This window comes from Notamacropus eugenii, chromosome 1, assembly GCF_028372415.1.
Source record: "Notamacropus eugenii isolate mMacEug1 chromosome 1, mMacEug1.pri_v2, whole genome shotgun sequence".
Lineage (NCBI taxonomy): Eukaryota > Metazoa > Chordata > Mammalia > Diprotodontia > Macropodidae > Notamacropus > Notamacropus eugenii.
The window spans coordinates 229,196,598-229,259,537 of NC_092872.1; the positions used below are offsets into that span (position 1 = coordinate 229,196,598).

The following is a 62,940-nucleotide window of genomic DNA, read 5'->3' on the forward strand; positions in this document are numbered from 1 at the left end:
GAAAAAGAGGGGAGGTGAGAGAAAAAAACATGAAGCTTACTCTCATCACATTCCACTAAAGGAAGGAATAAAATGCACACTCATTTTGGTGTGAAAACCAATCTTACAATACAGGAAAGTGGGGGGAAAGGGGATAAGCAGGGTGGGGGAGATGGTGGAAGGGAGGGCAATGGGAGGAGGGAGCAATTTGAAGTCAATACTCTTGGGGAGGGACAGGATCAAAAGATAGAATAGAAGCAATGGGGGGCAGGATAGGATGGAGGGAAATATAGCTAGTCTTACACAACACGACTATTATGGAAGTCATTTGTAAAACTACACAGATTTGGCCTATATTGAATTGCCTGCCTTCCAAAGGGAACAGGTGGAGAGGGAGGGATGAAGAGAAGTTGGAACTCAAAGTTTTTGGAACAGCTGTTGAGTATTGTTCTTGCATACAACTAGGAAACAAGAAATACAGGTAAAGGGGTATAGAAAGTTATCTGGCCCTACAGGACAAAAGAGAGGATGGGGACAAGGGAAGGGAGGGATGATAGAAGAAAGGGCATGTTGGTGATAGGGGCAATTAGAATGCTCGGTGTTTTGGGGTGGGGGGAGGGGACAAAAGGGGAGAAAATTTGGAACCCAAAATTTTGTGAAAATGAATGTTAAAAGTTAAATAAATCAATCAATTTAAAAAAAAAAAGACTCCCCTAACATCACATAGATATTGATTATCAAAAGCAGGATTGAACCCAGGTGCCTTGACTCCAAAGTCAGTGTTCTTTCCACTTTGCCACTCTGTTAGATCTTGTCTGGCTCTGGGCATCCTGGGATTTATGTCCTATAAGTCCGTGGGCCCAGGCGGGAAGAAGAGTCAAAGAATCCCCAGTTTCAGAAGAATCACACAAGAAAACTATCTCTTTCTCTGACTTTTTTTGTTCCAACATCGGCATTCACATGAGGATGGTTATGAACCATGAATAGTCCCTCAGCTCACACCCCTGCCAGCCAGAGGAAGATCATAGATGACCTGGAAATTCCTTGAATCACCTCCACTCCTTTTGCCAAGTCTTCCCCTTGCAACTTCTCCTTCTTAGCTCTTTTTTTCTTGACCTTTCCTCCTCTCTGCCATGCCCCCCCCCCCAACGTATCCCTGTTAGGGACCCAAGCTTTTCTTCTTTTAACTGGGAGACAGAAACTACTGTGTCACTCAATATCAAAGTGCTTTAAACCCTAGGGCAGGTTCCTGTCTGGTCCTTAGGAAAGCTGGGGCCAGGACCCTTACTCTACCTTTTTGTGTGACTTAGTCATCCTCTAAGATCATAGATCATAAGAATTAGAGCTGGAAGGGTCTTTAGAAGTCACTAAGTTCCAAGCCCCTTTCCTTACAGATGAAGAAATTGAGGCCCATGGAGGTGGATTGTTTTGCCCAAGGTCACAAGTCACTACTTCTCTGGGCTCTCATTCTATGGAATGAAGGTCATGAGAGGGCCCATGCTCCCCTTCTAAGGGTGACTTAATTAATATTCACTCTTGGAAGCACCATATAATCAATCAACAAGTGATTGTTAAGTGCCCACTTTGTGCCAAGCTCTGTGCCTCTTCTGGGGAATATAAAGGCTAAAAGGAAGCAGTCCCTGCCCTCAAGAGCTTTCATTCTATTATAGGAGACACCATGTAAATGTATCATCACACCCACACATATACATGATAAATGCAAAATAAATTCAAGGGAGGGAGGGCATGGGGCATCAAGAAAGCCTCAGTGTGGAAGGTGGTGCCAGAGCAGAATCTCTTAAAGCTAGGAAGTTTCTACAAAGTAGAGGATGATGAGAGAGTATATTTCAGCCTTGTGGGGTAGTCAATATAAAGGCATGGAGGCAGATGGAGCCCCATGTGGGCAAACCTAAAAGAAGGCCAGTTTGGCTGGCCCATGGAATGTAGGAGAGTCACTTTTGTTGGTCTGAAAGGCTAAAGTTATAAAGGACTACAAAACTCACTCACCACCTGTATGGCCTTGAGTGAGTCATTTCTCCTTTTCTGGTTTCAATTTAGTGCTTTAGAAGATGAGATGGTGGAATTAGGTGATCTAAGGTCCCTTTTAGTTCTAAATCCTATGATCTATGGTGCTCCAGGCTTTCAGAGCCCAATGATAGTGACTATGTAAAAGTCATTCCCAGTGTCCAGGCTTCCCAGGCTCCCAAAAAAATATTCCAAGTTCTTTATTAAGGTTACTGGAGAATGTTACTGAAATAACATGACAGTTTCCACTTTAGTAGAAGGAGCTGGATTTCTCTGCAGCCTTGGGTGTTATCCTGGCACTGGATCAGAGACCAGAGAATCCATGAGAATTATTGATATAGACGGTAGGGTGGGTGATTTTTGAGACCTTTGGGCTGCATTTACTCATCAGTCCTGCTGAGTAGGGCTCTCATGGGAAGGTAAACATGACGTTCCTGTGGATTCCTGCTGGGTGTTAACTGAGATCATGGATGCAACTGGGGTCACTGGCGTTGGCTCTATTTCCATCTGAACTGTACCCTCAAGGGAGCTAAGTGGGGACACAAAAAGTCATTAAACAAATTGCAATTAAGTAATTAAACAGGAAGGAAGGAGAAAGAAAGAAGAGAGGAGGCAGGTTTGGTTGAAGAAAGCAAGTTGAGCCTCTTGGCAGAGTAGAATAAAATATGGATTGGCAATCTGGAGGTCTGGGTTCAAGTCCTGACTCTACCACTGCTGCACACCAGGAATTTAGGCAGCCACTTTTCCTCTCTAGGACCTAACTTCCTCACCTACAAAAATAAATAAATCGATCAGTCAATAGGTAAATAAACAAATCAATAAGTAAATGAATAGATTGTTGAATGAATGATTGAATACAAAGGAGTTAGACTGGATGGTCTTTAAAGTTACAGGGCAATTAGGTGGCACAGTAGACAGAGTGATGGACTTGAATTCAAATGTGAGCTCAGATACTAGCTGTGTGACCCTGGGCAAGTTACTTAACTCTGTCTGCCTCAATTGCCTAATCTGTCAAATGAACTGAAGAATGAAGTGGCAAATCACTCTAATTCTCTTTATCAAGAAACCCCAAATGGGTTCACAAGGGGTCTAATAGAACTAATCCACAAAACAACAAGATTACCTCTGGCTCTGATATTTTATGCCTTTTTTTGTAAAAAAAAGATGACATTTGACTGGATGAATGGAAACCCAGAAAGGGGAAAGGAATTCACTAAAGTCATACACAGAGTCAGTGGAGACATCAGATTCAAACCCAGGTCTCCTGTCTCCCAATCCAGTGTATATTTCCAATATGATAAAACACCATATATAATAAGAGGTTACTAAGTGCTGAACAGGCAAGTCCATTTGAATAACTGAGTGGTTGTGGGAAGTGAAGTTCTGTCGTCCACATTCCTGAGTGATAGGGGGTTGTGACCTAGCATGGACAGGTTAGAGGTGCGGGACCAAGGAGCTGTGTGAGGAAGGGCCTATCAGAGAGGAGAACATGAAGGCCGGGGGACAATATTGCAGGAAATGCAAAGTTCAGAATTCTACAAGGGTCCTGCCTCATCCTGACCTGGTCGTAGTCCTTCCAGTGGCCATGCTGGAAGCTACCTGTTCCTTCAGGGAAAGGAACGTAGGCCTTCCCCTCTCTGACCAACATTTTTAATAAGTTCTTCTTGATACCTTTTTTTGTGTGTCAAATTTGTCTCTAACAAACATGGCGCCCAACGTGGGGCTCCCCCAAACGAGGGGCACTTGACTCGCTGCCTTGGAGTGAGATTAAATTTACGGGATGAGCGCTCCTGTAAAAAGTTTTGTTGTTTTTTACAGTCCCTGTAAGTTACATCTCCTCCAGTCCAAGCACGGAATCTCAAACCATAGTCAGGAGTCCAGAGGAAGGAAGGCAGGGAGAAAACTTTGCCAGTGGACCACATAAGTCAGTATACTGAGCAAAGATCAGGTCATCCTGGAACTTCCACTCAGGATCAGACTTTTACTGAGGAAGGGGAGTTCCTCAGTGGGAAACTCTTTGTTGGTCCCTTTTGCTTGTCCAGAAGTTTTTTATTGGCACCAATAGAGAAAACTTGGACAGAATCTAGAGAATTTGAGCCATGGTGGGAAGGAGAGCCCTTGGAGACATTGGGAGGATTCCATGGGCAGCCAGGTCAAAAGAACTATGATGGTCACTAAGGCCAAGGGAAGTTAGTCCCAACAGCAAAAGACCTGTATTTCCCTAAGCCATCTGGTGTTGGGACCTCTAGGTGTTTGTTCTGAAGCTGGAGTGAGCTTAGTAGGGAGGAATTTAATCCTTAGCATTGGCTTGGAGTCAGTCAGAGAAAATTGAGATGAATAGTTGAATTTTGACCAGTCTATTCTAAAATTAGTTTATTTCCTAAAAAGAGAGGATCTGTATTGCTCTGTCTGTTCTGTGTGTGCATGTTTGTGAAGTGTTTTGTTAAATTGTAAATGCAGCTCAGAGGAGTGAATGGGCTGGGGAGAGAGAAAAAGGGAAAGAAAAAGACTTTACTGTTTGGCATGAAAATGGTGTTAATAGAAAGTTTGAAAACTTTTAAGAAGTTACTTTAAAAAAAAAATCTTTCTTTCTGCATTCTAGAACCCTGGCCAGGTTGTGAATGTGAAAAGAAAGATTTTGGCTCTTTGCAAAGTATTCAACTTAAAAAAAATGTGACCCTATTAGTTAAATTATTAAATTAAATTGTTAGGCTCTTAACCTCTAAGATTTCTTTTTAGAGAACAAAGAAACTGGAAGAGGTGGTGAGTATCTGTTTCCTTTGAAATATAAAAGAAAGGGAGGAATATGGGTGGGATGTGCTTGGACCTTGTACTCCCTCCCCCATACCAAGTCAAAAAATGTTTAGCTTGATTGGGAAACCAATAGAAAAAGTTATGGAAGGTTATTGCATTAAAGCTTTAAAAATTGTTTACTGTGATTTGTAATTATTATTATTAGTTATTAAGCTCCCAAACTTATTCTTGGAAGTCACACTGTCAGTATTAAATTATTTAGGCCTTTTTGCCTGGAAAAGGAGGCTTTTTAATTAATCTAATTCAAAATTTCTTTTGGATCTAGGAAAGTCTTTCCTCCTCAGATATGTGAGTGGCAGGCCATTCCCTACCTTTCCTAAAGGAGGATCTTTTCTGTAATGGAAATTAAAAGAGTCAAAGACCAGCAGTCTGGAGTGAAAAGTTGAGTTTTGATTTAACGAGATCTCAAAGCTAAAATCTGTACTTTAGGTTTGAATTGGGTCAATGTATCTGGTACCAAAAGACAATGTGTTTAAAACTGTGAATTCACTTTAGAATTTCAGTGATTTCTTTAAGAAGCATTAGCTCTGTTCATGTGCTCAGACCACGTGAACAAGGGGAAGGTTATCTGCTCCCAGTTTGAGTTAATTGGGAAAGTTTCTTGTCTGGTGGATCTCAGGAGAGTGGGGAGCCAGAGGATAGCGTTTCAGTTCTTTAAGGAAGTAGAGTAAAAGGGAAAAGGCTATTCAGAGATGAAAATGGCCAGCCACATGGTCCTTCTAGGGAAGTTTTCTTTTACTTAAGGAAAAAAAAGGAAATATAAAGCAGCATCTGAGAATGCTCTTCCTATCAGGATTAACCAAAAAGATATTGTTATTTGGCATTTATGATTATAAAGTGCTTAACATAAGGATGGGTATATGCTAGATGCACCATTAAATAATTTTTAAATTTAGAGTTTGTTATATATAGATTGGGGTTTTAAAAGGATGTGATAGAAATTTGAAAATGCTGATGTTTGCCATATAACGGTGTAATTACTGTGCAAGGTGATGCAAAAATGCATTCAGCTGAATGGATGATGGCTTATTTTAAGTTTTAAGTAAACTTGAATAAGTTTAAATTTTTAGGTAATCCATCTAAGTGTGATGTTAGGAATTGTTATGTTAGGAATTGCATTGTTAAATTAATGACGAATTAGTTTAAAAAGAGCCGTTATGTGTGGGACTCTATCCTACTTCAGTTTGATTTCACAAGCCTCATAAGCAGCAAAAAGTATATGTCTCCTACAACAGCAAGGACATAACTGTGAGGTCAAGCATGCCTCCTTTGGAACACAGCTGGGCAGAATATCCCCTAAGTAAATTGTACAGAATTCTATATCATGAAGACAGGACAATGGGTTGTAAAAGTTAAATATTGCAAGGGTTGTAAAAGTTATACATTGTATTGTATTCTGCGTGCTCTCCCAGGAAATGTATGTTTGCATCTCCTTATCTTGGGACATAACCACAATGTCCATTTCTAAGTAAAAGTTGACTCTTGAAGGGGCTCGGGGCAGTCACTTGTTCCTGAGCCTGCCCAGGCTATGCCTTGAACAGTTTGGTATCTGTGTGCTCTCTTTTATTCCCACATGTGCTCCTGTCCCCTTACAGGTGATCCCTGTTCAAACTCTGCTGTGGAGATGCAGTAGTCATGAATTTTTTGTAAGAGTTTCTTTGTTATAGAATTCTTTTTTTTTTTTTTTGACTTAACAATGAATTTTTTATTCAGTCCTATTGCTGTTTAAAGTAAATTAATTTTATTAGTTCCCATTTCTATATATAAACTCACGAAATAAGTACTACTCTGTCACAACATTAATGTTCACCAACGTATGTGGTACAGTTCAGATAACACTCAAAGGCTCATACTACTTCAGCTTAGGTAAATTAGCTTTGCTAGATTTCTTAAAGTCAGGAGAGCCACATAGTAAACATTAAAGAAAATTGAGACAGCTTGTCAAAGGGTGACTTGAACTACTATACTAATACCTTGTGTACTAAAAGTTACATGCTTAATTCTCAAGCTAACACTCAAGCAACTTATTAGCCAGGGCAATGAAGTTTCTCCTCAATGAGACAGAAGTGCTCACGATGAAATTAATAACAAGAAAGGCTGATCTTATGGAATATTAATATCATGTTGAATCTGTAGATCAGAGACAGCACTGTGGAAATGAAAGGATTTTTAAAACTTTGATATACAGGCCATAAGATGAGGTATGTGACTAGATTTCTTAATCTTCAGTAGAAAAAAAAATAATTTTTGAGGCATTGTGCAAAATGTTATATTTTCAGCAAGGCTTAAATGGAAATTTTAACTTTTCTACTTTAAAGTTACATATTCCAATCATTCAAACCTAGAACAAACTTTTTTTCTAAAAAAAAAGGCAGAAAAGCTATATTCATGCTTAATAAAGGAAAGGGGATGAAGGTGTTTATGCCTTCATTTTATTTTTTTTGTTTTGTTTTGTTTTTTTTCTTTCAGGATTTATTGCCTCTCCACAACATTTTTTTTTTATACTGCTGTTTCTTTTCTTTTCTTTTCTTCTTTTTTATTAAACTTTTAATTTTAGGTTACAAATTTTCTCCCTTTTTTTCCCCCTCCCCCCCCGACCCAAGTTTTCTAATTGTCCCTGTGACCTGTCTGCTCTCTCCTCTATCCTCCCTCCCTGCCCTTGTCTCCGTCTTCTCTTTTGTCCTGTAGGGCCGGATAGCTTTCTTGACCCCTTAACCTGTGTTTCTTGTTACGCAGTGGTAAGAACATTACATTTGGTCCTAACACTTTGAGTTCCAACTTCTTTACCTCCCTCCCTCTCTACCCCTTCCCCTTGGAAGACAGGCAGTTCAATATAGGCCAAATCTGTGTAGTTTTGCAAATGATTTCCATACTAGTTGTGTTGTATAAGACTAACTATATTTCCCTCCATCCTGTCCTGTCCCCCATTACTTCTATTTTCTTATGGTCCTTTCCCTCCCCGTGAGTGTCGACCTCGTGTTGCATTCTCCTCCCCATGCCCTCCCCTCTATCCTCCCCCCATTCCCGCTTGTGCCCCTGTCCCCCACTCTCCTGTATTATGAGATAGGTTTTCCTATCAGAATGAGTGTGCATTATATTCTTTCCTTTAGTGGAATGTGATGAGAGTAGATCTCATGTTTTTCTCTTGCCTCCCCTCTTTATCCCACCACTAATAAGTCCTTTGCTTGCCTCTTTTATGAGAGATAATTTGCCCCATATAACTTCTCCCTTTCTCCTCCCAATATTTCTCTCTCACTGCTTGATTTCATTTTTTTTTTTAGTATATGATCCCATCCTCTTCAATTCACTCTGTGCACTCTGTCTCTATGTATGTGTGCGTGTGTGCATGTGTGTGTGCGTGTGTACTCCCACCCAGTGCTCAGATACTGAAATGTTTCAAGAGTTATAAATATTGTCTTTCCATGTAGGAATGTAAACAGTTCAACTTTAGTAAGTCCCTTATGATTTCTCTTCACTGTTCGCCTTCCTATGGTTTTCTTCATTCTTGTGTTAGAAAGTCAAATTTTCTTTCCAGCTCTGGTCTTTTCATCAGGAAAATTTGAAAGTCTTCTATTTCATTGAACGACCATTTTTTCTCCTGAAGTATTATACTCTGTTTTGCTGGGTAGGTGATTCTTGGCTTCAGTCCTAGTTCCTTTGACCTCTGGAATATCCTATTCCATTCCCTTCTATCCCTCAATGTAGAAGGTGCCAGATCCTGTACTATCCTGATTGTATTTCCACAATACTTGAATTGTTTCTTTCTAGCTGCTTGCAATATCTTCTCCTTCACCTGGGAACTCTGGAATTTGGCCACAATGCTCCTCGGAGTTTCTCTTTTTGGATCTCTTTCATGCGGTGTTCTGCGGATTCCTTGAATATTTATTTTGCCTTCTGGTTCTAGGATCTCAGGGCAGTTTTCCTTGATAATTTCGTGGAGGATGATGTCTAGGCTCTTCTTTTGATCATGGTTTTCAGGTAGACCCAGAATTTTTACATTGTCTCTCCTGATTCTATTTTCCAGGTCAGTTGTTTTTCCAATAAGATATTTCACATTATCTTCCAATTTTCGAATCTGTGCGGTATGTTCTGAGATATCTGTCTTTCTCCTAAAGTCCTTAGCGTCCATCTGTACCATTCCAGTTTTGAAAGATCTATTTTCTTCAGTGAGCTTTTGAATCTCCTTTTCCATTTGGTTAATTCTGCTTTTGAAAGCATTCTTCTCCTCATTGGCCCCTTGCACCTCCCTTGCCAGCTGAGTTAGGCTAGTTCTCAAGGTGCCAATTTCTTCAAGATTTTTTTGGTTCTCCTTTAGCAGGGAGCTGATCTGCTTTTCATGCTTCTCCCTCATCCCTCTCATTTCCCTTCCCAGTCTTTCCTCCACCTCTCTAATTTGATTTTCAAAATTCCTCTTGAGCTCTTCCATGGCCCGAGCCCATTGGGTGGGCTGGGGCATAGAGTCCTCGATTTCTGTGTCTTTGCCTGATGGCAAGCCTTGTTCCTCCCCATCAGAAAGGAAGGGAGGAAGTGATTTTTCTCCCATAAAGTACCCTTCAATAGTTTTACTTCTTTTCCCTTTTCTTGGCATTTTCTCCAACCAGTGGCCTGACCTCTGAATGTTCTCCTCACACCCACCTCGCCTCCTGGTCCTCCCAGCCAGCGTTTGGGGACTGAGATTCAAATGTTGCTTCCCGCCTTAGAGTTTTTGGCGGGGGCAGGGCTGCTATTCAGTGTGAGAATTAAGTTCAGGTGGTCAGGGGCAGGGCCACCTCTCTGGCTCAGTTCCCTCAGGGGGTTTATGCACAGACCTTCCACAATGGATCCAGGCAACCGCCCGTTTGGGGAGCCCCCATCCGCAGCCGCCTCTCAGCCCCCACCTCCCGGGGGGGCCCGAGCCATGGGGGCACCCCACTCCCCTCTCAACCCGCCAAAGAGACTCTCTCACCCACCCCCGTCAGTCACCTGTTGGTGGGGGGTCGTGCAGCTGCTGAAGATCCCGCCTCCGGAGCCCTCTCAGAACTTTGTCTCTCCGAGCTGCGGCCGCCGTCGCCGCCACAGGTCCGGGCTGGGCACCATGTCTGCAGCGTGACGGACCTTTTGCGAGAGGTTTGCAGGTCCCTCTGTGGGTGGGGGGACCCGCGTGGCCGCTGGATCTCTTTCCCACGGTGTCGCTGCCGCGGTAGGGCTGCTCTCCTCTTCCCGCCCTGGCGCCCAGTCCCCGGCGCGAAGGTCCCCCTGCGAGAGGTTTGCAGGTCTCTCCGGAACAGAAATCTCCCTCGCTCCAATATTCCGTGGCCTCTGGGTGCAGAATTCGCCCTGGGTTAGTCCCCTCTGCCGTTCTGTGGTTTGTGACTGTTACAGAATTCTTATTGTGAAAACGAGAATCCTTTAAAAAAGTATATATATATATGGATGTGATTTTCAAGCCTCTTCCATCTAAGGATGTATTAAGTATGTTAGAGTTTATTTCTATTGTTAAGAAGGAATTTTAACTAAAATTGTTTTTGCTACGAATCAAGCATTTACTAAAGTATGTTTGTAAAAGGAAGCTTATGGGCAAATGTGAAAAGGCCTTGGTTTTAGGTCTCTTCTTGTAATTTTTATCAATTAGTTTCAAGAGGGTTGTAATAAATTGTAAACTGTTCTTAAGGGAGGAAAATATTTGTTGTATTAAGAAATGCATTGTAAAATCTTTTGTATGGTTTTTGGAAGACCTACCCAATTTGTATGTGTAAGTTAATTTGTTATAGAAAGGTTTTATGGTTTTATGGGGATTGGAAAATAAGAGACAAGGAACTACAGCTCCTCCCCAGTCAAGACTGGAAGGTATGGAAGCTTCTCCCTTTCCTTTCCTCCTTCTCCCTCTCCAAGCACCTTGGAAGTAGATTTCGGACCTGACCCCAGGTCCCAGTAGGTCAGGCAGCTAGAAGGCTGTCTTGCACTCAGGTTTTCAGTCCAGTGGTGTGTTTGAGGCTGTGGACCCGGGCACACCCTTCAAAGCATAGACAAGGACGTATGCCCTATCGGGAAGTGTGTGCTCAACTCTCCGAATTTCCTTGGCATTAGGGAATTTGAGGATTGTCAGTTACTCTTTTCTCTTGTATCTTTTTCCAAGGCTTACCCACACATCTTCCTTTATGGAGAGAAGGACTTCCAGCCCCACACCTGTAATGGGGGTCATTCCTCTTCAACCCTCCAAAATTTGCCTTTGAGTTTGTCTTTTACAAAATTGTGAAAAATTTAGTTTCTCTAAAGAACTTAAAGGAAAAAACTAGTGTCCTTTTGCGACACTGTTTGGCCTCTGTATCGCCTAGAGAGCCACAGAGCATGGCCCATTTTGGGGACTTTAAAAATGAATACTCTTACAGTTAAAATTACACTGTGTGCCTAGAAGGAAAATGGATAGAAGTTTCCTGCATAATGGCCTTTTGTCAAGCTCTCTCAGGACCCTGTTCTCAGGAAAGGTTGTGAGATTCTTGTAGCTGCAACCACCCCTCAAAAGGAGCAATGGGGGTCAACTGGACATTTTTGATGATCCCCTGCTTTTGGTCCTCTCCCTCTCTCCCAGCCCCAGCAACAGGTCTTGCTGAGGTGTGACTCTCTGCAACCCCTCTCCCTGAGGCAACTTTGCTTAGGCCTCAGGCCCCACTCCCCCAGCAATCTTTGGGTATCTCCCACACTGATCCCTTCCTCTCCTCAGGTGTCAACTGATCTTTCCCCTTGCCAGCTGGATTCCCTGACCTTGCAGCCCAATCCAGTTCAGGCAGCATTTCCCAGTCCATCCCTTACAAGAAATGGGACAATTGAGTGCATGTTCCATCTCAGACTTCATTCAGGTCAGAGAGAAACTGGGGAGGTATTTGAAAGATCCCACTACTGAGGAAAGCTTTCTTGGGATGACAAGCTCAAAAGATTGGCAATCTTTTGGCTAGTGGTGACCCCACAATATCCCTCAGGAGCAGCTGCTGTTCCCACTAGTGATCCAGGATGGGATTACTCTGCTGAAGGGGCAACAGCTACAGCCTGGAAGTATCTAGGTTCAGCACATAGCCACAGCCATGGGTAGAGGGTGCAGGTATGGGTCAGGATGGAGAAGCCAGCCAGTCACTGTCTGTACTTGGTAAGACAGCCTGTCCTTCTGTCAATAATTTTTATATGATATGAAAATGCATTTGATGTCATCTGAAGTTTATTGTTTGTGTTCACAGCTAAACAATTTTGTTATCACTTATGAAAATTGTAAGTTTGCTGTTTATAGTTCTAATGCTAAAACCTAAAGCTGGTACACTGTGTGTATGTGTGGAAAGGAGCAGTTCTCAGGGAAGTCAAAAAGTACAGCCCCAGCAGCTGAGGAGACTGTATAAAGAACTGACTTTGGTGAGAATTTGAAAATGTATGGAAATGATCTCCAGTGATTGGCTTTTAGGAAACTTATGGGGATGATTAGATAAAGATAAATGTGATATTGTATCATTGTTCCATAGAACAAGACTGGGATTTAAAGTTAACTCTAATAGTATCTTATCTGCAAAGGAACTGAGGAAGGAGTCCCTTACTAAGGAAGGGTGGCCCCAGGTAGTCTGGGGGTCACAGAAATGGTCTTGATGGGAGTGGCCAGTAATCTGGAGATTTAGATTGATAGGATTAAGAGTAGGAAGTAGAACAGAGATTTGAGCATAGTGACAGAGTGGGCCTCAGATGAGCCAGTTCATGTAGGGAAAACCAAGGAGTTTTCACGGTGAGGTTTTCCAAGGCCTTTTAGACAAATGGGACTAAAACTCTTTTGGGGTAATGGACAAAGGTCTCAACTTGAAATAAAATCTTTACATGTTACAAAATGATGTAAAAGCCATTAGTATTAAAACAATTGATTGAATTAATTACTGAGACTAAATCTGAGACATCTTTAGTTTGGGAAAAAAATTTCAGTCTAAGTTTCTTAGAGGCAGGTGGGCTCTGGTAATCTTTGGCATTAATGGAAAAGTTAAATGTTTGTTTTGATTTGAATTCATTTCATGAACGTAAGTTGAAGTTAATGTTTGGATTTATATGTATGGCTCATTCTTTTAGACTGAGCAGGGTTAGAACGGGACAGAGTAGTTGGCGAAACAGATGCAAATCTATTAGAGCAATAACTTATGATTGTTATTTAATCAGGAACTAGAACATGTATAGAAAGGCATGTAAGCCACTTAAGTCTTGCTTCAGAAGATGTTCCTTGGCCAGTGTAAAATTATAGTCATATCTGAAACTGATTATTGGAGTTTGCTATTTTAAGATTTTATGGGACTATTAACTGACTGTTCTTCTGGATCTAACTCCAGGTGTGGATAGCAAGAGAGGAGATCTGAGGCACTGATCCATGATGCCAGTAAGCTTGTGAGATGCTGATATGAAGTGCAAAAAGGTGATCTCATGGGAAAGTTGGGAGAGTGGCTGTTCAGCCTGGGTTGAGGTAGGATTCTCCTGACTCAGTTTCCCTACTGACACCTGGCAAACGTTAAGCCGGACTGAATGCCAGTTGACAATCTATTCCTACCTGGAATTGACATAAAGTTAGGGAGATGTTGTTTCCTTGCAATGCCCCTATGCTTAATGGCAATTTCCTTGTTATCAAAAGTTTTGTAACCTTAATACCACATCTATTAGATAATAGATTGTTGGTAGGGGAACATTTGAGGTTAAGTCTAAAATTAAGCTATTAGGCTTAAGATTTTAGACCAACGACTATAAGTTAGGGCCCTTTAATTCTTAGTAGTAGCATGGAAACTGTTCGATTGAGGACCTATGAGGTTATTTTGTCTCATTTGGTTAATGTTAAAAGAAAAATGGTTTGTGATCTATATTGTAAATGCTTTAAAAGAAGTATCACATGACCAGAAGTTGGATTCTTTTATGATGTGATATGTACTGTGTTAAAAATGATTATTTATTGTATTAATGCAAGTACTGGAGCCTGTTATTGACTCTAGTGAAATCTCATCTTCCTGATGGGGAAAATGAATAGTGAATTAATGTAAAATGTAAAAGCCATGTTCTAATGTAAATTTCCTAAACATGACAAATGGCCGAAGTTCCAATTTTGATTTTATAAGAATGACAAATGTATAAAGCTTAGGAATGGTCATCTAAAATGGCATTAAGGTTGGTTTTGTAGGAGAATGGATATCTGGACTTCTACAAGAAGATAAAGAGAAGAAGATGCAGGGATTCTGTGCTAAAGACAGCCGGAAGGAGCATCAGGACTAGAAAACTGCATCAGATGATGCTCCTCCCCAGACTACTGTATGAGATGGAACCTCTGAATGGACAATGGACCTACCTTTTCGTTTTGAATCTCTGTATCTGTGCTTATAACAAGGGGACTGCCCCCTTGTAATTTGTCAATGCATCAGTCAACTTTGCTCCCTTCTCATATTCATATAAAGGGGGATAAAAGAAGGAAAGAATTCATAGGGGAAAGAATGTGAGGAGGTATTTATTGATTGGATTTAGGTGCAGGAACAAAAATTTTAATAAAGAAAGAGGGGATATTTTGTGGGAAGTAAAGTTCTGTTTTTCACATTCCTGAGTGATAGGGGGTTGTGACCTAGCGTGGACAGGTTAGAGGCCAGAGACTAATGTGCAGGACCAAGGGGCTGTATGAGGAAGGGCCTGTCAGAGGGAAGAACATGAAGTCACATGGCAAGGGGGCAGTATTGCAGGAAATCCAAAGTACAGAATTCTACAAGGGTCCTGCCTCACCCTGACTTGGTCGTAGTCCTTCCAGTGGCCATCTGGAAGCTACTCGTTCCTTCAGGGAAAGGAACATAGGCCTTCCCTACTCTGAACTCCGTTTTTAATAAATTTTTCTTGATGCCTTTTTGTGTGTCAAGTTTGTCTCTAACAGTGGTCATGTAGTATCAAGACCAGAGCAGAATCAATTAATCCTTAAATGTGAACTATTGTTATTTTCAGGAAAGGTTTTCTAGAGGTGGTGGTTTTTTGAGGGGAGAGATATGGATGCATCAGAAGACAGACTTGTAGGGAAGGATAGAAAGATATAGATATTGATAGATTTCAATAGATAATCTATGTATATATATCTATATACATGGAGAGAGAGAGAGAGAGAGAGAGAGAGAGAGAGAGAGAGAGAGAGTGAGAAGGAGGAGGAGGAGGAGGAGGAGGAGGAGGAGGAGGAGGAGGAGGAGGAGGAGGAGGATGAATGAATATGAACTCATTAGGTATCCAGGTAATATCATAGACTCATAGAAGTAGGGCTAGAAGGGACCATAGAAATCATCTAGTAGGTGGTGGAGCCTTGGGCAAGTCATTTCCTTCTGGGACTTAGTTCTTTCATTTGAAAAATGAGATTGTTGAACTGAGTGACCACTAAGGACCCTCCTAGTCTGATAGTCTGTCCTCTAAGGTTTCTCCTAACCATGACGTCCTAGTCTATGACATTTCAGTCTAGTCTGTGATGTATTGATCTATGACACATTCTTTATGGGAGACTCAGGAACATGTTCCTTCAGACTAATTGCATTTGTCCTCTCAGATATCCCACCTCCTCCAGGAAGATTTCCCTGATTTCAGTTTATCTAGTTCTAGTTTCATCTTGAGTTAAAGTTCCTACCTTCTGCACTTCATAAATATCCTAAACCTTACCAGATGAGTATGCATGTGTTCCTCTTTTTCTTCCTGATTAGACTTAGTTCTCTGAAGGGACAGACTATGTCTATCCTCTCCCCTAAGAATACTTATCATAGGACTGTGTTCAAAGCAGGTGCTTAAAAATTGCTTAGTGACTGACTCCATCCCTGCCTTTCATGGGGCATCCCAATCAAGCCCTTACCTCTCTCTGTGGCTTGTTCTTCATTGCGGCATCTGAACTAAAGAAAAGAAGAAAGAAGATGCAGCCAAGTTCAAAATAAAGTTCATTTCCCTGACCTGTCACATTTTGTGGGGGGTGGAGGGGGGTTACCAGGGAAAGGTATTGCACCGACTTGAGGTTTGAGAAGTAGTAAAGTACAGTGACAAGAGCCCCAGAGTCAGGAGATCTGGGTTCTAGTCTCAACTCTGCCACTGAATTGCTCTGGTAGTTTGGGAATGTCCCTTAATTTCTCTAGGTCATAGTTTCTTCCTTTATGAAAAGGGCATAATCATCATTACACAAAAAATTAGAAAAAAGACATAGGCTATCACAGTTGGGAGGAACTTTCGGCACAGGTCATAGAATGTCAGAGCTGGAAGGTCCTATGGAGGGAGGACAGCATCCTGATTTTACAGAGGAAGAGACTCAGACTCAGAGAAGGGTAAAGACCACACAGTCAGTCAGTGACTGGGGGATTAGAATACATGTTTTTTATGCCCATTATCATTCTTTGACTAGTACTTGTCATTTCCTTTCATCTAAGAATGTTGTATATTTTAAACTGGGGATGTTTTGTTTCTTTGCTCTTTTGTTCCAGGGACAGATGACCTCCCTCCATGGCTTAAGTAAAAGGAAAAGTTTGGTGTCTTTTCTGGAGAATGGGGAGACACAGTGAGAAGGTAGGAATCCCCCATCTGCACCTTTGTGAGATAGGGTTGGGCCTTTTGAGGACCTAGTATAAAGGAGCTTGTGTGCAGGCTGGGGGTGTTGAGGCTTTGGGTCAAGGATTTTGGGGAAAAAAATTTATTGGGAAATTATCTGGGCCCAGTGGCAGAGATTTTCTCCTGGGAAGAAGCCAGGCATATGAAGGAGAAAGCAAATTCCCTTTTGGGTTGGGCATCATCCAGCAGGGAGGACATACAAACCTGGCCAAATGTAGAATTGGACCTAGATAGAGAAAAATAAAAGGCATAAGTTTAGACTTTTGGCCCAGGCCAGTGTCAACATGGCTTTAGAACCCTTTGGGGAATGGCAAAGTGTGATGGTAGATGCTACGCCCAAGCTTTGGAGCACCCTGCTCTCTAGGTACTACTGTTAAAGAGAATCCTGGGCAGGGACCATGTGGGCAACCTCAGCTGGTAGTAGAAAAAATGCCAAATATACCCCAAGGCTCCTGTACATACATTCACCCAGTGATCCCCCACATCTAAGACTCAGGCCAGTTCTACGACTAGAATAAAGAATTAATGGTTTCTTTACACCAAATATTTCCTTCCCACCCATCCCAGGCCACACTTTTCCACTTCAGAACTACTCTTGGATGCTAATTTCACAGGTCTAAAGATATCCTGGGTGTGGGAAACTAAAGAATAAGACATAGAGGGATTTTCCCCCCTACTCCAGCTTGATAATAGCATTTTAAAGCTTGCAAAGCACTTTACAATTATTATCTCAGTTGATTTTCACAACACACCCTGGGAAGTAGGTGCTTTTATAATCCTCACTTTATGGATGAGGAAACTGAAGCCAGGAAGTTTTAAGTGACTTGCCCAGGGTCACACAGTTATTAAACGTCTAATGCTGAATTAAAACACAGATCTTCCTGACTCCAAATTCAGAGAATTTGTACCACCCAACTGCCTCACAGATACCTGCCTTCCTTTAGAGAGCTAACATGTAGGTGGTGCAGTGGATAGAGCATCAGTGCAGGAGTAAGGACGACCTGAGTTCAAATCTCACCTCAGACACTTGCCACTCACTAGCTGTGTGACCTTGGGCAAGTCACTTAACCCTAATTGCTCATCCTGGGTCATCTCCACTCATCCTGATGAGTATCTGGTCACTGGATTCAGATGGTTCTGGAGGGGAAGTGAGACTGGTAACCTCCGCAGCTCTCCCTCACTCAAAACAAAGTTAAATGCAAGTCATGTCATCATTTCTCTGATGGCATGGTCTTCTTTGGCAATGAAGGACAAACACACACACACGTAGGAGAAAAGCTAAGGCTGCTAACAGGGCCTTAGCTTCCCTTTTTTTTTTAGATGAGGAAGTTTGACTGGATGATCTATGCACTACTTCCAGTTCTTCCATTTTATGTTCTATGTGTTCCTGCAAGTTGACATTTTAGGTTCTAGGTAATGTTTTGTTTTATATCTAGACACAGTGTGGCAGAATAGCTAGAATGCTGGCAACCTAGGGGTCCCGAAGACCTAGGTAGGAATTTCATCTTGGACATCTATTATCCAGACTATTGGGGTGCAGGTAGCCTGTTAGGAGGCCTCACTTTTTTCATCTGTAAAATGGACGTAATCCTTGCACAATTTTCCTCTCACAGGGCTGTTGTGAGTGACCTTCTGCTTCTATAACACTCAGAGGCAATCTTATCTTCACAGTTGGAAGGAACCTTTAAGGTAGTTTAGCCCCTCAGTTTAAAAATGAGGTTACAAAGGCAAAGAGAGTGTCAGGCATTTGTTCAAGGTCACACAGACAGCAAGTGGCAGAGCTGGGCTTTGACACCATGCCTTTTTTTTAATGCTATTTCCCCCCCAATTATATGTAGCCACAAATTTTAGCTTTCACTTTTACAAGATTTTGAGTTCCAAATTTTTCTCCTTGCCTCCCTCCAAACCCAGGTCCTCTGAATGAGATGATAGGTGTCCAGGTGGCCTACTGGATAAAGAGTTGTCCTTGGCATTTGGAAGACCTGGGTTGGCACTTTGCCTCTGCCAAGTTCTAGCTGTGGGATCCTGGGCAGGTAAATCGGGCTCCAGAGCTGTGAACAGCAGAGAAGGTGATACTCTGGCTTGATAGAAGAAAGTCCTCCCTCAGAGCTCTCTACATGTACAGAATCACCCTCCAAAAGCTAGTAGATCTGTCCAGGTAAGAGGAGTCACTCCATGGCCAGCAGTGCTGGGCTCTCCCCATCACCTCTACCTCCACTCACAATGTTTCATCCCCAATATGAAACTTTCTGGGAACCTAGAAAATCAGTTGTCACCTTTCCATCTCTTGAAGTAGCAGCAGAGGACTGAGAGGATGAGGATGAGAGATATGGATCCAACTGTGGCAGCTATGAGGACAGTTGATGAACTTTGTCTTTGTGCTGCAATGGAAAGCAGGAAATAGTCAATCACCAGGCATTTGTGAAGGGCCTACTATGTGCCTGGTATTGTGGATGCAAATCCAAGAAAAAAAGAAAGTTCCTGCCCTCAAGGTGATTACCTTCTAAAGAGTGAAGACCATGCTGATAAGTGGAGGGGGGAGGGAGAGATGTGAGTGAGTGAGTGTGTGTATGTGTGTGTGTGTGTGTGTGTGTGTGTGTGTGTGTGTGTGTGTGTGTGTTCAGGTTGGTAAGGCCCCATGCAGCCTGGTGAGAAATGAAGAAATGAGGTGCACTGTATGTACTGTGAATGCTTATGGAAACCCAGACCTAGGTCCATTTTAGACTGCATTCATTCATCCATCCATTCGTTCATTCATTCATTCAGTGCCTACACTATGTTAGGTTCTTACCTAAGAATATAAAGATTAAAACCAAAACATTTTCTACCTTCAAGAAGTCTAAATTCTGTTAGAGGAGGCAACAACAGTTATGTAGAATATTAAGTGCAAATTATGTTTAAAGTCATTTCAGGGAGAGGACAGTAGCAATGAGAAAGTTCAGAATAGGCTTCCTGGAGGAGGTGGTCCTTGAGTGGGACTTTGAAGGAAACTATGGATTCCATGAAGTAGAGGTGAGGAGGGAACAGCCTGTACAAAGATCCTGAGTTCAAAGATGGAAAGTCAAGTATAAGGGACAATCATCAAGCCAGTCTGTTCGAACAATCTGATATCTAGGACTAGGGAGGTAACAGTCCTGCTGAGAACTGATTCAAGGTCTTCTCTTCAATTGTGAGCGCAACATTTCAGGAAGGAGATTTCACAAACTGGGACTTGTCCAGACAAGGATAACCACAGACTATTGAAAGGCTTCAAGACCATGCTATATGAAGATTTGTTGGGAAAAAAGAAGTGGGGGAGAAGGTGTTTAGATGTAAGGAAAGGAGACTGAGGTGAGGGAGGAGACAATATCATTCTTTTTAGATAGCTGAAGGTCTGTCATGGCACAGAGGGAGCAAACTTGTTCTATTTGATAAAAGAGGGGAGGATTAGGACCAATAGAAAATTATTTATGGTAGAATTGGGGTAAATATCAGGAATAACTTCTGAAAAATCTGATCTATTGCTAGGATCATAGATCCAGGACTGAAAAGGCCCTCAAAGGCTATTAAACCTTAACTGCCTCATTTAAAAAAATATACATTTTTCCCCCAATTGCATATTCAAACAGATTTTAACATTTTAAAAAAAGTTTTGAGTTGCAAATTCTATCTCTCCATCCCTCGTTCACCTCACCTGTCCCTAAGATGATTAACAATCTGATATAAGCTATATATGCACAGTAACGTAAAACATTACCATAGTATTCATTTTGTGCAAGAAAGCAAACAAAAAAGAAAGAAAATGAAAACTGGTTGCTTCAGTCTGTATTTAGACAACATTGGTTCTTTCTCTGAAGGCAGATAGCATGTTTCACGAGGAGTCCTTTTGGATTGTCTTGGATCATTGCATTGCAAAGAATAGCTGTCACTCACAATTCATTCTATGGCATTGCTGTTACTATGCAGAATGTTTTCCTGGTTCTTCTCAATCCACTTTGCATCACTTCATGTAAGTCTTACCAGGCTTTTTTCTGGAATCATCCTGCTTGTCATTTCTTATAGCACAGTCATATACCACATCACTATTGTATACAACAGTTTGTCCAGCCATTCCCCAATTGATGGGCATCTCCTCAATTTCCAGTTCTTAGCCAGTACAAAAAAAGATGGCTACATTTTTGTACAAATAGGTTCTTTCCCCCCATTTTTTTTTATCTCTTTGGATACAGAACTAGCAGCGGTATTGCTGGATCACAAGGTATGCACAGTTTTAGATCTCTTTGGAAATAGTTCCAAATGGCTCTCCAGAACAGTGGCATCAGTTCACAACTCCATCAACAATGCATTACTTTCCCAGACTTCCCACTTCCCCTTCAACATTTATCATTTTCCTTTTCTGTCATATTAGCCAATCTGATAGGTTTGAGTCGGTACCTCAGAGTTGTTTTAATTTGCATTTCTCTAATCAATAGTGATTTAGAGCATTTTTTCATGTGACTGTTGATAGCTTTAATTTCTCCTTCTAAAAACTATTTACATCTTTTGACCATTTATCAGTAGAGAAATGACTTGTATTCTTATAAATTTGACTCAGTTCTCTATATACTTGAGAAAGGAGGTCTTTGTCAGAGATACTTGTTGCACCCTCTCCCCAACCTCCGTTTTCTGCTTTCCTTTTAATTTTGGTTGCATTGGTTTTATTTGTACAATACCTTTTTAATTTTTTATAATCAAAATAATCGATTTTACATTTGGGAATGCTCTCCTTATCTTGTTTGGTCCTAAATGCTTCCTTTATCCATAGAACTGACAGATAATCTATTCCATTCTCTTCCAATGTGCTTATGGTATCACCTTTTATGAGCAAATCACATGCCCATTTTGACCTTGGTATATACTGTGAGATGCTGGTCTCTACCTAGTTTCTGTGATACTGTTTTCTAGTTTTCCCAGTAGTTTTTGCCAAATAATGTATTTTTGTTCCAAAAGCTTGGATTGTTAGGTTTATCACATACTAGATTATTATGGTCATTTATTTTAGCATATTATGTACCTGTTCTATTCCACTTATCCACCACTCTATTTCTGAGATAGAACCAGATTATTTTGATAATTACAACTTTATCATGCAGTTTGTAATTTGGGATGGCTAAACCACCTTCCTTCACATTTTTAAAAATTGATTCCCTTGATATCCTTCATCAAAATATTGTTCTTGCAGATGAATATTGCTATTAGTTCTTCTAGCTGTGTAAAATAATTTTTGGTAGTTTCATTTGTGTGGCATCGAATAAATAAATTAATTTAGGGATAATTGTCATTTTTTATTATATTGGCTTGGCACAATTGCTTGCCACAAGAAAAATATTTTTCTAGTTGTTCAGAACTGAGTTTACTTGTATGAAAAGTGTTTTATAATTTTGTTTATATACTTCCTTGATTTGTCTTGGGAAGTAGACTCCCAAATATTTTACATTGTCTACATTTATTTTAAATGATAATTCTATTTCTATTACTTGCGGTGGACTTTGTTGGAAAGATATAGAAATGCTGATGATTTACATGGGTTTATTTTGTATCTTGCAACTTTGCTTAAACTGTTAATTATTTCCACTAATTTTCAGTTGATTCTTAAGTATTCTCTAAGTATACCATCATATCATCTGCAAAGAGTGATAGTTTTGTTTCCCCATTGCCTGTTCTAATTCTTTCAATTTATTTTCTTTCCATTGCTGACTAACATTTCCAGTGTAATATTAAATGATAGAGGTGATAATGGGCATCCCTGTTTGACTTCTGATTGTATTGGGAAGTCTTTTAGTTTACCCCCATTACTTATGGGTTTTAGATAGATACCACTTATCATTTTCAGGAAAATGCCATTTATTCCTATGATCCCTAGTGTTTTTAATAGGAATGTATTTTGTTAAAAGCTTTCTTTTACATCTGTTGAGATAAACATATGATTTCTGTTAGTTTTCTTATTGATATGATCAATTATACTGATAGTTTTCCTAATACAGAAACAGTCCTGCCTTCCTGGTATAAATTCTACCTGGTCATAGTGTATGATCCTTGTAATTTATTGCTGCAATCTCCTTGAGAATATTTTATTTAAATTTTTTGCATCTATCGTCATTAGGGAAATTGGTCTATTGTTTTCTTTCTCTGTTTTGGCTCTTCCTGGTTTAGGTATCAGCACTATATCTGTATTACAAAAAGAATTTCACAGGCCTCCTTCATTGCCTATTTTTCCAAATAGTTTGTGTAGTATTGGGATCAGTTGGTTTTTAAATGTTTAGTAGAATTCACTTGTGAATTCATCTGGTCCTGGGGATTTTTTCTTATGAAATTCATTAATGGTTTATTTGATTTCTAAGGTTGGAGTATATAAGTATTTTATTTCTTCTTTTGCTAAACTAGGCAATTTATATTTTTCTAGATTTTCATTTAGATTGTCATTTTTTTGGTATATAATTGGGAAAAATAGTTCCTAATAATTGCTCTAGTTTTCTCATCGTTAGTTGTGAATTCACCCCTTTCATTTTTGATACTAGTAATTTGGTATTTTTCCTTCCTTTTTTTAAAATCAAATTAACCAATAGTTTATATTTTTTTCATGTAAAACCAGTTTCTAGTTTTATTTATTAGTTCAATATTTTTCTTACTTTCAATTTTATTAATCTCTCCTTTGATTTTCAGGATTTCCAATTTGGTGTTTAATAGGAGATTTTAAATGTGTAGTTTTCTAGTTTTTTTTTAAATTGCATGCCCAATTCAATGATTTACTCTTTCTCTATTTTACTGATATAAGCAAATAGAGATATAAAATTTCTGCTAAGTATTGCTTTGGCTGCACCCCATAAATTTTGGGATGCTGTCTCAATGTTATCATTTTTAAAAATTAAATTATCTATTGTTTCTGTCATTTGTTCTTTGACACACTTATTTTTAGGATTAGATTATTTAGTTTCCAATGAATTTTAATCTATCTTTCCATTTTCCATTACTGAATGTAATTTTTATTGCATTAAGATCTGAAAATGATGCATTTACTTCTGCTTTTCTACAATTATTTGTGAGATTTTTATGCCCTACTACAAAGTCAATTTTTGTGAAGGTATGACATGCTGTTGGGGAAAAGGTATATTCCTTCCCATTCAATTTCCTCCAGAGATCTATCATATCTAACTTTTCCAGAATTCTACTCACCTCTTTCATTTCTTTTTTGTTTATCATTTGGTTAGATTTATCTAGTTCTGAGAGAGAGAAGTTGAGGTCTCCCACTAGTATAGTTTTATTGTCTTTTTCCTTCTCTAATTCATTCAACTCCTTCAATAATTTAGGGGCTATATTTTTCCCCAATAAGATATAAAGAATGTTTTTAACATTCAATTTTTAAAAATTTTGAATTTCAAATTTTCTCTCTTCTTCCCTCACTTTCCCCCTCCTTAAGGCAATAAGAAATTTTATTTACATTATATGTTTGCAATCATGTGAAAAACGTTTTCATTTCAGTCAGGTCGTGAAAGAAGCAACAAATCAAAAAGAAACATTAAAAAAAAACCAAGGAAAGCAAAAAAAAATCTGCTTTCAGAACCACAAGTTCTTTCTCTGGAGGTAGTTAGTGATTTTCATCTTGAGTCCTTTGAAATTGTCTTGGATCTTGTATTGGTCAGAGTAGCTAAGTTATTCCCAGTTCTTTATTGTCCAATAATACTGCTTTTTTGTGTAACATTCTCCTGGTTCTGCTCACTTCACTTTTCATTAGTTCATGTAAGTCTTGCAGGACAAACCAAAATTTGAATCGTATGCCTGCCACCTGTTTTCTGGGAGACTAGCCATTGTAATTACCTAGGAATCCAGTTAGTCTCATTGCCTGGGAGACAAAATGATGTAGTTGAAAACATAAAGGTCATTTGCAGAGTTGTGAAAAACTCTGAAACATAAATTGTGTACATCAATATAACAGAATATGACTGTGCTGTAAGAAATGATGACTGTGACAGATCCAGAGAAGCGTGGGAACATCTACAGAAAGGGATGAAGGAAAAAGAGCTGAGAAAGCAATGTTTTACACAATAATTATGATATAGATAGAAAGAAGAGGAGCAAGAGAAAGCTCTAAACTGAATATGGTGAAATCATATGACTAAGATTGGTCCCAAAACAGAGATATGAGGAAGCACTTCTTTTCATTGCACAAGTTGGGGTTTATGGGTATGGTACATGGTTATGTTGCTTCATTTTGGTTCATTTTCTTCTACTTTATTATAAAGGCTGTTTGTTAGAGAGGTGAGGAAAAATGATGCAAAAATAAAAGATAACAATTATTAAAAAAAAAAAAAAAAAGAGTAAAAGGCTAATGAGACCATTTGCTAGCACCTGAGCAGAGGGTGTTTGTCTGTTAGATTGGGGTTTGACCAGATGATATTTAAGGTGTCTTGCAACTCTTAGCTTCCATGATTCTTTGACTTTTCCCCAGGGTCTAGAAGTGAGAGCCAAGAAGCTAAAGGGACAGCAAGAAATATCTAGAGGAGCATCTTGCCAGAGAGGTTGGGAAGCCAACTACTCCTACCCCCACCCCTCAGAATAAATGGTGCAAAAAGCAGAGTGCTTCTTAATGCTATATGGCTTCCATGGACTCAGCTCCAATCCCACATTCTTCAGGAGTTCTTTCCCTGTCTTCCCATTGCTCATTCTTTCTTTCTGGCTCTACTTCCCATTTATACATGTATATATCAATCTTGTATTTATGTGCTGTCTCCTCCATTAGAATGTAAACTCCTTGAAGCTGCAGACTAGTGTTTTAGCCTCTTAAGGTAACCCAGTGCATACTTCATGCCTTATATACAGTAGGTACTTCATAAGTGTTTGCTGACTGGATGACTTAGTGGTGGTAGAAGGAAGAATCCCCAGGAAGGGAAACTGGGATCTGGAGCCTGTGGAGCAGAAGAACTCAGAGATCATAGGAGACCATAGGATTCAGAGTAATAAGGGATCTTAGAGGTGATATAGTGCACAGCTTCATTTGCAGATCAGCAAACTGAGACCCAGAAATGATTAAGTGTCTTAGAGTCATGGAACTTCAGTACTGCAAGAATCTTAACAAGAGTAAATGAAGGACCTGTGTCAGGACAGGAGATTCCAGGTGTATAAACAACAACTAGCCTTTAATTTAGTAGACTAAGATTTATTAATCTGCTAAGTCCTATTACCTGAAGCACATGGAGGTAGAGAAGATTGCACAGAGTCACATACCTAAGATGTATCAGAGGCAGAATTTGAATCCAAGACTTCTTGAGTCCATTGGCAACACTCTTTGTCTACTACACTAGCTAAGTGGTGCAGTAGATAAAATGCTGGACCTGGAGTCAAGAGGAGCCAAATTCAAATCCAGCTGAGATTTACTAGCTGTGTGACCTTGGGTAAATCACTTAATCTAGGTCTGCCTCAGTTTTCTCATCTCTAAAATGAGGGTAATAGTAGTAGCTATATCCCAGGGCTGTTGTGAGAATCAAATTCGATGATATTTATAAAGTATTTAGCACATTGCCTGGAACATAGTAGGCTCTTCTTAGATATTAGTTGCCTCTCCCTCCCCCTTTCCCAGAGTTATACAGGTAGAAAATAACAGAGCTAGGTTTGGGATGTTGGTGTCCTAGTGCAGATCTGTTGCTCTTTCCCTGTACTCCTTTGCCTTTCACTGCTTTGTACTTACCTACGATGAGGTGGGTCCCACCCCCAGAGGCCAGTTCCATTTCAGGGCTTTTCTTGAACTTGATACAGTAGTAGACTCCTTCATCCTGGCTAGTGATGTTGCTGATGCAGATGTCCAAGATACGGTTTGTGTTATTCACCTTTTGGACGCGGGAGTACAACCTCCTGTCACTGAAGATGACCTCCCTAATAGGCCCAGACCCCTTATACCACTTCAGTGGCCCAGCGGGGAGGTCAGTTTTTGATCTGCAAGGCAGTAGTGCTGAACCTCCAATGGTCGCTGTCACAGGGCTTGAGGGCTGCTCTATGGACACATTCTGAGTACCTAAGAAAAAAAACATAATCCAAGGGAGATTAGCTTGGAGAACAGAGAGTGGAGAACAGAAGAGAAGCATGGTTTTCCATTTCATTTTAGAGGTGGCTGTAGTACTGCTGAGAGCTTTGGCTGAGGAATCAGGAGACTAGGGTTAGAGTCTGGACTCTCCAACCACTGACCAAGGCAGCAGTATGGAAAAGAGAAAAGGAGGCTGGGTTTGAGTCTCAGCTCTGCCATTTACTATCAGGGTCACCTGGGGCAAGTCATCATACCTATTTAGGGCTCTGAGCCATGTTCCTCATTTGCAAAAATCCCTCTCAGTTCTAACTCTATGACCTCATGTTTTGGTTTGCTCTGGGCTCTTGTGTTTTCATCTTTCAAATGGATTCATTTATATTAGACCATCTTAAATTCCTGCCTAGCTCTGACTTTTCATGTCCTAAGTCCTATTATCCCTTCCAGCTCTGGCATTCTATGCTCTGATGTATAGAATTAGCTATAACACTAATTCTAAGAGCATCAGATGAACCTAAGATTCTTAGCTTCCATGGCAGGCCCATGTGACTTGTCAGTTCTGTCTCAGAGACTTTGTCAGTATTAATATTAAACCCCTTAAAGAGAAAAGGATTTGGTGATTCTTTGAGGTCTGGATTTGGAGCTGCCTGAGGCTGGACATAAACTCTCCTGCTATGATGAACAAGGAAAAGTTGCAAACTTGCCCTGGTTACTTCTGTAATTGAGGGAGGGAAATGATTTCCACAGAGTTCATTTTTTCAGATTCTGAACTGGGATGATCTCTGGCAGCCTAGCCTTAGCTTCTCCCTTTTTCTGTCTCTTTCTGTAGCTGGACCAGATGGTTTCTAAGATGCCTCCTGATGGTCTGCAAAGTGAAGTCACTGCTAAGTAAACAAAGGATACTTACAAATCCTCCTCAATGCTGGTCTCCTCAGTGGTCAAATATTTAAGCCACAGAAGGTCAGAGATTTGGAGGGTCCTTAGAATACAGAATATCAGGTCAAGAAGTGGCAATAGAACACAGAGTATCACAGTTGGGAGCAGTCTTAGAACAAAATATCAGAGTTGAATGGGGCTTTAGAATATTGAAAGAGCCTGGAAGAGGCCTTAGGAGATAGAATATTAGGCCTAAAGTTCCTCTAGAGCATAATGTTACAATTCAAGACACTATATAGATCCAACTCCCTTACTTTACAGAGCAGGGAACCAAGGTCCACTGTGAAAATGACTTGCTCAAGGTCACACCCCTGGTTACCTACTAGATCTAGCAACCTACAAACTTGTATTTCTTCCATTAGTAGCACAGAACATTGTAGAGTCATAGAATTTCATAACCGTAAAGGTCCTAAGAAACATACAGAAAGAATCTGTTTCAGGTTAAGAAACTTCTGGTATATAAACTCCCTCTAGCAACCAGCCTACAATTTAGTAGACTATTACTTAGTAGGCTGATAAATTCTAAGGAATTTCCTGAAACATATCAACATAGAGTAACTAGCATTAATGTGCAGTGCTCCTAAGTATTAGAGGCAGAATTTGAAACCAGATCTTCCTGATTCCAATCCCAGCAAGCTCTATCCACTATACCAAGTGACCTATAAGGAGTAGGAATTAGAATCTATTTATAGATCACATTTCTATGGTGCTTTAAAGTTTACAAAGGGCTTTCCTCTCATCAACAGTATGAAGTAGGGATTTTATTATTACCCTCACTTTAGAGATGAGAAAACTGAAGCACAGAGAAAGGAAGTGAGTTAACCATGGTCGCATAGCTAGAAGGATCAACTAATCAATCAGTATTTATTAAGTACCTACTATATGCCAGACACTGTGCTGAGTATTGGAGCAGAGGTTGGCCAAGAATGGCCAGACTATCTTATAATCAATTAACGAAGTCATAATAAAAGGAAAAAAAGAAGTAAGCAACCAGGCATTTCTTTATTTTTAACATTCATTTTTTAAAATTTTGAATCCCAAATTCTCTCCCTTCCTCCCTCCTCTCCCCAATCCATTGAGAAGCAAGTTGTATGATTCTCATTATGCCTGTGGAGTCAAGCAAAACATATTTCCCACATAAGCTATGCTGAAAAAAAAAGAAAAAAATGAGAAAAAGAAAGAAAATGTAGGAAAATATGCTTCAGTTTGCAGTCAGAGTTCATCAGTTCTTCTTCTGGAGGTGAGTCCTTGGGAGTTTTCTTGTATCTCTGTATTGGTCAGTATAGCTAAGTCTTTCACTGTTGATCATTATTACAACATTGTTGTTATTGAATATAACATTCTTCTATAACCATTATTAGTTCTGCTCATTTCACTTTTCATCAGTTCTGTAAATCTTCTGAACTTTTCCAAAGGCATCCTGCTCATCATTTCTCATTGCACAATAGAATTCCATCACAGTCATATACCACAACTTGTTCAGGCATTCCCCAATTTATGGACATCCCTTCAGTTTCTAATCCTTCACCACCATTAAAAGAACTGCTATAAATATTTTTGTACATAAAGGGTCTTTTTTTTTGTTTTTTATTTCTTTGGGATATAGACCCATTGCTTGATCAAAGGGCATGAACATTTTTATAGTTTTTTGGGGGATACTTTCAAATTATTCTCCAGAATGATTGGATAATTCACAACTCCAACAACACCCCATTAATGTCCCAATTTTCCCTCATCCTCTCCAACATCTGTCATTTTCCTTTTCTGAAATATTAGTCAACCTGACATGTGTGAGGTGGTACCTCAGAGTTGCATTTTTCTAACCAATAGTGATTTAGAGCATTTTTTTCACGTGACTATAGATAGCCTTGATTTCTTCTTTTGAAAACTATCTACTCATATCCTTTGACCAGTTATCAATTGAGGAATTTTTCTCATTTTTATAAATTTGGCTCAGTTCCCTATGTATTTGAGAAATGAGCCTTTTATCAGAAAAACTTGCTGTAAAAAATTTCTCCTCAGTTTCCTGCTTTCCTTCTAATTTTGCCTGTGTTGGTTTTCTTTGTGCAAACTCTTTCAATTTTATGTAATCAAAATTATTGATTTTATGTCCTATGATCACCTCTCTTTTTTGATCATAAACTCTTCCCTTCCTCATAGATTTTTCTGTGGTCCTCTAATTTACTTATGATATCAACCTTTGTGTCTAAATCATGTACTCATTTTGATTTTAACTTGATATATAGTATTGGATAATGCTCTGTGCCTCATTTCTGCCAAACTTTTCCATTTCTTTTCCCAGGAGTTTTTGTCAAATTGTGAGTTCTTTCCCCAAAAGCTTGAGTCTTTGAGCTTATCAAATACTAGATTGCTATCCTTATTCATTGCTTCATATTGCATATTTAATCTATTCCACTGGTCCACCACTCTATTTCTTAGTATCAGAATATTTTGAAGATTATCATGTAATATAGTTTGAAATCTGGAACTGCTAGGCCATCTTCACAATTTTTCATTGATATTTCTTGAACATGTTCTTTCAACTGATTTTGTTATTATTTTTCTGCATAAATATCATTGAATAAGTAAATTAATTTAGGAACAATTGTGGGGGTGGTAATAGGATTTTGCAGCTAATTTTTCTGATAATGGTTTGATATTCAAGATGTATAGAATAGTGGCACAAATCTATAAAGATAAGAGTCATTAACCAATAGACAAATGATCAGAGGATAAGAACAAACAATTTATCTAAGGAAGAAATCTAAGCTATCAACAATCATATACAAAATTAAAAATCACTTACAATAAAAGATATGCAAATTAAAATGGCACTGAGATTCTAACTCACACGCAACAGATTAGCAATGACAATTTGTGGATGGGCTGTGGGTGGACAAGAACACTAACACACTGTTATAGGAGTTGTAAAATGGTTTCATTATTTTGAGAAACAATTTGGAACTATTTTCAAAAAGTCACTACACAGTTCATGCCTTTTGACCCATTGATAGGATTACTAGACACATACCCCAAAAGAGATCAAAGGCGGAGGGGAAAGATCTATATGTATTTTCTAAAATGTAGCCTCAGTTTTTGTTGTAGCAAAGAACTACAAAGAAAATGAGCACCTGTCAAATGAAGAATGACTGAATAATCTATGGTGTGTGAATTTAATGGACTAGTATTGCATTCAAGAAATGACCAAACTGACAGATTCAGAGAAACCTGAGACTTGTGTGTATTGATACAAATCATCAGAATCAGTAGATCAGTTTACATACCTCAACACTGTGAAGGAAAACACCTTTGAAAGACTTAGAACTCTCACCACCAATGAAGATGAAATTAAATCAATTATTAGGAGTTATTTTGCTTAATTAAGCTCCAATATATATAAAAATCTAAATGATATAGATGAATATTTACAAAAATATAAATTGTCCAGATTAACAGAAGAGGAAATAGAATACTTTAAAAAAAAGCATATCTTAGAAAAAGAAATAGAATAAGCCATTAATGAGCTCAGAAAAAAAAATGCCATAGCCTGATGGATTCACAAGTGAATTCTATCCAATATTTAAAGAACAATTAATTCCAATACTACATAAACTATTTGGGGAAAAAAAGCAAAGAAGGAGTTCTACCGAATTCCTTTTATGTCACAAATATGGTGCTGACACCTAAATTAGAAAGAGCCAAAACAGAGAAAGAAAACTATAGGACAATTTCCCTAATAAATATTGAAACAAAAAATTTAAATAAAATGTTAGCAAAGAGATTACAGCAATTTATCATGAGGGTAATATATTATGACCAGGTGGGATTTATATCAGGAATGCAGGGCTGGTTCAATGTTAGGAAAACTATCAGCATAATTGACAATGTCAATAACAAAGCTAACAGAAATCACAATTATCTCAACAGATGCAGAAAAAGTTTGTAACAAAATATGGTACCCATTCCTATTAAAAACATGAGATCATAGGAATAAATGGCATTTTCCTTAAAATGATAAGTTGCGTCTATGTAAAACCTATCAGCAAGCATTACATGTAATGGGGATAAATGAGAAGCCTTCCCAATAAAATCAGAGGTGAAACAAGTATGCTTATTATCGCCACTATTATTCAATATTACACTCAAAATATTAGCGTTATCAATAAAGGAAAAGTAATGGAAGGAATTAGAATAGGCAATGAGGAAACACAATTATCCTTCTTTGCAGATGATATTATGGTATACTTAAGAGAATCCTAGAAAATCAACTAAAAGCTGTTCAAAATAACTAACAACTTAAGCAAAACTGCAGGATATAAAATAAACCCGCACAAATCATCAATATTTCTCTATATTACTAACAAAGTTTGGCAAGAGATAGAAAGAGAAATTTCATTTAAAAGAACTGTAAACAGAAAATGTCAGAGAAAAGGGAGCAACTCTCTTGAGCTCTCCTCAAAATCCTCCAAACACCTTTAAGGAATGCCATAAAACAATTCCTGAAGCATCAAACCCCAGAAAAGGATGGGGTCAAATGATTTTCCATTCAAAGTCAATTTAGAAGATCATCAGGAAAGGTCTGCCTCACCTGGGCAGTACAATCCAGAACAGGCTGTACCAACAGAGCTTCAGCTCCAGCAAACCAAGAGCAGGCCTTGGAAACCATAGAATCAGCCACAGTAGCAGCTGCTTTTAGTGCACTCAGCCCACAGATGGTAATGGGTTTGAACAATTGGTCAGAAGTACATTATAGCTGTCTCTTTGCAAGTACTGAGGCAAGATTCCATTGCTTTATCTATACTTAGATCTGGATCACAGTCCTGGATGGCATTCTCAGGGTAAGGAGGAGCAGTAGCCCACCACAGTGGAATGGAGACCCTCCTTACAGTTACATGGCAGAAAAGAGTGCCTGCAGTCACTCACAGACAAGAGCACAGACCAGAAGGGTAGTAATCAAACCTCTCTTTAGATCATACCACCCTGGAAGAACTGAAAACTTACAGATCCCTAGAAGTATCTCTGAAAACAGCTGCACAAAACCCCTGATACTTGGGACAGTGAGCCCTCCACTCTGGAAGCAGAATCCTATTTTAACAAAGAGATAAAAGTTAAGACAGGCTCAGAAAATAAGCAAACAACTGGAAAAATAGTTCTGACCATAGAAAGTTACAAGGAAGATCAAAACACACACTTAGCAGAAGATTAAAAGAAGTCAATGCATCTACATTCAAAGCCTAGAAGATAAATATGAATTGGTTTTAAGCCAAGGAAGAGCTCAAAAATGATTTTGAAAATCAAGTGAAAGAAGTAGAGGAAAAATGGGGAAAAGAAATGAGTGATGCAAGAAAATCATGAAAAAAGAGCCAACAGCTTGGTAAAGGAGAAACAAAAAAAAATACTGAAGAAAGTAATGCCTTAAAAAACCAGGTTAGAACAAATGGTAAAAGAGGCACACAAATTCACTTAAAAAAACTCCTTAAGTAGAATTGGATAAGTTGAAGTCAATGATTTTATGAGAAATCAAGAAACAATGAAACAATCAAAATAATGGAAAAATAGAAGGCAATGTGAAATATCTCATTGGACACACCACTGACCTGGAAAATAGGTCTAGGAGAGATAATTTTAAAAATTATTGGACTACCTGAAAGTCATGATTAAAAAAAGAGCCTAGACATCATCCTCCAAGAAATTATGAAGGAAAATTCTCATGACATTTGAGAACCAAAGGTAAAATAGAAATTGAAAGAATCTACCAATCACTTTCAGAAAGAAATCCCTAAATGAAAGCTCCCAGGAAGATTATAGACAAATTTCAGAGCTCTCAGGTAAAGGAGAAAATATTACAAGCAGCCAGAATGAAACAATTCAAATATTGTGGAGTCATAATCAGGATAACACAAGATTTAGCAGCTTCTACATTAAAGAATCAGAGAGAGCTAGGATATGATATTCCAGAGGGCAAGAGAATGAGAATGAGAAGCAAGAATCTTCTACTCAGCAAAACTGTGGGGGAGAGGGGAGGAGAATGGACAGTCAATGAAACAGAGGACTTTCAAACATTCTTGATGATAAGACCAGAGCTGAATAGAAAATTTGACTTTCAAATACAAGACTACAGAGAAGCATAAAAATGTAAACAGGAAAGAGAAATCACAAGGGACTTCATCAGGATAAACTGTTTATATTCCCACATGGGAAGATGATACTTGTAACTCATAAGAACTTTCCCTTCTTAGGGCAGTTAGGAGTATACATAGACAGAGGGAACAGGTGTGAGTTGAACATAAAGGGTTGATATATAAAAAATAAAATTAAGGCATGAGAGAGGAATGTATTGGGAGAATGGGAACAGGAGAGATAGAATGGGGTAAATTAACTCACATAAAAGAGGCAGGAAAAAGCTTTTACAGTAGAGAGGAAGAAGAGGGAAGTGAGGGGGCAGTCAGTAAACCTTACTCTCATCAGAATTGCCTCAAAGAGGGAATACACACATACTCAGTTGGGTATAGAAATCTGTCTTATTCTACAGGAAAGAGAGAGGGGAAGGGGATAAGAAAAGGGAAGACTGATAGAAGGGAGGGCAGATTAGTGGATGGTTAATCAAAAACAAAGCACTTTTGAGGAGGGACAGAGTGAAAGGGGAAAGAGAATAGATTAATGAAAACTGCTATCCATCCTCAGAGAAAGAACTGATGGGTGTCTGAATAAAGATTAAATAATACTTTTTAAATTTATTTTTCTTCAGTTTTTTTTTGCTCTATGTTTTCTTTTATAACATGAGTAGCACCTGTTTAATCTATATCAAATTGCTTGCCTTCACAATGAGGCAGGGTGAGGAGGAAGGAAGGTAGTGAATTTGGAACTAAAAGTTTTTAAAACAAATTTAAAAAAATTTTTTTTTACGCATAACTGCAGAAAAATTAACTACTAAATAAATAGAAATATTCCTACAAAAAAATAACTGTAGACATCATAAAATATTTGGGAGTCTACCTGCCAAGAAAATCCCAGGAACTATATGAACACTATTACAAAACACCTTCACACAAAGAAAGTCAGAAAAAACCACTGGCAAAAAAATCAATTGCTCATGGGCAGGCTGAGCTAACATAATAAAAATGACAACTCTGCCAAAATTTACTTTTTTCAGTGTCTTCAAAAATTAGATGTATGTTGGCCAACCCCAGACCAAGAGAGAAGTCAAGCCCAGTCCCATCCCTTCTTGCTTCTTCCTTTGCTTTTCTCCTTCTGAATTTCATCCTCTATCCTGTCTCTGCCACAGCTTAGCCCCACAAGACTCACCATCTGAGGCCCAGATGTTGAGTACAGTCAGCAGAACTGAAGTCCAGAAACTCAGAGAAAACATGCTGTGACTCTCCTCTCTTGTATGAAACTCTGAGGGTAGGTCAGCTGCAGAAACAGGAAAAGGAAGTGGGAAAAAGCTGAATTTTACAAGTTAGCCCTTTTAAGCATTGTAATGTCTCCAGGAGAGGGGAGATGACTTCAAAGCCCATGACAAGGTTTCAAGAGGCCTCTTCTCCGAATGACTCATCATGTCACTTTCCTCTTCCTCTACTCAGCACTTCATGACCCCTGTGTAAAAAGTGGCAAATTCTTCCATATTCTCTCCTTCCCACAAAACTACCACTAAACCTTTCTGGGCCTTCATCTCCTTCTGTGTTACATGAAGGGTTGGATTAGACACTTTCCAAAGTCTCCCCAAAGTATTCTATAATCTGTGTTTTCAGATCTCTTCCAGCTCCAACACTCCACTCATAAAGACCCTCAGAATGGTTTCCCTGAGAATTGGGATCACTTTAGGAAAAATTGGGAAGTAGATGGATTTCATCGATAGAATCAGGATTTGAGCTAAAAGAGACTTTAAAAATCATACAATCCGTAACCCTTGTTTTACAGATAAGGCAACTGAGGTCCAGAAAGAGAACTTCAAAGTTATGAAATTAGGATCAGACATCAGGGGCCATCTAATTGAATCTTTCCATTTTACAAATGGGGAAACTAAGGCTTAAGGAGGTAACTTGCCCAAGGTCTCAAAGAGAACACCAGAAGTGGAGTTAACAAATTGGTTAGAACTGAGATCAGGCAGAAACTGACTTCTAACCTTTCAGGAGACCTGGCTTCAAGTACTGCCTTCGCCTCTTGTAATGTTTTCGTTTGTTCACCATCAGCAATGCTGGAAATTTTCTACTGGGTTCTTTAAGAGAGAGTGTGTCCCCAGTCTGGGTCCATGAGGAAAACTGGGTTTGAGGGCAAAAACTCTAGGCTCGTTACAGGCTCAGAAAAAAAATGGGACAGTCACAAGACATATGGTCATAGGGGGACCTCAATACCAAACTTGGCTTGCCCAGTCTCTGTGAGAGATAAGAGAGCTGACCTTCATGGGCTCAGCTTTTTAATACCAAGAAGACTAGAGGAGGAGGAGTCACTCATTGAATACCTGTTTGTTTCTTAACATGATTTACACATTTATGTTGCTACCTAGGAACCCTCACAGATTCATGAAGAACCTGGTCCAACCTCTACTTGAAAAAGCTTCCCCTTAGCAATATCACCAGGACTTTATACTGATTCTGCTTAGAGACCTCATGTAATGGGGTTTACTTTTAGCCATCCTTCATTTCTTTTCCTGCCTTTACTTCTGACCTTCTGTAGTTGACCCCATGCCTAAACTGCCTTCTCACACTGGAAGTTTCCTCAGTGCCTGTGGCTTTTTCACCCTCAAACATCTTTGTGTGCCTTGTGCCCTTGGAACATCTCTCTACTCTGCAGTCCCCTTCTCCCATCCATTAGCTCCTCTCAGAATCTCTATTTCATGGAAGGACCCAGTCTGGTCATCCTTCATCTCTTCTCCTGCTCTGCTTCTCACTCTGGACTTTCCCAGTGTGGGTTCCTTATGTTCTCCTTCTGCCTTTCCTTTCAATTCCATTTTATGCATTGTCTTCTCTTATTGGAGTGCAAGTGCCTTCAAGGTAAAGGATGTTTCTTTTTGTTGTATTTGTATTCACAGTTCTTAGCATGGTGCCTGACATACAGTAAATGCCTAATAGATGCTCCTTGACTTGACGTTTTGAAGCAATCCATTCTACTCTAGGGGGTAGCCAGGTGGCACAGTAGATAGAATGCTGAGACTGGAGTCAGTAAGACTCATCTTACTGAGATAAAATCTCATCTCAGACATTTACTAACCATGTGACCCTGAGCAAGTCACCTAATCCTGCTGGTCTCAGTTCCTCATCTATAACATGAACTGGGGAAGGAAATGGCAAACCACTCCAGTATTTTTGCAAAGAAAACCCAAATAGGGTCACGAAGAGTCAGACACGATTATAAACAACTGAAGAACAAGGACAAAAATTCTACTGTTGGACAATTCTAATTGTTAGTGTAGTCCAGTCCTACTCCCCGCCTTGCTGCCAATCAAAGCTATACCCAGGTTCAAGGAACTCAAGGAGCATCTATTCAAAGCTACACATCATGAACTCCCATCAGATGCTTCTTTTGATCACACGAAATCAGAAGTCACACTAAGTCAAAACAAAGAAATTTAATTAAAGAGAGTAGCAAGACAAAAGACAAGGAAAAATGGACACCTTCCTTTCCTAAACACTCAGGGATACACTCTCCTAATTATTCTCATGCTGCCAGTTGGAGAGGGAATACAGACTGGAAAACTCACACTCATAGGGTTGTATTCCAACTGGAAAACCTTTTGCCTCTGAAGCCTTCATTGTTTCTTCCCCATGGAGCTACTCTTACCTACTGGGCTTCTTTCTCCATGACATCTGAATTTCTTGGCTGAGCTGTTACTCCCACATGCTTTTTCTCTGCTGAAATGCACTTCTGAGGGGATCTCTCCATCAAAGGGGAGTGTCTGCAACCCTTTTGTAAGATATCCCTGTATTCTTAGACTACTACATATCTTCTGTTAGTCAAGCTCACAGTAACCCTCCAGCTAACAGAGCAAAAGTGTCTTAGCACAAATTTTTTTGTTTGTTTGACAATTTTGCTTGCACCTCAAGCAATTTCTCCTGAACTTTCTCCTGAAATTTAGGTTGGCCTAAGAAAGTTCTTTGCAACTCCCCTCATGCCTCAGGAGCTAACATTAAAGTCACACAAATTATCTGAACTTTACTTAGCAAGCCTGAAGAGGCAAGTTAGGCCTTCTATTGACTTCTGTCCTGTGCTCCTGTGTCTATCCCTGTTACTCTCCCTTGCCTTCCTTTTGGGAAGCTCAATTCTTCCTGTCTGGAACTTCTATCCATTTTACCTAGTTATTCTTCTAGGGTCGAGCTGAATCAACGGAATCCCTCTTCTTTATGACAATTGTCATTGTTGAAGATAGTGATCATATCTCCCAGTCTTCTCTTCTCCATGCTATATATCCCCAGTTCCTGCAGTTGATCCTCGTACGATGTGGTTTCTAGTCCCTTTAACATCCCAGTTGCCTTCTTTAGGTTGTGCTCCACTTTATCAATGTTCTTCCTAAAATGTGATCCCTGAACTGTACACAATGCCTGAGATGTGGCTTTACTAGTTCAGGGAACAATGAGACTGTCCTCTCACTTTCTCATTCTGGACACTCTTTGTCCAGAGAATGAGGTGCTACAGTTCATAGAGAGAGAGTCAAGTGTGGATGTGGCAGCCATTCCCCTGGGCAGAATCTCTGCCCAGCTCCTGCTGGCTGCTTGAGAAGTTAAGGTCAGCAGCTGATGCTTCAGCTTTGGAGAATGGGATGACATTTATGGATACTGGGTAGTAAGTAGTTTGTTGGTATATGGTAAAGGCAGTAGATGTGAGAGCAACTGTGGTATAGACCATTGTGGGGGGTGGGGAGGAAGCCTGTTGCTACAGGACCTATATATTACCTAAGACATAGGTCCCAGAGCTTAGAGCCAGAAGGAACTGGGGAACATCTCTGTCCTACCCTTCACTTTACAGATGGGGAAATTGAGACCTCTAGAGATAAAGTAACTCCAATTCCAAGGTCAACAAAGCAGTTAGTAACAATCTTTCCAGTATCCCAGTATCCACTATCTATCTGTGTATGAAAAGATTTTAGTGCATGTCAGGAGGAAGCAGGAGAGGCTGGCAGATGTGGCAGAAATGGTTTGTGCCAAGCACTCACCTCAGATTTCCTTGTCCTTGTGCTGTGTGGGAGAGTGTTCATGGGGATTTGTCTTGTTGGTGTGGTCTCTGGGATGGTTACTCTGGTTACCTCCACCCCATATCAAGAGCTGTAAAATCAGCTGCGTAAAGGGAGTGACATGGGGGTGGTGGTGAGGGATGATCACACAACAGACAACCTAACACTTAGAGTAGCATTCATACAGAGGTGGTTCCCTACCCTCACCATAGGACACCTTGGGAAGTTTGAAGGGATGGATGAGGCAGAGCCTAGGGAGCCAGGACAATAGACCCAATTGCTCACTTTGAGGTTGTGGTCAACAGTATCACCTGAGGCAGATGCTCAATGTTCCCCCAGGCCAGCTGCTTCTCTGGGGTCTCTATCACACCCTAATCTAATTACCAAAGGAGATAACTGCATAGAATCATAGATGTGGAGTTGGAAGACACTTCCTTACAGGTAATGCAGACCAACCCACTTATTTTACAGTGGAGGAGTCTGAGGTTCAGAGAAGTTAAGCATATTACCCAAGGTCACACAGCAAGTAAGTAGCAGATTTGAAATTGGAATGAATAGGGAACTTGGAGTCACTGGACCAGTTTCCAATTTACTGCATTGCCTTTCTGTGGATGTCATGGAATTCTGGAGATAATGAATGCTTCATGTTCTCCTTAGAGTGCAGTGTCACACATTTTCAACCCATCCAATGTATGTGGCATTTAGTGAATAGGAAACTGGGTCAACAGGCTACAGGGTCTTTTGCCCCTCCCCTCCAGCCCCCTTTCCAGTTTTGGAGTGATGATAATTGAATCGTTGTGTTCATTTTTACTGGAAAGGATTCTGGTCACCACTCTCCTCTGTTTCCTTCTATTAGGATGTGAGTTACTTGAGGGGATTGAACTGCCTTGCCTTTTTTCTTTTCTTTTCTTTTCTTTTCTTTTCTTTCTTTCTTTCTTTTTTTTTGTGTGTGTGGGGAGGCAATTGGAGCTAAGTGACTTATACAGAGTCACACTGCTAGTAAGTGTCAAGTGTCTGTGGTTAGATTTGAACTTAGGTTTTCCTGACTCTAGGGCCATCTACTGTGACAACTAACTGTCTTGTCTTTCCTTTTCTCAGATGTAGCTGAGGGCTAGATGGCAAGGGATTTCTCTGGTTAGTACTACAGGTCTCACCATGGACTGTTCTTGTGGTGTGGGGCTCAGAATCATCTGTCCTCCCATTGTCTGTGGTCTCAGAATAGCGCAGGTAAAGTTGAAACCATGGTCACGGAAGAATTGATGTGATCTGGTCTGCGAACGATTGGGACTAGATCTGTATGATAATCATTGTAAGGAACTTCCAGGCAAAGAAATTCGCTCTCCTTTATTATGCAGGTCAGCACTTTTTCTGCAACTTACATTCTTAGAAACTTTCCCAGAGCACTGAGAGATGAAATGACTTGCCCAGAGTTATTGCAGACAGTATATCTCAGCCTCAGGTACTTCAACACAGGTTTTTCTGACTTTGAGTCTATCTGTGTACCCACTATGGCATACTTCCTCTATCCAGACATTCTTTCCAGAGTCTAACATGACCTGCTCTTTTTTTAAAGTAAATTTCGTTGATATGGGTTTTTTTTTTTCACATCATCAGAATTTCTCCTAGCATCCTTCCCCTTCCCCCTCCCAGAGAGCCTTTGGAATTAAGAAATTTTTAAAAAGAGAGGGAAAGAGAAGAAGGGAGACAGATAGAGAGAGCAAAACACCCCTCCCCCAAAAACATATCAGTTAAAACAATCAAAACATCCAAAAAGTATGAAAATTTGTGCAATACGCCACGCTAGTGGACTCCCTTCTTCTGCAAAGCAGTGGGATGGGTGTGGTTTCTCATATCAGTTCTTTGAAGCCAGACTTTTCTTTGTAATTTTTCAACATTCACTTCTGTTTGCTTTGAGGCTGTTCTCCCCACTTGCGTTGTTTTATTTACTGTGCATGCTGTTTTCTTAGCTCTGCTTACTTCACTCTACATATAAAACTTTAAATGTTTTATCATAATCATAATTTCTTTCAGTCCAGTGATAGTGCATTACATTCAGTACCACATTTTGGTTTGCCTTTTCCTGACCAATGGGCATTTACTCTACTTTTAATTATTTGTGACTACAAAGGGTGTATCTGGAGACTTTCTTCTTATCAATGACACCTTGTGGTGTAAGCTTAGTAGTGGAATTTCTGGGTCACAGGAGATGGATATTTTATTCTCTTTATTTGCATAATTCCCAATTGCTTTCTGAAATGATTGCACCAAATCACAACTCCATCAACAATGAACTAGAATGCCTGTTTTCCCTCTCTAATATTGACTGTTGCCAAGTTTTAGTTATTTTTGTCAAGTTACATGGTATGAGTTGAAACCTCAGGGTTACTTTAATTTGGCTTCTTTTTATTATTTCTTTGGAGTATCCTTTCATATGAATGTTAATGTTTGCAGTTCTCTGGCAAACTCTTTGTTCGCATCCTTTCATAACCTTTTACTAACTCATTTATCTGGGGAAATGGGGGAGACATACAGTTGCAAAACTGGGGAAGAGTCATTTGGTAATTATTGGACAAAAAAACCTTCACTTGACTTGACTGTGTCCTTAATAGATTAAAATCAAACAAAAGTAAGGCACCTAAGGAAACCCCAAACTGGGGTAGCAGGAAGTCAGAACAAAACAAAACAAAAGATTAAGCCTAGGGGTGTTAGCTAAATAGGAGGACTCTGTTCCAAAGAGCTTGGTTGGTGTTAAGGATTTCCGCTGGATATGAGAGACCTAGATTAGACTCTAAAGCAGGAGGTTTTGTGGGGTGGGGAGATTGTTATTTATTTTTTTAAATGTTAATTTATTTTTTAAAAGTAATTTTTAAAATGTTTGAGTCCCTAATTTCTTCCAGCCCCTCTCCAGTCCATTGAGAAAGCAACTAATGATATCCACTATGCAGGTGAAGTCATGCAAGCATATTTCCATATTAGCACTGTTGAAAAAAGAAGGCAAGAAAAATAAAATAATAAAAACTTTAAATTTGCCCTCAAGGTCTATCAGTTGTTTGTCTCTGGAAGTGGATAGCATTTTTCTTCAAGAGTCCTTTGGAATTGTTGTGGATCATTGTATTGATCAGAGTACCCAAGTCTTTGATCAGAGTTACGATACTGAAAAGAAGAGACTTTTAACTTTTGTTAAAAAAGACTGCCTCTGTGGCAGTCTGGCAAAGTCAATAGACCCCTAACCAAAATAATATTTTTAACTGCATAAAATAAAATACATAGAATTATACACCAATTATATTGGAATATAAGTATAAGAGTTTTTGGGTTTTTTTCCCCAATTCAAGTACAGAAACTCTGAGAAATCTCTCCATGAACTACAGTTTAAGAACCCCTACTTGAAAAGAAATGAGACAAGGACAATATTTTGCTGACCCAAGGTGAGTGCCATTACATAGCTTCTGACTTTGAATTAAGAGCACAGCAGCGTTCAGCACTCTCAGGAGTAAGAAGAGATGGTGAAACATTTCAGCAGAGCCACAAATTGGAAGAGTAGCAGTGTGCAGTTCCAGTTTAGCATCCAGTGGAGCAAAATCTGGCAGAATATGTTTCTAGCTAAAGGACATATCTTATAATCTGCCCAGCAGAGCAGTGAGCAGAGCAGAATCCAGAAGTAGCACAGCATGCAACCTAGAATCCCCCCATTCAGTATGTTGTTGTTCATTCACTCAGTCATGCCTGACTCTTCATGACTACATGGACCATATTTGCCATGGAGTTTTCTTGGCAAAGACACTGGAGTGGTGGGCCATTTCTTACTCCAGTGATCCCCAGGTGGTTGTCCAGCTCCGTGCACACTGTGGATACCAAGGACAAGTCCATAGTTTTTAAAGAGTAGCTATTTCCCCCTCCCCACCCTGTTGAAGACTTTCTGCCTCATACCAGACAGGAGTATTTATAAGGAGTCTCCTGTGTAGTAGTACTTAGTCCTGGAGTTACAAGCTAAGTTAAAATAGATGATTGACAGTCGTTGAATACATCCAGCTGAGCTTTCGTTTATGGGCCATGAAGACAGTTAGCTGCTTCTTAATCAGAAGTTGCTTGTGTCCTGTTCCCTAAACCAGGGACTCTCTTGATCCAGCTGCCCCAAATCTTCCTTTCCCGATTTACAGACTTATTTTGTTTAACAAGGCAGAAATGATGAGCTTTGAGCATATGGATGTAAATTCCCATTACCATACCCCTTTCTGGTGACTGGGAAACATCTATCACTTCACATGAGTCCTAATTGCAGCTCGGTTCAGGGTGCGGCCAGGGAGCCTGCAGCCACCGGCATAAGCTCTCTCCAGCCTCCAGTCATCTGGCTGACACAACCCGCACCAGTCAGCCTTGGCAAACGAGGACAACCTCCATTTGTGCTTATCGGAGGACCACAGCATCCGCGGGCGGCTATGAGCCCTGCCAGGTCACCGGGAACACCAGCTCCTACCCTAGCATCGCCACAGCCACAAGATCGTCTCCTGCCCACTGGTCCTTGAAAAATCCAACCCCATCAGCTTCAAAGCGTAATCGTGGTCAAACCTCCTGGGTTACCCCGCACCAAAGCTCCTTCTCCTGTTTCGGTGCCGCCGGCTCCAGCACCAAAGAATCAGTCCCAAGAACCTGCAGGCGTTTCTTTCAGGGACCACGAAGACTTTCATGACGTCACCTCACCGGCCAGAGTCCACTTACCCGAGGAGAGTGCTGCGATATTGACAATAAATTCTCAATTCGTGCGCACACCAACGAGTTCTTGTCGGGATGGAACCTTTCTTCAGCACGTTTACAAAGAAGGATCCTCGAAATAGGTAAAAAGTACGGAATGACAGAACTGCATTCCGATGTAGTGAAGTACGAGTCCTAGGCTACCGAGCAGAGGCTCCCAAAACCTCGTCGAAGAAGTGTCAAGAAGTGCCCAACCAAAGAATCTCCCCTGAGGACGATCAGGCCAGTGATATCTGGGCACAGCTGCAAATATGGGAACAGCTGGAGGAGACTGAAAAGCGGGGGAAAGATAAACTAGAGAGAAAGGTTCATGCGAGCGGCAAAGTCTGGATCTAGGCCAGAAGGCCCAGAACAACTGAGCTGGAACCAGGAGGCAGAGGACATCCAGCAACCAGAGCTAGACTGGAAGAGGCAGAGGGAGGCGGACTTCACTGTCGTAGAAGCAAGCGGCTCTAGAAGTAGTGGAAAGTGGATTCTCCGGGACCGGGATCGGTGGCAGAGGCTTCTAGAACAAGGACAGCAGTCCTGGGCACTTCTGGAGTTGGGACCTCTAGAGAGTTAAGGGCACAAAGGATAAGGTGGGTCAGTCTCAGGAACCTCATATTTTGTTTAGAAAATGATGGAGAGATCAGGCATTCACCACTGCTATACAAAGTATTCCTTAGATAAAATGGAAAGGATAGAACTATTTTGTGTGGAGATGCCTGGGGAGGTTTTGATCTATTAGCAGATTAAACCTTTTGATTATTTGTTTTTGTAAGGAGTGAATGCGATATGGTTTGCAAAAGAGCCACCTCTTTAAAGTCAACAGATTTATAGTCCGTTTACAAAACAACTCTTCAATAGGAAAGTGCTTTTCTGTAACAGTGAGAAAATTTATAAAGTTCTGTGGACATGATTAAAGGACAATTCAATCTTGGCTGATGAAGATGATGAAGATGAAGATTTTGAGGAAGAAAGTGAATGAAGACACTACAGCTCTAGAACACTTTCCTGTTCTTATCAACTATTGAGAAAAGAACCCATGTCCTGGCATAGGAGAAAGGGAGGAACTGGCAGCAAGGAACAATACTGGTGAGTCTAGAAAACAGGTAAGTGGAGAGCTGATGCCTGGATGGACCATGTGTGCATTTAATGTTCTGTTACAGACATTATGAAGGCAGGGAGAATGCCTGAGAAAGTCACTGGTATGGGAGAATGTGGCACAGGTTGTTCAGTTTGCCTGGAGAACATAGGAGAAAGCTGCACAGGTAGGTTGGTTCAAAAATGTTTAGTGGGAGTCAGAAACATTTCTTCTTCTCCCTTTGATGTGGTCTCAAAACCAAAGAGGTACACAGTAATGGGGAACCTGAGCCTCAAGGTCACATGTGTCCCCCTACGTCCTCAAGTTTGACCCTGTGAGGGAATCCAAACTTAAGGAAACAAATCCTTTTATTAAGGGGATTTGTTCTGTCAAGTTTGCATTGTCAGAGGGCCATACTTGAGGACCTAGAGGGCCACATGGGGTCTAGAACCCACAGGTTCCCCACCCCTGACTCCTAGATAATCCACACAACCAAAAAAGTGAGTATCTGAGACTTTCACCAGCTCAAGAAACCGGATGTGACTAAATAATTTATCTCCCAGTCCAGTTCTGGAAGAAGACCTCTCTGAAAATTATCTGTAACCACCAAGTACATCCAAGACTCTGTCCTTGGCAGGTGAGCCTAGGCAGGAAACTGGCCCAAGGACTAGCTGCTCCATGAAAGTGAGTGCAGCTTCAACCACTGAGCCTGCTTGCTCATATGGATATGGCATTTCCTAAAGTCATCACTAGCTCCTCCCAAACCACCACACTGTCAACTGCATTTCAGCTTTGTGCAGAGTCCCAGGAAAGCCACAGTCAGTGGGCATTTTCCTGGGCCCTGCAGGGAACAAAAGGTCCAGAAAATCATGGCAGATACACCACACACACACACACACACACACACACCTTTATGGAGGAGTGAAGCCACCACTACATGATCAGGAGCAATGCAGGATAATGAGACAATTGTACTCAAACCATCACCCACTGCTTTTCAGTGTACTCGCCTGCCCCCACCTCAGCTGCAGCAGCCTCACTTCCAGCAGCCAGCAGCCCTGCTGCCCTCAGTGCCACAATCCCCCACATCCCAGGTACAGTAGCTGAGCTGTTCTCTGCATCAGTCAACACAGGTGCATCAATGCCAGATACACCATGGCTGAAGGGAGAAGAGTAACCATGAGCTGGGCATTCAGCAAACAAAAAAGCCCCCCAGGGCTACTACCCACAAGAGCACCAAGCAACATTCTAAGTCCAGTTTCAGAGCTGTTTCTGGAAGTGGGAGTTCCTCAGAAACATTCATTCACAAACCAATAAAACCCCAGAGTGAGAGTCATCTCTTAATTCCCTAGAGCCAAGGATTCTATCACAGTACTGAGAAAGAGAGCAGTGGAGAGAATATGAAAAATGTGCATGCGAAAAACAATTTTTTTAATCTGTGTAATCCATATTAAATTAATTGCCTTTTGGAGAAGGAAGAAGTGAGGGAGGGAGAGAGCATTTGAGCATCTGAAACTCAAAAAAAAATTTTTAAATGATGACTTAAAAGATTTTTACATGTTGTTAGGAGGGATTTAGGAATTTCATTTTAAAAAGAAATGAATGTTAAAACATTATTCTATGTACCTGGGAAATAATGAAATAAAAAATATTTCTTAAAAAGACTCAGTTCAGTATCCTGGGAGAGTAGATTAGGACCTTTGTTAATTGCTGGAGCCTCCCCAGTCATCAAGAAGTAGTCTGGAAGCTGGAGTGTACATCAACGAGCCCAAAGACACCATTTGTGACTTGTTAAACAAGTAAGTCTATAAGCAGGGAAAGAATATGAGGGACAGCTATATCAGAGGAGTCCTCAGTTTAGGTCATAGTACATAAGGAACTTCTCTTGATTGAGGAGCAGCTAGCTGCCCTCCTGGCAGATGAACAAGCTAAGATGGATGAATTCAAGGACTATCAGTCATCTCTGATTTGACTTTGCTTGTATCCCCAGGACTTTACATTATGACACAAGAGGTTCCTAACAAATGCTGCTAAGTCTGGTATTAGGACAAAGTGCTCTGCAGGTTGGGAGGTGGGAATAGCTACTCTTTAAAAAGTATGGATTATTAACCTCCACACTCCCAAATTTTCACTGTTCTGAACCTGCAAGACCACTACTAGACATAGACCCGAAAGATCCAAGAAAAATGAGAGAAACATACCTGCAAAAATATTTCAGTTTCATTGTAACAAAGACCTGGAAACAAAGTAGATATTCATTAATTGGTGAATGGTTGAAGGTTTCATGGTATAGGACTATTCTTGTGCCATAAGAAATGTTAAAAGTGGGGAGTATTCTGAACAATCTGGGATAACTTAGAGGGACTGAGGCTGAGTGAACTGAAGAGAAACAGGAATCTAGCACTGGAAAGGAAAACATCTGTAGAAGACTCAAGGACCATGATGAAATCCATGACCAACCCTCTCTCTGCAAAAGAATGATAATTCTCACCTCTTGGCATAAAGCTGAGGGGTGAGAAATGGATTTTCAAATGACGACCATATGTGTATCTGCTTTGGGTGATCACACTCATTTGTGAGAGAAATCTCTGTACCTCAGAGGGGAGGAAGAAGGACAATTGTTGTGACAAAGAAAGAGGAGATCAGTCCTTGGAGCATGTGCTAACACTACGTTTTGGTGAGCCCTGTTCTAAGTGGTCAGTCAGACCTTTCCATTTTATATCCTCACAATCTTCCAAAAGCAAGTTCACCAACCTCAGTGTTTGCCTGAACGTCCAGAATTGGTCTTTCATTGCCTTGTCCCTTCTCTCTCCTTCCAATAAATTATTTCTCACAAAGAAAGTATCGATGAATCATTAAAATACAGATAAGCAGAAGGAATTTCAGAAGAGGAAACAGAAGAGCAGGCTGGTATTGGTGGTTGTTTGTTAAGTCAGAAATGTGCCTAGAAAATAAAACAATTGTGCATGATGGAGTTTTAGATACAATCCTAGTTCTCTGTTTTAGATACAGTCCTAGTTTTCTGTTTTAGATCCAGTCCTAGTTTTCTGTTCTTCTTTGTATAGGAAAGTGTTCATGCTTGTTAATAAGGGCAGTAATAAAAATAGCTCTAAAATATCTGCTGATTATATTCAAACTTTAGTTTTCTTTAAACAGTAGAAATGAATGTGTGATTCCAATAGATTGATTATGTCTTCAACTTAAATAAAGTTATACAGGAACTGAATTCTTCACAGTAGGACCTTCAAACAGTACCCTACTCTGCTGACAAAATCCTCATGGATTCTCAGCTATAGCTATTCTTAATGTAAAAATTACTTGCCAGTGTTTTTATTTTTGACCTTGGATCTGTTCAATATAAGACAAAGTGAAAATTACAATAAAAGGATATTTTGAAAAAACGGTAAAAAAGAGTAGCTTACATTCTACTGGGAGCATCCCACTGGAATGGAAACACACCATGTGATTCCAAGAGGAAGACTTCATACAGTCCATCTATTATTTCTGTGGGTATGAAAGAAAACGACAGATGAAACAAAAAGAAAGGCATAGAAATTTTGGTTTTTTGAGAATCTGAAATGTCATTATAGGATGTTTACAAGAGCCAACCCAACTTTTTTTTATGGTCTTCAAAAAAAGTTTTATTTCTTTAAGTATCTTACTGTTGAAACAATTTTTGAGGCCTGGGGCTATTCAAAGGAACAATGAAAAATAAGAAAAATTTTATTTCAAACAGGTTTTGTTAATGAACAAATGAAGATGTCTTGACTGTTGTAAACATATCTTAATTTCAAACCTGCACTGATGGATAAATTAAACATATGGTATGAGAATGATTAATTTCTGCTAAAATGTGGAACAAATCCACCATTATGCCAATTTTTACATTTATTGCAGACACTGACTAGTATTTTGATACCAGAGGTTAAATTTTCATCACAAGAAACGAGAAAGCTATCCAGTGTTCCTGAAATGTAATAAGCTGTGAAATTAATTCCCCATTATTGCTCTGAAAATATTCCCCTAGATTTCAGTGAAATCTCTTTCCTCAGCCAAAGTCAGGCATCCAGTGAGAGTTCTTTAGTTGCCATCTACCGTTGGTTTGATTGTCACTCCTCTTCTTATCTGACCCCAGCCAATTAACTGCCAATGTTTCTCAACTCTTCAACTAACGACATTCTTTTCTTCTATTTCTGTGCACACAGGATTAGTAAGAACAATCTCACCTAAATCAGTAGACAAAGAGCCTATATTCACCATGAGCATTTCATTCTTGGATAGTTTTGTCACCTTTGCTGCTTTGTTGTCTCCTTCGGTACATACACCTAAAAGGCGTCTAAGCAGGAAATAGGAAATTTCCAACTCTGTGAAGATTTCAGGCAATGCTCCAACTGCACCAAGAACCTGTCCCACCATTCTATCAGCTTGGCACAAAACTGGATCTATTTTTGTTCCAACCCCAATAAGACATCCAGGATCAGCATACTGAAGATCATTATGTTCTGCAAAAAGTGAGACTATTTTGGAAAAGATTGGCTTACACTTGAGTTTCCTTTCACTATCTTTAGAGACAATGCCAGGTAGGACCTCCAGCTCCTGACCCACTTTTAACACTCCTTTAAGAACACTACCATCAGCCACACCACCTTTAAGGTCATCAATTTCACAACCAGGCTTGTTGACATCAAAAGATCGAATAACGATAAGTCTGGGTTGTGAAATAAAGTCGTGTGGGGATACTGAAATTTTCTTTACTATGTATTCACAAACAACTTCAGTATTATATTTCAGCTGAGTAGAAATCGGAATAATAGAAGCTCCCTCTGCAACTGTACCTTGTACAAATGCAAGGATCTATTCATATTGTTTCTTGGCCTCACTTTCTTTTACCAAATCAGTCTTATTCTGTAGAATCAGAATGTGTTTCAATTTCGTCATTTCTATAGCAGCTAGGTGCTCAGAAGTCCGAGGCTGAGGACAAGACTCATTACCAGCTATTAACAGTAGAACTGCATCCACGACTGCTGCACCATTTAGCATTGTAACCATCAAAATATCATGGCCAGGACAATCCACAAAAGAGACATGTCTGACTAATTTAAAGTTTCCTTTAGTTCCTGGAATGTCTGTAGGAAATTCATCAGGTGTGCTGCTTCCACAAGATCTGTGACTTTCTGGCCAAGAACCACTTGGGTCATCAAGTTTGTAAATCTTAGCATTAGCATAACCTAATTTGATGGTAATATTTCTTTCCAGCTCATTTTTGAATCGGATAGTGTGAACTCCAGAAATAGCTTTTACTACTGTTGACTTTCCATGTGCCACATGGCCAATTGTACCTACATTGATTGTGGCTTGTCTGCTGATAACTTCATATGAAGGCAGAGTCAACTTGGTAACATCCAAGGTGGTCAGATCCTGGCAAGACAGATGAGACTGCCCTAGAGTCACTCCTGGTTTGTTGCCCGCCATCTTGCTCAAAAAGGAAGTTGGTTGCCCCAGGAGCCCCAACCGACTCTTAATGGGGATCATGCTACACTAGCCCAAGTAAAGGCCAAGTTCTCCTCAGAGACAGGTAGATCTACAGGATGATCATCTGACTGCGCTTCTCCTCCAGCCAACCTAGTGACCCCTTTGACAACTATCCCAAGAGCAGCCTCATATCTGTGACCTGAGGTGTCTTTGTTCTGTGGGGGTAAGTCTGAAAAATTCCCCGAATCAGTAATTGTTAGAAAAATACAAACTAAAGCAACTCTTAAGATTCCAAAACACACACACACACACACAAACACACACACAAATACACACACACTTATATGCAAGGATAAGAAAGGAAAATGAGAAATGTTGGAGCTGGTACTGGAAAGCAGGCTCACTAATGAACTGCTCAAGGTGTGATTGGGGCCAGTCATTCTGGAAAACAATTTGTAACTATGCCCCAGAGTGCACACCCCTGTATCCAGCAGTACCACTACTAGTCCTAAGCCCCAGAGAAATCAAAGAAAGAAATAAGAAATGCAGTGCTCTAGCCCGTTGGCCGCCCAACTGCCTCCAACAAAGAGGGAAAGAACTTCCAGCCCCAATAACATTTACAGCAGCTCTATTTGTAGTATCCAAAATTTAGGCACTGAAGGGGACACATCATGTGGAAAATGGTCGCTCAAATGATGATATATAAATGGAATGGAATCTTACTTGTACCTCCAAGAAATGACAAAATGGGCCAATTCAGAAAACCCTTATATGACCTTTGTGAAATGATGCAGAGTGAAAAGACCAGAACCAGAAGGACTGCTACAACCACATATGGGAAAATCACTTTGAAAGGCTCAGAGGCTCAGATCACTGTGATTTTAGGATTGGAGGACTGATGGAGCATGCTGCCCCCTTCTGGACACATTGATCAAGGCAAGGTGCAGAATAAGCCAGACATTTTTCAGCCAGGGATAAGCGGGGAATTAGTGTGGCTTCATTATTTACATGTGTTTTAAGGTCTTGGTTTTTCTTTTTGTCTTCCCATTTGTGGGAAGAGTGGGGTGGGGATAATGGGAGGGTTTTATGACAGGGGAGACAAAGTGAAAAAGAGAAGTCATGGGGGAATTTTCAAAGAAAAATGACAGAGAACAGAAGGAAGGCTGGTAAGAAGCAGAATCACTTGCACTTTGAAAGCTGCAGGTGGAATTTAGGATATTTTTAAAGACAATCAAGCTGTACTAAGAGATATGATCATGTCCAATATTCATATTTTCCCATTTTTTTGGTATTTAAGTTCTGAATAAAAATTAAAAAGAAACAAAATAATGAAGTGAAAGGGAGTTGGACAGCTATCAATCTGGGAGTTGCCTCAGAGACTAGGATCACATAGATCCAAATATTCACTTAACACCTTTGTGCCAGCAAAGAAAGGGAAATGAGGGAGATGTCAATCAATTAGAGAATAATGAAACACTTTTGAGGAACATGACTGTGGTGGAATATTCCTTTACCCTAAGAAATGCTGAACAGGAAAAATTCAGAGAAGAATGTGAAGATTTACATAAAGTAATGCAGAGTGAAAGAAGTGGTCCCAGAAAAAAAAATACAGTTACTCTGTGACAATTCAAGAGTCAGCTTGTTCTCATGACTACAGTGGCATCTTGGAAACCAACTCACCTTGGCTTGAAGTCTGGTCTCACACCCCTGGATCTGTGGAACCCTGAGAAAGTCACAGCCTCTCCATCCTAAAGCAACTCTGAGACTGCTGTTTGCAAAGTGATTGCAATGATTCTGTATTGAGAGAAAGATTGTCCTCAGCTGGAAGTTCCCCACACAAATGACATCATCGTTCTCATTGTATCCATGATTCCTACTACAACAATGTCAAGAATTACAACAACTGAAAAGGGGAGGGGCAAAGAGCCAATTCAGCCCTATGTAATTATGACGACCAAGCCCGAGCATCTTTCTCTATAACATGAAGAAGTTAGACTAGATTGACTCAAAGTTGCTTTTTAGCTCAAAATTGTGATCCTTTGAAACTAAGACTGTCAATGGGGAAGTGTATGAAGAATTTGTAGCACATGAATGTAATGATTCAATATTATAAAGAAATATAGAGAAACTTGGGAAAACATCAAGACATCACAACTCAGAACAAGGCTATGATTAATATTGGATTGAGAATACTTATGAACATGTCTGCTTCTCTCTTGTTTGGTGGTTTACCCCCAAAGGAGACAGAGGCTATCACGTATGGACAATGTGTTCCTTTGCTTTGATTATTTGTTCTCTTTTGTTACCAAGGAAGGTTCTATTTAGTTGAAGTATAAGGTCGTATTGGGAAATGACAGTGACATTTTTTAAAGAAAAGAAACAAAAATTTATTTTTTAAAGAAAACAAAGGGTTGATTCCATATTACAACGATGAATGGCAGTAAGACTTTAGCGGAGATGTTCAAATGTATATCAGCCTTTTAACTTGGTATATGGAGAAGACAAATAATACAGGCTACTTTCATATAATATGTGAGAGAGCACAGAAAGTTATATGTATATCTCTACATAGACATGTATATCTGTGTGTATATGTATGTGTGTATATATGCATACACACACTCACACACATGAACTTTCAACATACCTCTATTCTTATCTCATCAATACTGGTCTTCTCTGGAAGTTTTTCAATTTTGCCTATATCAAAATGAATTGATTACTTTGAACTTATTTGAGTAATTAAAAAAAACACAGAGGTTAAAGGTGATTCAACTGGTAAGCGTTTAAAGCTGGATTTAAACTTCACTTCTTTCTGATTCAAGGTCCAAAGTTCTCCCCACTTTACTGTCTGGTTTCCTTCTACATTGTGCTACATTGCTATATGGAATACAAATGAATACAATATTTTCCTTAGAAGCTACAGAATGATAACCTTGGAATTTCCTCTTATCAAACTACTCATTTAAGACACACACACACACACACAGAGTCATGTGTACCTCTGACTGTATGGGACAAAATTTATAGTTAAGGATAATTTCTCTCAAAACTGCTTGGCACCTTCTCAGCACACAAACCAGTATCTTTCAGGGATGGGATTTTAACCCATTTCTTCCTAACTCAGGGAGCAGTCCTCTATCCACTGTGTTTTGCTTCCTTTTTCTTCTCTAGGAGATGTATGGGAATCTTATTTCTTGGTGTGTTACCAAATTTTTGAAAAACAGAGTTGACCCATCACACAAGATCACAGTGAGGAATAACCACTCTCAGTTATATGCAGTAATACTATCTGACACTTTTGAGACACTAACAGGAAAATAATTTAGGTTGGCAGACATGCTGCAGATTCTCAAACATATCAACTCAGGAAGGGAATCCAGTGAAAGCGACGGAGAGAGAAGTGCAGAAGCCTAGGTAATTGTAGCAGCCACACCTGAGACAATTAACCCACAGATTAAATGTCTATAAGTCACCTACTTGAACTTCTAGGAGCCAAGATGGCAGAGTGAGCAGTAATTGCTATCTCCCTCCCTTTATTGACCTTGAAGAGCTCAGAGAATATTTCCCCAGGAAAAATCCTGGAACAGTGGGATCAGGTGAAGAGATCTCTTAGAGTCTCTTAGCCCATGAGACTAGGAAAATCACTGAGGAGAGTCCCTCTTGCTATGGCTGAAGGGGACCAGTGCAGGACCAGAGCTGTCACAGACAATACTATCTCAACCAATGGGGAGGAGATCCTGAGCCCCAGGGGGATGGAGCCCCCAACCACCAACACCAGGACCCCATACATGCCTCAGCACCCCAGAGAATTGGGGAGACACTAGCACAGATGGGTTCACAAACCTCTGAGCTTGCCTATGCTCTAGATCAGCAGAGGAGACGTCCTGTGGCCAGACCACCCCTCCTCCCAAACTTAATGCAGTTAACTCCAGGGCAACTCCAGGGAAACCCAGAAAAACTTCACATGGCCTCTGCTTTCAAACCAACCATCTCAGCACCAAGTAAGCTGCAGCATTTTAGCTTCAGCTGAAAGAACCAGAGGTCACCATATACAAAGCCTCAAGTTCAAGGCACAAGAACTGTGGGGCAGAGCCCCCTGCGCCCCAGAAACAGAGATCTTCTTTAAAAGCCAGGAAGATTGTCCTCATCATGAGTAAGAAGCAATGCAGAAAAGAAAAGACCATAGAATCTTTCTATAGGGAAAAGGACCAAAACACGAATACCTAAGAGGCCAGCACTGAGACTGTATTCCCATCTGAAACTTCAGAAGGGAATATGAACTGGTTTCAAGACCAAAGAGCATTATTAGAACAGCTCAGGAATGATTTTAAAATCCAAATTAGAGAAATAGAAGAAAAACTGGCTAATGGTTTTAAAAATATAACAGAATTCACTGAAGAGAACAGCTCCTTAAAAAGGAAAATTGGACAAATGGAAAAGAAAGTATAAAAACTAACTTGAGAAAATAACTCCTTAAAAGGAATAATTGGACAGATGGAAAAGGAGATGCAAAAGTTAACTGAAGAAAATAAATTGATAAAAATTAGAATCAGGCAAGTAGAAGCTAATGACTCTATGAGACATCAAGAATCAGTGAAACATAATCTAAAGAATGAAAAGACGGAAGAAAATGTTAAATATCTAATTGGAAAAACAACTGACCTGGAAAATAGACCCGGCAGAGAAAATCTAAGAACTAAATATCTTCAAAGAAATCATCAAAGAAAACTGCCCAGAAGTCCTAGATACAGAGGGCAGGATAGTCATTGAAAGAATCCACTGTTCACTTCCTGAAAGGGATCCCAACCAAAAACACCAAGGAATATCGTTGCCAAATTCCAAAACTATCAAGTGAAGGAGAAAATACTTCAGGCAGCCAGAAAGAAAGAATTCAAATATTGAGGAGCTACAGTCAGGATCACACAGGACCTGGCAGCTTCTACATTAAATGATTGAAGGAATTGGAATATGATATACATAAGGCAAGGAGCTGGGACTACAACAAAGGATCAATTACCCATAAAGTTGAGCAAGGAGATGGACATTCAGTGAAATAAGGGATTTCTAGACCTTCCTGATGAAAAGGCCAGAGCTCAATAGAAAATTCATTCTTCAAACATAGGTCTCAAGAGAGGCATAGAAAGGTAAAAAGGGGGGGAAACTTGTTATTCAATATGGGCAAACTGTCTACATCCCTATAAGAGAAGATGATACTGGTTAATCTTGAGAATTATATATTTATTATCATATATAAAAGGTATATACAAAGACAGAGGTCATGGGTAGAAGCTAAGTGATGTGACGATAAAAATGTGATAAGGGTGCAAAAGTATTGTAATGGGAGATGTGAAAAGGAGGAAGCAGAAAAAGGTAAATTGCATCACAGGAAGAGGCACAAAAATATATTACAGTAGAGCAAAAGGGTAGCGACATGAGCATTGTTTGAGATTTACTCTTATCTGATTTGGTTCAAAAAGGAAACAACAAACTCAATTAAGTATAGAAATTGTAACTAGCTCTATAGGCAGTAAGAGAGGAAGAGGAAAGAAAAGGGAGGGAAGAAGTAGTAAGGGAAAAGGGGAGTAAAAGGGAGAAGGCAGAAACAAGGGAAGGAAGACTGAGGGAGGTGGTGGTCAAAAATTAAAACTCTATTGTGAAGGGGAAGGGAGAAGGGAGAACTAAAAGCATAAATGGAGTGAAAGAGGATGGAGGGAAAGACACAGATAGTAATTATAACTGTGAATGTGAGTGGGATGAACTCTCCCATAAAACAGAAATGGATAGCAGAATGGATTAAAAACCATAATTCAACAATAGGTTGTTTAGAAAAAATACATTTGAAATGGGGGCATACACACCAGGTAAAGGTAAAAGGTTGGAGCAGAATATATTGTGCTTCAGCTGATGCAAAAAAAGCAGGGGTGGCCATCCTAATCTCAAACAAAACAAAAGCAGAAATAGATCTAATCAAAAGAGATAAGGAAGGAAACTATATCCTGCTAAAAGACACCATAGACAATGAAGCAATTTCATTACTAAACATATATGCTCCAAGTGGTATGGTATCCAGATTCTTAGAGGAGAAGTTGAGGGAGTTATAGGAAGAAATAGAAAGCAAAACTATAGTAGTGGGGGACCTCAGCCTCCCCCTCTCTGAACTTAATAAATCAAACCTCAAAATAAACAAGAAAAAAGTTAAGGAGGTGAATAAAACTGTGGATAAGGTAGATCTGATAAATCTCTGGAGAAAATTGAATGAGAATAGAAAGTAGTACATGGCACATATACAAAAATTTACCATGTACTAGGGCATAAAAACATCACCATCCAGTGCAGAAAGGCAGAGATAGTCAATGCAACCTTCTCAGATCTTAATGCGATAAAAATTATATGTAGTCAAAGGACATGGATAGATAAACCAAAAATTAATTGGAAACTAAATAATCTAATCCTAAAGAATGAGTGAGTTAAACAACAAATCATAGAAACAACCAACAACTTCATTCAAGAGAATGACAATAATGAGACAACCTACCAAATCTTATGGGATACTTCAAAACAGTTCTTAGGGGAGGTTTTATATCTTTAAATGCCTACGTGAATAAAATAGAGAAAGAGGAGATCGCTGAATTTGGCATGCAGCTGAAAAAACTAGAAAAAGAACAAATTGACAATCCCCAAGTAAATACCAAATTAGAAATACTGAAAACCAAAGGAGAGATTAATAAAATTGAAATTAAGAAAGCTATTGAACTAATAAATAAAACTAAGAGTTGGTTTTATGAAAAAATCAATAAAATTGATAAACCTTTGGTCAATTTGATTTAAAAAAAGAAAGAAGAAAACCAAATTACCAATATCAAAAATGAAAAGGGTGAACTAACCTCCAGTGAGGAGGAAATTAAAACAATAACTAGAAATTACTTTGCCCACTTTATTCCCATAAATTCAACAATCTAAATGAGATGGATAAATATTTTTAAAAATATAAATTGCTCAGATTAACAGAAGAGGAAGTTGAATACTTAAATTACCCCATTTCAGAAAAAGACGTTGAACAAGCCATCGATGAACTCCCTAGGAAAAAAATCTCCAGGGCCAGATGGATTCACAAATGAATTCTATCAAATATTTAAAGAACACTTAATTCCAATACTATATAGACTATTTGAGAAAATTGGGGAAGGAGTCCTACCAAATTCTTTTTATGATACAAATAGGGTTCTGATATCTAAACCAGGAAGAGCCAAAACAGAGAAAGAAAATTATAGAGCAAATTCCCTAATGAGTATAGATGCAAAAATTTTAAATACTAGCAAAAAAGAATACAGTAACTTGTCACGAGAATAATACATTATGATCGGGAATGCAGAGCTGGTTCAATATTGGGAAAACTATTAACATTATTGATCATATCAGCAGCAAAACTAACAGAAACTATATGATTATCTCAATAGATGAAGAAAAATCTTTTGACAAAATGCAACACCAATTCCTATTGAAAACACTGGAAAACATAGGAATAAATGGAACTTTCCACAAAATAATAAGTAGTATGTACCTAAAACCACCAGCAAGCATTATATGCAGTGGGGATAAATTCGGTGCATTTCCAATAAGATCAAGGGTGAAACAAGGATGTCCATTATCACCACTGTTATTCAATATGGTACTAGAAATATTGGCTGTAGCAATAAGAGAAGAAAAAGAAATTGAAGGAATTAGAATAGGCAGAGAAGAAACGAAGTTATCACTCTTTGCAGATGATATGATGATATACTTAGAGAATCCCAGAGAATCAAGTAAAAAATCATTTGAAATAATAAACAAATTTAGCAAAGCTGAAGGTTACAAAATGAATCCACATAAAGCATCTACATATTGATGTATTACTAACAAAGCCCGGCAGCAAGAGATAGAAAGAGAAATCCCATTTAAAACTATAAAATATCTGAGAGGGAATATATGAACACAATTACAAAACACTTTACACACAAATAAAGTCAGATCCAAGTAAGTGGAAAACATCAGTTCCTCATGGGTAGGCCCAGCCAACAAAATAAAAATGTCAATTCTACCTAAATTAATTTACTTATTCAGTGCCATACCAATCAAACTATCAGATATTTATTTTCTAGAGCTAGAAAAAATAATATCAAAATTCATCTGGAAGAACAAAAGGTCCAGAATATCAAGGGAATTAATGAAAAGAAATGCTAGGGAAGGTGGCTTAGCCCTACCAGATTTTAAATTGTATTATAAAGCAGCAATCATCAAAACCACTTGGTACTGGCTAAGAAACAGAAGAATAAACCAGTGAAACATGTTAGGCACTCAAGAAACTGTAATCAATGAATATAATAATCTACTGTTTGATAAACCTAAGGACTCCAGCATCTGAGATAAGAACTCACTCTTTGACAAAAATTGCTGGGAAAACTGGATAACAGTGTGGTGGCATAGACCAATTCCTGACACTGTACACAAGAATAAAGTCAAAATGGATATATGATCTAGGTATAAAGACTGATACAATAAACAAATTAGGGGAGCAAGGAATAGCGTATTTGTTGAATTTATGGAGAATGGAGAAATCTTTGACCAAATAAGAGATAGAGAACATTACAAAGTGCAAAATGGATAATATTCATTACATTAAATTGAAAAATTTTTGCACAAACAAACCCAATGAAAACAAGATTAGGAGGGAAACAGAAAACTGGGAAAGAATTTTTGCAATTAGTGTCTATGATAAAGGCTTCATTTCTAAAATATATAGAGAACTGAGTCAAATGTACAAGAATAAAAGTCATACATTTCCCAACTGATAAATGGTCAAAGGATGTGTACAGGCAGTTTGCAGAGGAAGAAATTAAAGCTATCTATAGTCATATGAAAAAATGCTCTAAATCACTATTGATTAGAGAGATGCAAATCAAAACAACTCTGAGGTACCACATCACACGTATCAGATTGGCTAACTTGACAGCACAGGAAGATGATAAATGTTGGAGAACATGTGGGGGAGTTGGAACACTAATTCATTGTTGGTGGAGCTGTGAGCTGATCCACCCATTCTGGAGAGCAATTTGGAACTATGCCCACAAATATGTATACCCTTTGACCCTGCTATATCGCTTCTAGGACTGTATCCCAAAGAGATCACAGAAATGGGAAAGGGTCCCACATGTACAAAAATATTTCTAGCAGCTCTCTTTGTGGTGGCCAAAAACTGTAAATCAAGGGGATGCGCATCAATTGGGGAATGGCTGAACAAATTGTGGTTTATGAATGTAATGGAATACTATTGTGCTATTAGAAATGATGAACAGGAAGACTTCAGAGAGGCCTGGAAGGACTTATATGAACTGATGCTGAGTGAAAGGAACAGAACCTGGAGAACTCTGTACACAGCAATAACCACAGTGTGCAAGGAATTTTTGTGGTAGACTTGGTACTTCATTGCAATGCAAGGACTTAAAAAATTCCTAATGGACTCTTGAAGCAAAATGCCTTCCATATCCAAAGAAAGAACTATGGAATTGGATCGCAGAATGAAGCAAACCATTTTCTTTTGTATATGTTTTATTTTGTTTTATGGTTTCTCCCATTCATTTTAATTCTTCTATGCAACATGACTAAGGTGAAAATGTATTTAATAGGAATGTATGTGTAGAACTTATATAAGATTTTACACCATCTCAGGGAGGAAGTGGACAGGGAGGGGGAAGGAAGGAGAAGGAGGGGAAAAAATCTAAGATATATGGAAGTGATTGTAGAACACTGAAAACAAATAAAAAAATTTAATAAAAAAAGAAAATAATCTAGGTTTCATCTCTCATCTATAATGACTATTTTCAAAAATTAATTTATTTATTCAATATTCTTTTTTTCTTCTAATTTGAGTTTTATGGTGGAGTCCAGATGGCAGAATAGAAGGATAGACCTACTCTAACTGTCCCCCCATAACCCATATAATACCTGTAAAAATGACTCTAAACAAATTCTAGAACAGCAGAAGCCACAAAATGACACAGTGGAATAGATTTCCAACCCAAGATAGCCTGTAAGGATGACAGAAAAGGTCTATCACACCAGGCTCAGAGTAGAGTGCAGTCCAGCCTTGGCCATGTGGCAAGGACAGGACTGGAGGAGGCTTCAGGGCAAGCAGTTATGGATAGCAGCTGTGGTTCCTAGATTTCTCAATCCACACATGCCTAAAACAGCATCAAAGGTCAGTAAGAAAGCTTTTTCACCTGGGTGAAAAGGAAGCAGAGTCTGGCCCTAGCCCCAGCCCTAGGGCAATGGCAATAACTGCAGCAACAGTGCATCTTCCTCTTTTAGAACCCTCTGCCTTTAAGCCCTGAGGGAATCAAGAAACTGATGTGGGTGTCAGACCTGAGTGGTGGTCCTGGGGTGAGAAGGAGGTCTGGCTTAGTGGAGCTGGAGGTGGTTGTGGAGAGGAAATCCTACTCACAGTTCAAGGACCAAAAAGAGGGCTTTTGGTTGCTTACAGACAAGAGCTCAGGTCAGGAGAGAAGTAAACCCCTTGTTCGTGCCACCTTGTGCCACCGTGCAGCAACTGAGAACTTACAGGTCCCTAGTGATGTTTCAGAGAACAGCTGCACAAAAACCTCTGAAGTCTAGGGTCATGTACCCTCCACTTGACAAAGGACTCAAAAGTTAAGTAATTGACTGAGAAAATGCCCCAAAAGGGGGAAAAATAAGACTATAGAGGATTGCTTTCTTGGTAAAATGGTATTTTCTTCCATCCATTCGGATGAGGAAGAACAAAGCATACCACCAGAAGAAGACATCAAAATCAAGGCTTCTATATCCAGAACTTCCAAAAAAATGCAGTGAGAGAGGTGGAAGAAAAATTGAGAAGAAAAATGAGACTGATGCAAGAAAATCATGAAAAGCAAGTCAACAGCTTGCTAAAGGAGACCCAAAGAAATGCTGAAGAAAATAACACCTTTAAAAATAGACTAACCCAAATGGCAAAAGAGGTCCAAAAAGCCAACAAGGAAAAGAATGCTTTAAAAACCAGAATGGACCAAATGGAAAAGGAGGTTCAAAAGCTCACTGAAGAAAACAATTCTTTAAAAATTAGAATGGAGCAGATGGAAGCTAATGACTTTATGAGAAACCAAGAAATTATGAAACAGAACCAAAAGAATGAAAAAAATAGAAGACAATGTGAAATGTCTCATTGGAAAAACAACTTACCTGGAAAATAGATCCAGGAAAGACAATTTACAAATTATCAGTCTCCCTGAAAACCATGATCAAAAAAAATAGCCTAGACATCATCTTCCAAGAAATTATCAAGAAAAACTGCCCTAATATTCTAGAACCCGAGGGTAAAATATAAATGGAAAGAATTCACACATCACCTCCTGAAAGAGATCCAAAAAGGAAAACTCCTAGGAATATTTTGGTCAAATTCCAGAGTTCCCAGGTTAAAAAGAGAAAAATATTAAAAGCAGTCAGAAAGAAACAATTCAAGTATTGTGGAAATATAATCAGGATAGCAAAAGATTTAGCAGCTTCTACACTAAGGGACTGAAGGGCTTGGAATATGATATTTCAGAGGTCAAAGAGATAGTGTTAAAACCAAGAATCACCTACCCAGAAAAACTCAGTATAATACTTCAGAGGAAAAAATGGAATATTAATGAAATAGAGCACTTCCAAGCATTCTTGTTGAAAAGACCAGAGCTGAATAGAAAATTTGACTTTCAAATACAAGAATCAAGAGCAACATGAAAAGGTAAACAGGCAAGAGAAGCCTTAAGGAACTCATTAAAATTGAACTGTTTACATTCATACATGGAAAGATGTTATTTGTAACTCATGAGACCTTTCTCAGTATTAGGGTGGTTAGAGGGAATATGTATACATATGTGTGTGTGTTCATGAATACATGCATACATATATATGTAGATGGGATTGGGTATGTACACATATACTGCATATGTGTAGGTATGCATATGTACATATATATATACATGTATATACATGTATATATATATACATGTATATACATATATATATGTATATTTATATACCTAGAGGGAACAGGGTGAGCTGAATGTGAAGGGAGAATACCTAAAAAAGATAAAATTTTCTGTTAAATAGAATGTACTAGGAGTAAGGGAAAGGGAGAAGTAGAATGTCGTAAATCATCTCACATAAAAGAGGGAAGAAAGAGCTTTTATGATGGAGGGGAAGAGGGGAAAGATGAAAGGAAATAAGTAAACCCTACTTTCATGGGATTTGGCTAAAGGAGGGAATAACACACACTCAGTTGGACGTGGAAATCTATTTTACCCTGCAGGAAGGCAAGGGAGAAAGGGATAGGAGAGGGAAGATAATAGAAGAGACAGTAAATTGGGGAAAGGGATAATCAGAAGCAAACTTTTTTTATTTTTAATTTTTCATTTTTTAACACAGTTTATAATAGACAAAATAATTCAAACTTTTGGTCAGGTGATACTTCTTTTTAAAGCATTTACAATATGGACCACAAAAGAATTGTTTTTTAAAACATTAACCAAGACACAAATATTTAAGTTGCTAACTTCACAAGCTAATTGTCTGCACAGTATTGCTAAGAATTAAAGGACCCTAACTTATTGTTGTTGGTCTAAAGTCCTATGCCTAATAGCTTAATTTTAGACTTAACCTCGTATGTTCCCCTACCAATAATCTATAATTGAATAGATCTGGTATTAAGCTTACAAACCTTTTGACTATAAAAAATTGCCACCAAGAGTAGGGACGTTGCAGGGATACAATATCTCCCCGAATTCATGTCTGTTCCAGGCAGGATTAGATTATCCACTTGCATTCAGTCAGGCTTAAATTCTGCCAGGTGTCAGTGGGGAAATTGAGTCAGGAGAATCCTACCTCAGCCCAGGCTGAACAGCCGCTCTCCCATCCTTCCCATGAGATCACCTTTTGCAGTTCATACCAGCATCTCACCAGCTTACTGACATGGATTGGAGGCTCAGATCGCCTTTCTTGCTACCCATACCTGGAGTTAGACTCAGAAAAACAGTCACTTAATAGTCCCATAGCATCTAAAAAATGGCAACTTCCAATAACCAGGTTTCAAAT

The 62,940-nt window shown here is 39.4% G+C and overlaps 1 protein-coding gene and 1 pseudogene across 3 annotated transcripts; both read right to left on the reverse strand.

The window, feature by feature from the left end:
• Positions 1–7,819: 7,819 nt before the first annotated feature.
• Positions 7,820–34,752, reverse strand: LOC140517112 (uncharacterized). 3 transcript variants are annotated; one of them, XM_072628020.1, is made up of 6 exons: positions 34,667–34,752; positions 26,096–26,419; positions 18,672–18,776; positions 16,600–16,621; positions 15,656–15,692; positions 7,822–10,204 (listed from the first exon to the last, which is right to left on the reverse strand). In XM_072628020.1, exons 1-6 carry the CDS (start codon positions 34,728–34,730, stop codon positions 9,773–9,775), a joined length of 984 nt encoding a protein of 327 aa, XP_072484121.1. In that variant the 5' UTR covers positions 34,731–34,752; the 3' UTR covers positions 7,822–9,772. The 3 variants fall into 3 exon arrangements, with proteins under 3 accessions (XP_072484122.1, XP_072484121.1, XP_072484120.1); XM_072628019.1 differs by having other exon boundaries at positions 26,096–27,404; positions 34,667–34,748; XM_072628021.1 differs by lacking the exon at positions 18,672–18,776 and having other exon boundaries at positions 7,820–10,204; positions 26,096–27,404; positions 34,667–34,748.
• A 13,671-nt stretch (positions 34,753–48,423) lies between these two features.
• Positions 48,424–49,815, reverse strand: LOC140524673 (eukaryotic translation initiation factor 2 subunit 3 pseudogene; annotated as a pseudogene).
• Positions 49,816–62,940: the final 13,125 nt, after the last annotated feature.

Excerpts from the sequence above, each read along its gene's own strand:
- LOC140517112 (XM_072628019.1), bottom strand. The coding sequence starts at position 26,504 with ATGAAATGGAAAACCATGCTTCTCTTCTGTTCTCCACTCTCTGTTCTC. Across the intron at positions 18,777-26,095 it reads TGGGACCCACCTCATCGTAG|CACAAAGACAAAGTTCATCA; the intron begins GTAAGTACAAAG and ends TTTCCATTGCAG. Across the intron at positions 10,205-15,655 it reads AGAACAAGCCACAGAGAGAG|GATTCTCGTTTTCACAATAA; the intron begins GTAAGGGCTTGA and ends ACTTTTTTAAAG.